This window comes from Ptychodera flava, chromosome 15 (genome assembly GCF_041260155.1).
Source record: "Ptychodera flava strain L36383 chromosome 15, AS_Pfla_20210202, whole genome shotgun sequence".
In the NCBI taxonomy this organism is placed as follows: domain Eukaryota; kingdom Metazoa; phylum Hemichordata; class Enteropneusta; family Ptychoderidae; genus Ptychodera; species Ptychodera flava.
Window position 1 is genome coordinate 1,431,540 of NC_091942.1, and position 67,476 is coordinate 1,499,015.

A 67,476-nucleotide genomic window follows, 5' to 3' on the forward strand; every position below is an offset into this window, starting at 1 on the left:
GCGGGGGGGGGGGTCACTCTGTTTTCAAAATTTGGAATAGGGGGGTCACCCTGTTTTCAAAATTTGGAATAGGGGGGGTCAGCCACTTTTTGACGTCGGCAAAAAATAATCCACCGCCCCCCCCCCCCCGCCGAAGAAACTGACCAGTCCCTTAGCTGATCGGAGACGTTTGCTTTGTTGTCAACCCATGCTTAATAGGGTTTTTACGGATGAAAAATCCACCCATGTTTTGGGGTTTTCGTGAAAAAGTGACCTATTCGGGCGGCAAATACCCGCACACCTTTCTTTATGGGAGTACCCCCGGGGTGGGGCAAATAAAAGTACTCTGCATACTTCGGGCACAACTTGTATCGGAATGCGAGTGCATAGCGCTTGCACGTAAACAGCGCCCTCTTGAATCTTTGTACTGAAAATTCATAGTTAAGTTACTCATTATTATTAGACACTTTTTATCCTCTCATATCTGAAAGATTGCTCACCATTAAGTTAATTTTTTTTATAAATATGATGGTACTCAATCGGTGACGACATACAACTACTCTGTCGTAGTACACACAGTCGAATCTGGGTCTCGTTACTATTAATAGTAATTCTCCCTAGCGAAAGGTAGTGGCACAGCTAGCGGCAAAATTTAAAATGCGCTCAGAAATCGAGACACCCATTTTACGTGTAAATTGCGTAAGAATACCCCAGGAACCACAGCCACTGTCCCTCGTTGATGTTTTCTGTTCGTAACCGCAAAGCAGCAGCCAAAATGGATAATCAGCATATGGATGTTGTCTCGAGACTTGGTGTTGAAGGTGGCACTGATGAGTGCCTGACTGCCGAGTGCCAAGATTATAAGCTGGGTAGGTGTAAACAAGCCGAAAGATGTGGCCGCACACGACATACGCACATAGATTTTCCTCCCGCGTCTAAATGGGAGCAGTGTCACATGCTACGAGTTGGCTTCAGGCCCTATCCAATAACTAGGAGTCATCAATGGAAGGGTGATTTGACTTTTGAAGATGTAATATGCAATTGGTTGCTTGACCACCCTGGAAATGTTGAAATGGACGATTTGCCTGCGTATCCTACAACCACAAAGACTGATGACTTGCTTTGCCAACGTGGTATTAAAATACCACAGTATATACAACTGCTGTCCTGTCGCAGTAAGTATTATTTATGGTGAAAACCGCTGATACACGTCGCTTGTATATGTTATTTATCAACACTTTTTTTTCTTCATCAGTCCACTTGGTTCAGTTTGTAATATGACGAGCATCTTTTGATCCATACATGTACCGTTGTCGATAGGGATGGGTGGCGGGCAAGGGAAATGAGTGTTCAGGAGCCTAAACTGACGGTCAAGAAACACTAAACGAACACTTTACGATGCATGGACGATCTTTTACCAACACACGACAACAAATGAAACCCATGTTACTGAACATTGTCAATTTGCAGACTTTACTCTGTCATTGCTAATACTTCAGTTCAGGTAATACCTTTGTTCTGATTTTTAATTATTATGTACCGAATCGATTATCTATTTTTTACATCCATGATTATAATATATTCACTGTATCTCTTTGGTTTTAGTGTTAACTTCGAATTGTTGGCAGTAACCAACATAAAGTTGGAAAACTAACCTAATAGGTTCTATAATTTGGTGCAATTTATAGGGTACTACAGGCATTCTTCGTCTGGAAGGTATGAATATGATCAATAAATGCCATGTATGAAACTTTGTTTCATTATACAAGCCTTACCTGTGGAACAAATTAATGATGAGGATTAGGGAGGGCAATTAACAGATATGTACTATTTTCTTTGAAATACTATACAGACTCGAGAGATAGGTAGGGTAAAGTAATTAACACACACTCGACAGGGGTAAGGCTTGTATAATGAAAAAAAGTTTAACACATGACATTTATTGATCATGTTCATAACTAGAGGAATAATGCCTGCAGTACCCTGTGGTTTATTTAGTGTGTTGGTCTGTTGACTGCACAATGAATGAATAAAAGCTGCTGTTAAAACTGAAAAACAATCTATGATGTCAGCATGATGCCTTAACTAAAATGGACACAGGCTTGTAGTAGTACAAATCCCAGAAACTCTACAAATCAGTGCAAGTAAATACTGAAATTCACTTTTCAAGGTGATACAACAATCATTTTTACCTCATTTCTCATGACAAAATGCTAGAAACATTTCAACAGGGTAATTTGTACCTGAAGTTGTACAATTTTCTTTGTTAAACTCATGTTTGTAGATTTGTTTTCACACTGATGGTGATCATTGAAATGTTTGCAATCGATTGTATTTTTCACTACATACTTCACTCCATCCCAACACAGAAGTTTCATTTGTAATTCATTTATTTTGCAACTCATTTCCCTTAAGTTCCTGGATCTCTCCAAATATTGCCTCATGTACTGGTACAAGTTCATTAAACAACATGAAAATCCTTACATGTATGTGATTTGACTCATGCAAAACAAATTTGGTTCTTAATCCCCTCATTTGATAATGGTATGTTCAGGTCAATTGAGGTCAGGTGGTGAGGACAGCTGTATCAAATACATATTATGTAACATTTTGAGGTGGTCTCTTTGATGAGGGAGTTTTCTCCAAATCAGGAGGAATTCTCTCATACTATAGGTTATGGACTCACCAGGTTATGGATTGTGACTAGAAACATTACAATTGGTGAATTATATTCTCTTCCATTCGGTTATAGTGTTGTAGTGTGCCTTGGTGATGGAAGAGCACAAGTGGTGCTCTTACTTATGATGCATTGTTTCAAATAAGTCATACTAGCAAGTTTGATTATTTCACTTCGACCTCTATGCTTTGATCAGTGCACGGTCCCTCTATCAGAGACTGAGAAGAGTGTGATTAGGGTTATGATTGTGTTCAGTGCACATGCTGATCATTTATTGTATACCTATTCACATTACTTGTGGACATTTTTAATTTTTTTTTTTCCGTTTTGAGCTATCACTCTGACATATGATCCGTGACTGATTTCGTTCTAACTTTCCACAAGGACATAGTGCAATAACATGTAGATGCACATCATTTGTTTCTTGATAATCCAATATGATTGCCTATTGACAATTGTATTGTTTTAATTTTTGTCCCTCCAAAAGCATTATGCAGACATTCCAAGAAACAACTCCATGCTGTATAATATACTTGAAGTGATATAATTGTGCAATTTGGTTGCAATACAAATAAAATCCAATTTAATCACCAGGTTATGGATTGTGACTAGAAACATTCCAATTGGTGAATTATATTTTCTTCCATTCAGTTATACCCAATCAAAGCACCCTAATTACAGGCAGGGACTGTGTCATTGGCAGTGACTTGATATTTTTGATGTATTTGTGAGTAACATGATCCATCATGATGAATTGTTAAGAAAAATGATGAAGTGAGTGATAAAATAGAGTGCAAGGATTTTGATCAACAGTTTTAATGAAACCAAAAAAAAAGAAACTTTCTATAACTGTTGTCCTTGGCAACCTCAGAAAAATTATTTTTGGTAACATTTAGCACATGTATGTTAACAATCCTATCCCAGGTTTATATCGGATTCAGATATTGTCCTACTGACATTTAGATATACATGTAATGCTTTGTATTGATACTTTTTCTTTCTGATGAACTATTGTTACTAATATTTTCATCCTATAAATTACTATTTGCAACTGTAGCACCCTGTATTATGTTTCTTAATAAAAATTTGTATTCAATAAAAATTCTTCTCTTAATCAATAGTTACGGAAAGCTTACAGGAAGATGCCTTCCCAACCATGTTGACCCAGTTTGCTGACAAATACAACACAAGCAAAACCGGGATTGCCAGTCTATACAAGGCTGCTTGTTCATCTGTGAGTAGACTTGAATACCCTTCAAAATACATTTTCCCATTTTTGACTTTTGGATTGCTTGACAAAGGCTCTTGTCTCCTCAAAGTTTAGTTTTTGGTATTAGGACATAAATTGGTAGCACTTATATTAGCGGTATGCATATGTCCTTGTCCATTTTTTATCCAGTATAAAACATATACCAGGCTGTCATTTTGTTACCCAGTATAAAACATATACCAGACTGTCATTTTGTTACCCAGTATAAACATATACCAGGCTGTCATTTTGTTACCCAGTATAAAACATATACCAGGCTGTCATTTTGTTACCCAGTATAAAACATATACCAGGCTGTCATTTTGTTACCCAGTATAAAACATATACCAGGCTGTCATTTTGTTACCCAGTATAAAACATATATCAGACTGTCATTTTGTTACCCAGTATAAAACATATACCAGGCTGTCATTTTATTACCCAGTATAAAACATATACCAGGCTGTCATTTTGTTACCCAGTATAAAACATATACCAGACAATATAAAGACATATACCAGACTAAGACGTCTATCAGACCATAACACGTATACCAGACCGCCATTTTGTTTCAAGACTTCTTTGCCAAAGGACAGTCGTCAAACACCTTGATACGAATGCTTTCAATGTTGTGATCAAACATCCATGACACAGAAGCCTGTTAAGTAGCATTTAGTATTTGTTTGAAATGATTCTGATGCAGTCACATCAAAACATCACACAGAATCAGAGGATAATTTTTGCAATTAAAAAAGAAACCTATGATACTGTGTTCCATTTTCAGGATATACCAGATGTGCAAAAGACTAAAAACATTAAGTACAGGCCTGCTTTGTTCAGATGGATGTATGTTCTTGATGCATACAGAAATGGAGAACTACGGGAAGCGACCTTGGACCATTTGTTATGTGATATAATTGAAGTTGCTGCACTTGACACAAATAACCTTGTGTTGACCAAGTAGGTATCTAGATAGGGGCAGTTCATGTAGGAAAAAACAGATTTAGACATACAAATAGGGCATGAAGTAGGTTGTTTGAATTTTGGCTTCCCCCAGCGGTCCCTACAGTTTGTCTACATGAAATTTTTGCCAGTTTTCTACCCTGACATCATGCCAGGTTACACTGTACTGCCCTGCTTTATGGTCCCTGGAGACAAAAGTCAGCGGAGTTTATGATTTTTGGTTGTATCCTTCCATCCATCCATCTGTCCAAATTCTAACACTTTTCTCTGACATGCCCTGAATGAACTTTGTCATTCAAAGTTGGTATAAAGACATCACCAATGGCATATACATGTATACTGGTATACACATTGATTTGTATCACGATACAGTCCATTATGACCTCCAGACATCCATATCATTTCAATTTTTCGATGTCTAGCGCTGTAACAGAGGTGAAAACAGATTTCTTTCAAAGTTGATACAATCGCATAACTCTATGTCACATGCACCTGGATTTTTTTCACAGTACACCATAATATCATGATTCAGTGCTGTGATGGTATTTTTAATATCTATCCATAACTCTGACATGCAAGAACCTACATTAAACCAGTCTCTTTCAGAGTTGATGCAAGGACATAGCCTATGCTATACCGGTACAAATGTAATTTGAATTTTATTGCAACAAGACCTAGTATGGCTACACTGTACATGTACTAGGTAGCCATTTTGTCATGATACTTACATTTCCATTCTAAAATCATGTCTGCCACAAAATTCAAAATATAATAGTCACGCCAGTGGCTTACTGACTACGCATGCGCAGATTCATAATGTACTATGCGAGTAACCGGAAGTGTACGCGACTTAACTGGCCGCCATTTTTGGACACCGTGGTGCGAAGCACCAAAGGTGTCCTATGTCGCCACAATGTCTGTGTGTGTGTCCGTCTGTCCGTCCGTCCGTCCGTCCGTCCGTCCGTAGACAGATTTTGTTCCACTCATAACTTAAGAACCCTTAGGTCCAATGTCATGCAATTTGGTATTTGGTATTATCATGATGAGACTTAGATCTGATTAGATTTTGGTGGGTGTGGCTTATTAATTAATTGCTCATTTGCATATTTTATGACTTTTTCGTTCACGCAGATATCTCAGAGACGCCCTGAGCGATTTCGTTCAAACTTGGTAAAAGGATAGTACTCTACCTCATACAGATGCACGTTGATTTGTTTCACAATGTGATCAAATTTGGCCGTGTTAGAGGACTTTTTAGTTTTCGCCTCCATAGACTCCCCTGTATAAGGCAATCCATAGACTCCCATGTACGGTATAAGGCAATCCATAGACTCCCATGTATAAGGCAATCCATAGACTCCCATGTATAAGGCAATCCATAGACTCCCATGTGTAAGGCAGTCCATAGACTCCCATGTATAAGGCAGTCCATAGACTCCCATGTATAAGGAAGTCCATAGACTCCCATGTATAAGGCAATCCATAGACTCCCATGTATAAGGCAATCCATAGACTCCCATGTTTAAGGCAGTCCATAGACTCCCATGTATAAGGAAGTCCATAGACTCCCATGTATAAGGCAGTCCATAGACTCCCATGTATAAGGCAGTCCATAGACTCCCATGTATAAGGCAGTCCATAGACTCCCATGTATAAGGCCAAGAAAAATAAAAATTTAGTTTCTCATCGTATTCATATTGCAAAAAGGATGCAGTGACACAGTTTTTAGTCCCCACAGATAAAGTCCAGGGGGCTCATAGATTGGGTCATGTCAGTCCGTCAGTCCATCCATGTGAGTCCATCCGTTCACGCAGATATCTCAGACGCTTTGACAAAATGTCACGTGACCTTTGACCTCAAATATACATATTTGTCCATAACTCGGTAACCACAAGTGCTAAACCTTTCATATATGGTATGATGGGACACCCTATGATGCCACATATTGTACCTCATTAATTATGTACATATCTAATTTTGAGCAAGCCAATAGAGCTAGAGGTCTGATTTTTGGTATATATGGATAACTTAGCAATACAATTTTTTTGACAAAATGTCATGTGACCTTGGTGACCTTTGACCTCAAATATACATATTTGTCCATAACTCAGTAATCACTAATGCTACACCCTTCATATTTGGTATGATGGGACACCTTATGACGCCACATATTGTACCTCATTAATTATGTGCATATCTAATTTTGAGCGAGCCAATAGAGCCAGAGGTCTGATTTTTGGTATGTACGGATAACTTAGCAATGCTTTTTTTTGACAAAATGTCACGTGACCTCAATTACCTTTGACCTCAAATATACATATTTGTGCATAACTCAGTAACCACAAGTGCTACACTCTTCATATTTGGTATGATGGGACACCTTATGACGCCACATATTGTACCTCATTAATTATGCACATATCTAATTTTGAGCGAGCCAATAGAGCTAGAGGTCTGGTTTTTGGTATATATGGATAACTTAGCAATACAATTATTTTGACAAAATGTCACGTGACCTCGGTGACCTTTGACCTCAAATATACATGTTTGTCCAAAACTCAGTAACCACAAGTGCTACACCCTTCATATTTGGTATGATGGGACACCTTATGACGCCACATATTGTACCTCATTAATTATGCACATATCTAATTTTGAGCGAGCCAATAGAGCTAGAGGTCTGATTTTTGGTATATAGGGATAACTTAGCGATACAATTTTTTTGACAAAATGTCATGTGACCTCGGTGACCTTTGACCTCAAATATACATATTTGTCCATAACTCAGTAACCACAAGTGCTACACCCTTCATATTTGGTATGATGGGACACCTTATGACGCCACATATTGTACCTCATTAATTATGCACATATCTAATTTTGAGCGAGCTAATAGAGCAAGAGGTCTGATTTTTGGTATGTAGGGATAACTTAGCAATACAATTTTTTGACAAAATGTCACGTGACCTCGGTGACCTTTGACCTCAAATATACATATTTGTCCATAACTCAGGAACCACAAGTGCTACACCCTTCATATTTGGTATGATGGGACACCTTATGATGCCACATATTGTACCTCATTAATTATGTGCATATCTAATTTTGAGCAAGCCAATAGAGGTAAATGTATGATTTTTAGTATATAGGGACAGACTATAGGATAGAAATTTTTTGACAAAATGTCATGTGACCTCGATAACCTTTTACGTAAAATACACAATTATGTCAATAAATAAGTAACCACAAGTGCTATGTCCTTTATATTTAGTAGGATGCTTTACCTCGTTAATTATGCCCATATATAATTGTGGGCAAGCCAATAGAGCTAGAGGTCTGAATTTTGGCATATATGGATTAATTAGCAATACAATGGGTTTTTTTTTCAAAATGTCACGTGACCTTGATGACCTTTGACCTTGAATATGCATATATATGCATAACTCAGTAACCACAAGTTCTTTACGCTTCAATTTTGATAGGATAGTAGACCTTAAGATGTCACATCTTGTACCTCATTTATTATGCACATATTTATTTCTTGGCTGGCCAATACAGCTAGAGGTCTGATCTTTTTTCCCGATTTAGAACCATAACTTAGACATGCCTCTTGTTTCAAAATGGGAACAATGACATCGACCTATGTGTCCATAGATCTGAACATATACACTCCAGTGATACTTCTTAATGACCTCATTTCCCTGCCCCATCAAGACTAATACTCCTATTACAAGTGGGGACTATGTCAATGTCAATGACTTGTTACTTCTATACAGAATATTATCTCACATAGTGAGTGTCTGAATATTATTCTGAATTGTATTCCAAAGCACATTCTGAAAGGACTCTTCTGGAATATACAGAATATTATCTCACATAGTGAGTGTCTGAATTTTATTCTGAATTGTATTCCTAAGCACATTCTGAAAAGTAACTCTTCTGAAAATTTCACATTCTTTGCCACTGCACCATCTCCCTAATACATTCTGATGACCCACGGTGTCCACTCAAGTCTCACTTTGATTTATTTGAGTCCTCATAAATAAACAAATATGAAATATGAGTGTTATTTTATTATATGCCATTGATAAAATATATCTTTTATTAGCCAGTAAGTATTATCATCCACATTGTCACTGACACAAACTATCATTACTATCACGCCTACAAATAGAAAAGAGAGAAAACTGTCATGCATATGAATGAGGACATACGCAAAGAATGCTCAGATTGAATTTTAGAAAAGCGCCCTCTGTGTCAATAACTAAATGCAAAAATCGGCCTTTTTTAGATGGAACACTAGTTTTCAGCTTGCAATTGGAAATTGGGCAGTGCAGTCACTATTGCAACGATAATGATGGCACAATACGTCCCTTGTTTAATACAGTAGGTAGTTATCATGGTACAATTATCAATTTATGTCCAACTAAACAATTCTATTTTATCCTTTATTATTACTAATCATGAATCAATACAAATAACATTTTTAATCTTAACCCCTGGCATGACATCAAGGGCTTAGCCCTATATAATATTAATATATTAAGAAGAGCGTCATAATTTGTGTATCACAACAGATTTATGTCCAGCTTTGTGCGCTTGACTTCACATATTCAGTTACCTTGAACCCTGTATCAGCCAGGCCTATCACTTCATCATTTGCCAATTTAGTAAAAAGTTGTATGGAGCAAAATACCCCACTACATAGTTTCCTCTACATGTACTTGGTATGGTATGGTATGGTATGGTATGATGTGGTGTAGTGTGTTGTGGTGCGGTGGTGTATGGCATATCAGGTTTTGTCAGTGAAAATAATATTTTCAGTATCTAGGTTTCCAGGGGCCTTCAAATCAGTCAAATCATGTTTGGACTTTGTTAAAATGCTTCATGTGGTAACCAACATGACCTGATGGTGACTTTTGAACTTGGCAGGATAAAGCTAATCTACTCACAAAAATTACAAGCAGAGACTTGGACAGTACCTTGGTTTATTTGAAATTCATGTCTTTATGTCAAACTTGATAGCTAAAGTCACCCAAGGAGGAAAATTACGATTACTTTATTTCAAATTGTAGTGACATTCAGATTTGTTTCTTAGTTAGTGACATTTATTCATTGACATCAGGACCATTTGACTGATGCTTTGTAACCCTTTGACTTCTGTAATTTTTCCCATCAAAATTTTAATGCAAAATTTTACCAATTTTTGTGAACTTTTCAGTAAATTTTATCAAAATTTTGGACCAAATGGATATCACATTTCATTGGCTACAGTTTTTTTATCAAAATTTTGGCAAAAATCAGAAAAAAATTGACTATTGTATATTTTATAAAGGTGACAAAAATAGACTTTGGCATTCAAAGGGTTAAATGAGCTGTTTCCTATATAGATTGCTAAGTCACTCAGAAATAAATTCCTAGTCGTCGTTTAAGGTGGCGTTGCACATAGCACAGTGTATTTTGCTAAAAATGACTTTTTTGCAAATATTTGTTCAATTATCATGAAGATAATAATATTAGTGCGGTTCACCTTCTCACATGACAAGCTATTATAAGTTCGGTGAGAAAAAAGTGTAAAAGTATGCAAATTTATGCGAATCAACCTATTACCTTGATTGCTTTTTTTTTCTATATTTTCAAAATTTTAAGAAAATTTAACTCCATCCTTGCTGAGTCCAATCCCTTTAAAATTTCACATCATATTCTGTAAGTACTATATAACAAAACAACAATTTGAACAAATTTGTTAAGTAATAAAGTCTTTACATTTTAACTGAGAGTGAATTCAATTTTACTTATGATTTTTATCACTTTTTGAATATCAGTCTTTCAACCCCTACCATTTAAGAAAGAGAATAGATAATGCAAACAAAATTGCAGTTTTTTCCTACATATACTCTAGTTTCAGATGAGATATTAAATTTTACAAAGTAGTATCAAGCTTTTGACTTACCGCCACATTAATTTTTATTGTTAAAGCCAAAGCAGAGGTTTTCCTCCCAAATGTGTATGCGTTTATCCGTTGAGTAAACTATTAGTAAACTATTGCTACCATACTAAACTTTAGATTCTCTGCTTTTTGAATGTACGTATATATCATGAGGGGGTTTTCATGTCGTCTTTGATAAGAAATATTGCTTTGAAAAATTGTGTTGGTTTTGTAAAACAAAGGCATTCAGACAATGGGCAAGGTGGTTTGTGAGTTTTGGTGAGTATACCGGTGAGGCATGAAGGGCGAAATGCCATGAACCTACAACAGGGGAAACTCAAATTTCCTTGTCCTCGGTCTCACACTCTCAGTTCTGAAGAGAACTAGGTCACGTTCTTCTCAGCATTCAACAAACTCGACAAAAATATTTCGAACGGGCGTATGGTAAGTGATCCCTCACAATGTTAACAGTAAAAATGAAATCCAGCTGTTGCCCAGTATATCATCTGTAACTCCTGATGATTTTCGACCATTTTTTAATTTTGCTTCAATGTCATTGACACTTTTTTGTTCTACTCCACAAAGCATGTTAAAACGCCAACTATCTAGTTTGTCAACACAGAGTGAATATATGTGTAAATTGCACAGGTATTGCTTACATTTGAATTTTAGTCCACACCAGAATTTAGTTGTCAACAATAACAATTCAGTGTACACATGTACAGGCTGAGTTGACAAGCTGTATGGTGTGTATCTCAACATGATTTTAGAAGTAGAACAAGAAACTGTAGTTTACGTATTAAAATTAGTGAAAGATCATTAAAGTTACAGCTACTGACTCATTCAAGCCACTTATGAATTTTAAACCGATAGCTAGTTTTATGTATTCATACTTGTTTCTTATTTCATTGCAGCTTGAGAGAGGCAACTCAACGCAGGTTTGTTGTATGCGGCCAGCCTGTCACTGCACAAAGCGACGTTGAAGTTGTTACAACCGATGGCAGTGGAATGTTGCACATTGCTACATCTGTTGAAGTAAGTGACAGGATTTAGAATTTGTGTGTCTAGCTACTGAAATGGAAGATAGTATAGTAGATGAATGAACAGAGTACAGAAAATGATCAATATAAATAAATCTTTCATTCTGAAACATTAGCAACATAAATTAATTGAAAATGAAGTACAAAGTTGCCTTGAATTTGCTGTTCGTATTGTCACAATTTGGGAAAGAGGCAAAAAAGTAAGATGTATGGGATTTCACTCTCCTGAGGGCAGTAGCATCTTCAAGAGATCTACAAGTCACACATGTGTACCAGTATGTAGCTTCCACATACATGTAGGTTTAATACATTGTTGATGAGAACAAACTCCATGCACACCCATGAACAGACCTAATGTAGTGTAAAGCACTGTTTCACTGTGATTGTGTGCAATTAGTGCCAACAATACATGAACATTATACGCGTTTCGAAGGTTAGCATATAATTACTATCTATTCGTTGCGTACGAGAATTCCTTGGATTGTGGCTTGTGTCACCAAGTGATGAATATGTATATGGTGTAAAGCTCTTTTGTCTTAGTCTAGTTGGAACTCCACGATGTCGACACAAGCATTTATTTTATTGTCTCTATGAAAATCTTTGTAATGTAGTTATATAAGTGTTGTAAGTCCACTGTCTTTTGACAATATGTTGTAAGGGGAGATGTATGTAATAAACGTGGTGAGTTTTTTGAGGGTTTGCAGTATGCTCATTGGACATGACGACCACCGCATACTGCATATTATCTCAGTAGTGTATCATTTAATTCTCATCTTGAAGTTTAACCCTTTTCCTGCCAAGCGCCCTTGTCCGTTATCCTGCCAAGTCAGTAGAAAACCGCCCCATAATATGTGCCTGCTAAAGATTGGCTCTCCTGCATGTTATCCTGCCAGGCATTTTGGCAGAAATCGCCCATTTTCAGGGTAGTTTTAGCCGTACTTATACGTGTTAGACTTCGATAATTTCTACATGCCCGTTGACAGGGGAAGGAGCTCAAGGGTTACTGCAGAAAAAAATTGAGGTCACCGGCTTTGTTTGCCCCTGGGAGTGCGTCATTTTATTGCCGTTTCATGTTTATTTTTTCTGAAATAAACTCCTTCAGTATTGCGCACGTCCGCTAGGCACAAACATCACCTCACTCGTCTGTTAGTCAGAGACCCTGGGGGTCGTGCTAGGGGTGCGGCCAGCACCGGCAACCTGTCCTGTTTCCCCAGGGTAGGGTCAATTGAATACGTACCTTAAACGACTTGGCAGTGTAGCACAAAAACTACGTTTTTGCCGTTGTATTAACGACATGGCTAAGCCATTGAAGCACAGCTCCACGTAATTTGGCCAGCTCATTTGGGAGTTGGCTTACGAGTGTTACCGTTCATTACGACTTAATCGAGTGGTCCTCAGTCAGGTACGGGTTTGTACCTACATGGATTGGGCTGCAGCTAACCAGTGATAACCAGTCACTACACCCAAGTCGTCAGTCTCACTTTTGCGATGCATGGGTACAACGCAATATGCTTCCATTGTTCTAGCCATCGACGTGTCCACATGCCTGGCAGCCATATTGTACTGCTAGCTGGTTTGCATAACAAAAGCAGTCCCTGCTAAGTGCAGGCGGTATCCCCGTACAGCATATTGACCTTATGTCACCTTTTGAATTCTCTGTACGCAAACAGCGTACGTAGTTACCAGTGCGTCGGCAAGAGGATACGTTTGCCTGCAAACCAGAGCCAATACTTCGGACGATGGAATAAATAAAAAATCCAAAGCTACGTCCATTGAATGCACGGCCAAGGCGGTGAAGGACATTGCCTGGCTTGAACTTGCAGAGCTGAAGCCCAGCTTAGTATGTCGGACACCATTTGTAATGGTATTTCCGAGTCGTTCATATCCGTTCCATCGGAGGAAACAAGTCGAGCCGTCCCGTCAAAATACGTTCTCATTTTCAGTCACGCACTAGTGAATAAGTGACTTTCGTCTCGCACCATCGGCACCATCTGCCAAGTCGTTTGCAAGAGGTAGCCTTCTAGATTAGCATTGCCGAGTTGGTCAAGTTCGGCAGCAATCTCTACATGTATAGTGCCAGGCAGCCAAGTACGTCCAACTCCGCCAGAAAAAGTCACCATGCTATCCTGCCAAGTCCGCTAAAAAGCGGTAAAAAAAACCCAGCCCCCCTCGGGTGTGGGGGACTGGCAGACAGGTTTCTGCACCTTTCCCTGTCTATCGACTCCCTGCGAACCCATTTCGAGGGGAAAAGGCGTTCCTTGTCAGAAAACCTCTCCTCGGATGACCCCTAAACGCACAGGGGATAGCAAAACGTAGTGCCGTCGACTTGGCAGGAAAAGGGGTACCCAAAAAGGGCCCGATTTCCACCGGGTTGGGAGAATAACGGTCACCAGTGCTTAGATTCTGGCTACACCGAATTTCAAGCGGATTTTCACCAACTTGGCAGGAAAAGGGTTAATATAGATTGTATGTGTTTCTGATGCAAACAACTGTCTGTGTTATTGTTAACAAATAGTTGTAATCACATTCGCCAGGAATAAATTTCTTATTTATGCAGAGTGGATGAAACCAGGAATTTGAACTTTGTGAACAGATTCAAATAGAAATACATATATTTCCATATGCATTTGTATATGTTAACTGGTTTTGCTTGTACTGTTATCATGTGACTTCTTTGGCATAGAACTTTTGTGGTACTTTTTAATGGAGAGCAGACCCATTGACACACACATGTACGGGTACTCCCAAATGCTTTGTGTAGGGATCTCTGACAATGGTCAATTTATCAAGTTATTGATGATATTTGCAGAATTAGAACAGCACTATTTATTGAAGCCAGGGATTCTTGAAATGACATCAATTTTTTTTGTGCATTGAACTTTCAACGAAATATGCCAGTTTACTCTCAGTAAGGTTTTTCACAAGTTACTGTAGGCTTATTACAGGGCTGTTACAATTTAGATATTGTGCATCTATTCAACTTTGTTTTATTGAACAATTATCACCAAGCCAATGTTTTAGATCCAAAGATGACGGCACATAAATTAGCACTGTCTAAAACCTCTCATAGATTTAGTGTGATACCCAAAACTTGCATCTAGCATCATGCATTTCAGTAAGGCCATAAACAGTTCGTTATTACGCCAACTGTGGAGGTATTTGTGCCCAGTCATGGTTGTAATTACCCACTGATGTTTGACAATGCACGTGCATAGTATCTTGGTTGTCAATGGCAGACGAGATCTAGCATAGACAGCTGCAAACCCTGGCTGGCAAGATCTACTGCAACATTTCTTGCAATGGTTGCTTTTTTTTGTACTGCAGTAATAATTTTGTCAACGCTGCCTAAAGACTGAGAAAAATAAAAAGTTTGTTTCTTATCCTCATGTGTGTCAATTCAAACCCGCCGCGTCAACCTTTTTTTCTGCTCATGAGGAAATAAAATGACAAATAAAAATAAACACAAAAATATGCAACGATAGTGCATGAGACAGTGCTGTATAAAACAGAAAGTTACAAACAAAATAATTGACACTAACATTCCATTCAGAACTGTACGCATGTATGTCACTGTTATCCTGTCAAAACTGTGCATTGCTGCACTAAACAAACCGCAGAACTGTTGCTATACAGAAATATTAAAGCAACACTGCTGTGCATTTATCTCAGCGTGCATTCCTATGTTGTTTTCATGTTTTTAGCTCCGCTGTCAGTGACACGGAGCTTATCAAATAGGTTGATTTTCCGTCGTCGTCCGTCGTCGTCGTCGTCCGTCAACAATTGCCTTCTCCTCTGAAACCGCAAGTCCAATTGCTTTGAAATTTTATATGCAGCTCACTTGGGGTGACCTCACTTAAGTTTATTCAAATCGTAGTGAAATTTGCATATTTGTATTTTTGGGGCATTTTTTGGTGTTTTTGGTAAAAAAATCTTCTTCTCTGAAACCGCTTGTCTGATTGCTTTGAAATTTGATATGCAGTTTACTTAGGGTGACTTCAGACAGATTTGTTCAAATTGTGGTGAAATTTGCATATTTGTATTTTAAGGCAATTTTTGTCATTTTTGGTAAAAAAATCTTTGAAAATCTTTCCTTCAAACTACCGGTCAGATAGCTTTGATATTTGGTACATATGTCCCTAGGGATGATCTATTTCAGATTTGTTCAAATTGTGCAGAAATATGCAAATTTACATTTTTAAGGCAATTTTTGCGATTTTTGGTCAAAAAATGTATTTCTCAAAAAGTACTGGTCTGATAGTTTTGAAATTTGGCATACAGGTTTCTATAGATGAACTAAGTAATACATATTGAATTTCTGATGAAATCTGTAATTTTGTATTTTTGGGGCAATTTTTGCCATTTTTGGTCAAAAAATGTGTATTTCCAAAAGTACTCATCTGATAGCTTTGAAACTTGGTATACAGGTTCCTACAGATGAACTAAATGATATTTATTGAAATTATGATGAAATCTGCAATTTTGTATTTTTGGGGCAATTTTTGCCATTTTGGTCAAAAAATGTGTATTTCCAAAACTACTCATCTGATAGCTTTGAAATTTGGTATAGAGGTTTCTATAGATGAACTAAATTTGATCTTTTGAAATTATGATGAAATCTGCAAATTTTATTTTTTGTGGCAATTGTTGCCTTTTTTGGTCAGAAAATTTTATTCTCCAAAAAACTACTCATCAGATAGCTTTGGTTGACATGTTCTTAGGGATGATCCAATGTGATATTTTCAAAGTATGATGAAATCTTCTATTGTGTATCTTTGCAGCTATTTTAGCCACTTTTTTCTGGCCACTGCATTGAGCTATCAAAGATTTCCACCTTCTTCATCAACATGTGTCAAAAATAGTTATTCTCTACATAAACACAGCGGAGCTATATCGGCCGCTAGGTCGCTTGTTGCGTGTTGTTGTTGGTTGAAGATATAAAAAAAATGAGAGAAAAAAAAATGCGTCACTGCATCATTTTTGCAATATGTCTTGGATGAGAAACAAACTTTATTAGCTACTATAGACTATAGTCTATAGAAGCTATTGGGATGGGTATCCGTCCGGCGTCCGGCGTCAGTCTGTATGTATGTATGTATGTATGTATGTCCGTTTGTGAGGCGTCTGTCCACTCAAATATCTTGAGAACCGCAGTACTTACTGATTTGATATTTGTTGTGTAGATGAAAAATATGATTTTAAGAAACTGTTTTTTTTAGCTACTATAGACTATAGTCTATAGAAGCTATTGGGATGGGTATCCGTCCGGCGTCCGTCGTCAGTCTGTATGTATGTATGTATGTATGTATGTATGTATGTATGTATGTATGTATGTATGTCCGTTTGTGAGGCGTCCGTCCACTCAAATATCTTGAGAACCGCAGTACTTACTGATTTGATATTTGTTGTGTAGATGAAAAATACGATTTTGAGAAACTATTTTTTTAATTTTTTGATATTGTTGAAAATAGGCAAATTAATGCCAAAAAAGGTGTTTTTGGTAAAAAATCTTCTTCTTCATAACCGCTGGTCAGACAGCTTTGTTATTTGGTATACAGGTCCCTAGGGGTAACCCAACTTAGACTTGTTCAAATTGTGATGAAATATGCAAATCTGTATTTTTAAGGAATTTTTTTGTCATTTTTGGTCAAAATTTGACTTACATTGTATGTAATTCTTGTACTGTATAAACCCTATCAATTCACCCAGAAAAAAATAATTAATATGATTTTAAATAATTGAATTAATTAGGAAATCATCAAAGCCAAAATAATTTTAGTGTAGAATTATCAGAAAGTTCAACTTTTTTGACAGTTCATAGTGAAATGCTTACCATCTTGGAGGATTAAAACATGTAAAGGCAACTTTCCTGAATCCCAACTTTGACATATTCTGAACCGTCATTTATTGTGCCCTGTATGTTATCTAAAAGAAATGCTCAAAATAGTCAATAGAGATAGAGATAGAGATAGAGAAAGTTCTAATTTCCATTTATGGTTGACTTGGTAAGGATAAAATAAAATTACTTTTTGAGGAAAAAAAATAGAGTGGTCAATTAAAAGAGTGGTCAAAGTGATAGGGTTTTATGGTAAAGCTGGGCTGTATAAAGATTCCTCATGTGCTATTTATAGCAATTATGCAATCTGTGTAAACAGTGCAATGAAAGTGTAACATGATTCCTTATAATGCTTTTGATGACCTTGAACTTCTTAAGTTTCAAACCTTTGTCTCTTCAGTGTGCTTTCTCTGAGTATGTACAGTCTCAACTTATTAAACAGAACTCACAATGTTAATCAAAGATATCCACCTTCTTCATCAATACATGTGTCACAAAAGGTTATTCTCTACATAACTCAACAGAGCTCTGTCAACTGTTGAGTTGCTTGTTCTTTCAAAACCGCTGGTCAGACAGCTTTAATATTTAGTTTACTTGTCCGTAGGATGACCTTAGTGAGATAGTTTCATACAGTCAGGAAATACTTAATTTTGTATCCATGTCTATAGTAGCTTCAGGGACTTTGGCCCTATGTTTAATTTTTTGATATTGTTGAAAATAGGCAAATTAATGCCAAAAAAGGTGTTTTTGGTAAAAAATCTTCTTCTTCATAACCGCTAGTCAGACAGCTTTGTTATTTGGTATACAGGTCCCTAGGGATAATTCAAATTAGATTTGTTCAAATTGTAATGAAATATGCAAATGTGTATTTTTAAGGAATTTTTTTGTCATTTTTGGTCAACATTTGACTTACATTGTATGTAATTCTTGTACTGTATAAACCCTATCAATTCACCCAGAAAAAAATAATTAATATGATTTTAAATAATTGAATTAATTAGGAAATCATCAAAGCCAAAATAATTTTAGTGTGAAATTATCAGAAAGTTCACCTTTTTTGACAGTTCATAGTGAAATGCTTACCATCTTGGAGGATTAAATATGTAAAGGCAACTTTCCTGAATCCCAACTTTGATATATTCTGAACCACCATTTTTGTTATCTAAAAGAAATTGCTCATAATAGTTTGTCATGATAGGGTGGTCAAATAAATAGAGATAGAGAAAGTTTCAATTTCCATTTATGGTTGACTTGGTAAGGATAAAATAAGATTACTTTTTGAGGAAAAAAATAGAGTGGTCAATTAAAAGAGTGGTCAAAGTGATAGGTTTTTTATGGTAAAGCTGGGCTGTAAGATTCCTTGTGCTATTTATAGCAATTATGCAATCTGTGTAAACAGTGCAATGAAAGTGTAACATGATTCCTTATAATGCTTTTGATGACCTTGAACTTCTTAAGTTACAAACATTTGTCTCTTCAGTGTGCTTTCTCTGAGAATGTACAGTCTCAACTTATTCAACAAAACTTACTTACAATGTTAATTTGAAAGTTAAAATGTGCTTGGTTAATAGGATGAAAATAAAAGAGAACCAGCTCAAGATTCTTTATAACCTGACAGATATGCTGTTTTATTATGACGTAAATCTTGATTTAAGCAAGTCTTGTTTACTTTAATTAGAATGTAATTAACTCTCGTTTATTTGCTATTATAGACTAATATAGTCTGATGAAATATGCAACTCTGTATTTTTACGGAATTTTTTTCCAATTTTGGTCAGGCCATCCTGAAATGAGCTGTCAAAGATATCCACCTTCTTCATCAATACATGTGTCACAAAAGGTTATTCTCTACATAACACAGCAGAGCTCTGTCAACTGTTGAGTTGCTTGTTTTTTCAAAACCGCTGGTCAGACAGCTTTAATATTTGGTTTACATGTCCCTAGGATGACCTTAGTGAGATAATTTCATACAGTCAGGAAATACTGAATTTTGTATCTATGTCTATAGTAGCTTCAGGGACTTTGGCCCTATGTTTTTTCTTGGCCTGAAGTCATGTTTCATATTTTCTGTGACAAAATAAAACATGATGCATACATGATGGGAATATTTACTTTTTTTGCGATGTATGTCACTATGTGTATATTTTTGTCTTAATGGTCGTAGACCGACAGTGTAAAACATGTTAGTAGTGTACAGTACTATTGTCAGAGTGTTCCCCTGCCATTTTCAGCAACCACTTTTGACATGGTTGCATTTAAACCCATGGAGGCCAAACAAGAGGCATTGGAATTCCTACAAAAACCTGCCTTGATGGTAGGATTGTTGCATTAACCTGAACCTTTGGTGGTTTTTAGTTTACCAACAAATTTGCTTATTGAAGTGTAGTAACTTTGAGTACACTTTTATTGGTCTGAATTTTGTCACAGCTTGTGTTGGTGTACCATAGACCAACTGCATCATGTTTATTGTCATTTCTAACTTCAAAAACATATGTACAATGTTTTTAAAAGAGGACGTATTCTTTGGCAGTGAAAGATATGTGATAGAGTTGAAAATCATAAGTGGAACACTGCAGTCAATGAAGGGTTACTGTGCAGTGGTCACAGTCAATCCACCCAGCATCATTAGAACAACCATCTCAAGTATGACTATTTCATATCTGACTCATGCTGACAACTCAGCTGTTTTCTTCTCATGATATGTCCTGCATGAGCAATTTGACTGGTAACATAGACCCTAAAGGGTCTATGCTTGTAATGAGCACCTGTGAATCTTGTGGAAAGACAATATTTTGCTTCTTTTAGACCATGAACCTTTTTTACGTTACAGACATGTATGTATGTATGTATGTATGTATGTATGTATGTATGTATGTATGTATGTAAACTGCATTTGTATATTTTTATTCCACATCAGGGAAAGACACTTATTTATTATCCACTTGCCCTTCGGGCAAGTGGGGGCTTCAGTTCACTTGCCCGAATTGGAAAACCACTTGCGCAGTATAATTTATGTGTTTGACAAAAGCTAAAACACTGGGTTTTCATTTCACGCACTTTATTTTGAAAATTATCATGTTATCATAAGAAAATGTCAGACATTCTCATAGGGTTCTCCTCGCACTTCTAAGAGTGCTGGATGGCTTATTTATATTAAATTAGCCCCACTAGCTGTATCATTTAGCATTCTTTATGTGATTTTACTTCTGAACTAAAACAAGTTTTTGGGAATGTGCTCTTTTGGGGGTTGGAATACAATTATTGTTTACTGCCCACAAGTATTGTTTACTGAATGTGCAATTTTGAACAAGAAAAATAATAAATATGTGCCCAAACGTAAAATGGCACCCCATGCAAATATAGGAAAAACAGTGTACACTGTGCATATATGCATTTGAATATTCACGGAAACAACAGAGTAGTCCAATGTAATGCATAGTGTTGAATGTTTTCAACTGGGACAAAAATGCTTTGTTTTCTTTGTAGTATGGTGGGAAATCAAAATAATGGTTAAAATGTAAATTTACTTGTCCAATTTTTCACTATGTTTTGTAAAGCTGTAAAAGACTATATCCTGTAAATGGTTAGAATTTAAAGAAAACCAGAGAAAATAGGAAGCCTTTTTAGGTCAACAAATTTCAAGATTTACAGCTAGTTGGGCTTTCATATTCATAGAAAAAATTCTAACAGTTCATATGTTTGTATGTTTACTTTCTTGGGGCTTAATGTACAAATAATAACAGCCATTTTAATTGTACCTTCAAGGTATTTTTGCTGTTAAAAGTTTTAACTTATCTATACAGAAAGAAAAAAATCTGCAGTTGTAAAGGAATGTTTTGAAGCTTCTGAAAAATAATATACTTCTTTGTCATGTTTTTACTGCGCTTATATCATACACAAGCCCTATGAAGTTTGGATTACCATTGCACTATACCAGTATCCTATGTTTTTCTAATAACCTAGGTGGTCTTTTTAATGCTCATGCGCAGACTGAATAGAATTTAAACCATCAACCTAAGGCGTCAGTGGTTTTCAATGTGTCTAGCAAGCTGAATTTCTCGATGACAAACTCGCTCCAATTGCTTCTTGACAGTCATTTTAGAATGGGAAAATTCACAAACAGAGAGGTTGGTCGCCACGGACAAGTAGAGTACGTTTTAGTAAAAGTCCCTTTTTTTGTGGTGATTTTTCCCCACTGGACTTTATTTTTACATCATTATAAACGTTCATACAAACCACAAAAACAGCTGTGTGTTTCTTTCTTTACCGTATCGACATATTGTGAGACACCTCACAGTCAATGCAATGAACTTTGATTTGGTGAACGCATGCTCCACCAGCTGAACAGCTTTTTCATATACAAAATCAGCGTGCGGTAACTGGTGGTATTGTTTGAACTGCATTTTATTGAAAGCGATTACATGATTCTTTTCTTCAACTCTTCATGCAATTTTATGAAAAATCTTATGGAAATGTTGACAATGACATAATATTCCCTCACCAGAAAATCGCTCTCGTGAATTCGATTTCTAGGTATTATTTTTTCACTTGCCCCGGGCAATCGGGCAACCCATAGTGTCTTTCCCTGCACATACTGATCTTTATGCATGAAAACATTTCTTAATATATGCATTTATACATCCATACATATATAATTGATTATGAATACTATGGGAGTTGTTTCATTCTTGTATTCTCTACATACATGTAATTATGGGGGGTCTAAATAAGTCATGTCGGTATGCGAGTTACATAATTTTTCTAGGCTGGTATCCTTTCACAGTCAAATTAGCAGGTATGTATTTGACAGAAAAAACTTCAGTGCAGATACAACGTAAGTTTTGGCTGTCATATTTAAAATACAGAGACGTTCCTGACAAAAATTGGCATTTACAACACAAAAATATCCATTGCATTGTACTTACCATGCCCAGTGTTCTTCAATTTCCTCACTACAAACAAATGATGATGACCAACAGTATACTATCACAAATCAGCGAATGCTATATACAGATAACGAACAATTTCTTCAAATACTCCACCTCACCATGAAATTACAAGTGAAAGCGTCATTAATGAAGAAGAGGAAGATGGTGTGAAACCATTCAATACCAGTTCTCAACAAGGTCAGAGAGTTGTTCAGGATGACATTGTAATAAACGAATTGTTGTGTTTTATTAGTTTCCACGGACACCGTCCGGGGGGACTTATAGGTTTGGTCATGTCCGTGCGTGCGTCCGTGCGTCAGTGCGTGCGTCCATCCGTCCGTCCGTCCGTCCGTTCACGCAGATATCTCAGAGATGCCTGGAGCAATTTCATTCAAACTTGGTACAAGGATTACTTCATATGTCATACAGATGCACGTCGATTTGTTTTGTGGTACGATGCAATATGGCTGCCAGGCGGCCATTTTATTACGATTTTTTCATGTACAGAGTCATTACTCAGGCATGTTTCAACAGATTTTATTCAAAGTTAATACAATGACATTGACCAATGTCATAGATATGCATGTCATTTTTTTTGGTGATACAGTCCAATATGGCTGCCGTGCGGCCATTTTGTTACAATTTTTTCATGTACAGAGCCATAACTCAGGCATATCTCAACTGATTTTATTCAAACTTGGTACAAGGACATTGACCGATGTCATACATATGCATGTCAATTTGTTTTGTGATACAATCCAATATGGCCGCCAGGCAGCCATTTTATTACGATTTTTTCATGTGCAGAGTCATTACTCAGGCATGTTTCAACAGATTTTATTCAAAGTTGGTACAAGGACATTGACCAATGTCATAGCCATGCACATCAATTTGTTTTGTGAAAGGATCCAATATGGCCACTGTGCAGCCATTTTGTTACGATTTTTTCATGTACAGAGCCATAACTCATATGTCATACATATGCATGTCAATTTATTTTGTGATACAATCCAATATGGCCGGCAGGCGGCCATTTTATTACGATTTTTTCATGTACAGAGTCATTACTCAGGCATGTTTCAACAGATTTTATTCAAAGTTGGTACAAGGACATTGACCTATGTCATGCACATGCACATTGATTTGTTTTGTGATACGATCCAATATGGTAGCCATGTGGCCATTTTATTACGTTTTTTCATGTCCAGAACCATAACTCAGACATGTATCAAGCGAATTTATTCAAAGTTGGTACAAGGAGATTGACCAATGTCATACATATGCACGTTAATTTGTTTTGTGATATGATCCAATATGGCTGCTTTGCGGCTATTTTGTTATGATATTTTCATGTACAAAGCCATAACTCAGGCATATCTCAACCGATTTTAATCAAAGTTGGTATAAGGACATTGACCTATGTCATACATATGCACATTGATTTGTTTTGTGATACGATCCAATATGGCCGCCGTGTGGCCATTTTATTACGATTCTTTCATGTCCTGAACTACAACTCAGACATGTATCAAGCGAATTTCTTCAAAAGTATTTTTATCACAGACCTAATGAAGAGGACACTATCCTCTATGAGGACCTGTAATCAAAGTACCCATTAACAAGTGGGGACTGTGTCATCAACGATGACTTGTTGTTTGTTAGATGGGCATAATGCCAATGGATTCACTCCTAAAAGTGTGTGTGGATTTCTACTGTGACGTGGACGTTGAAGCTGCCAAGAAATTGCTGTTCGATCTGTTGAGCACGTCTCTTGTCGGTACCGAAATACGATTTATTCGGAGGCAAGGCCAACACAAAAAACAGAACAATCTACAAGACATTTATAATTTATTGCAACAGATGAATGACGAAGAAATTCCAAATTGAGTCGCAAAGGATCTCTCCAAATTGCCACCTGTTGACATCAGCCACATTGACGTCACGGGGTTGAGAGAAATCAGGGCTTTGCGCATTGAACTTGACACCATGAAAACAACGCAGGTTTTGCAACAGGTGGAAATTTCGGTAGTTCATCGGTCAAACACTTGCCACCAGTCAATACCAGAGGTGATGTGAGAGGTGATGATGATGCAACTGATAACACTTGCATCAAGGCACTTTATTCAGAAATTGCTGCAAGGAAGCCTGATGATCATTGAGGTGGCAAACAGGGTGATCAAGGAAATACAGACAGTGAAGGGTTCACAACCGTTCAGCGACATAGGAGGAATCAACTAGTAATTGGTGCCTCTACTTGTTCTAAATCTAGTTTAAAAGGAATTCGACCATCACGTCCACAAAGTATATTTGTGTCAAGGTTACATCCGTTGACATTTTCTGCTAACATCGAGATGTATGTGAAGGGAAAATTTACAACGGATGCCAAATGTACTAAACTTAAAACACGATATGACACATATTCATCGTTTTTGGTTGAAACTTCTGGGGTGGATCTAAAGATTTTGCTGGATCCATCACGATGGCCTGAGAATGTTCTGGTAAGAAGATTTTATGCATCAAAACATCAATCAGGTGTCGCAGACTAACACTTTGCATGTTATTTCCTACAACTGTAGGTCAGTAAAGTCGTCTCTTCACGTGATTCGCGGATTATGTGACAAACACGATGTTTGTCTTCTGCAAGAACATTGGCTTGCTAAGGAAGAACTTTCGCTGTTGCATGACATTCATCCCGACTTTACTTCATACGGCGTGTCTGCCTTTGACTCTCAAGAACTACGTATAGGTAGATCATATGGTGGCTTAGCAATTTTATGGAGAAAATCTTTGGGAAGTATTGCCAGAATTTTGGATCTTAAAGATTGCCGTCTTCTCCGTTTAACTGTTGACAATTGTGAGGACAAGTACACATTTCTTAATTGTTACCTACCATCTAATGCCCCAGGGAATTTTGAAAGTTTTTCCGAATATTTGCACAAGATTAATGATTTTTTTCAAGAAACAGATACCAGCAACATTTTGATCATCGGTGACTTGAATGCTAACGTAGCAGCCAACACTGATTTTGGTAAGGAGTTAAAAGAGTATTGTGATCAATTTGATTTCGTTATTTCTGATGTGGAGTTAGGTTTGAAATCAGAGGCTTTTACATATGTTAGTGATGTACACGGTACTACCTCATGGATTGACCACTGCATCACAACTCAACAGTCTCATAGCAAAGTTATTTCTGTTAACATTCTTCATGATTCGTTGTTTCTGATCATCTACCTCTGTCTATCAATATTCACTGTGATTTCTCACGTGAGGGAAAACAAGAATTAACATGCCTTTGGCGTGTCTGATAGCCAGTACTCCAGGATAGACTGGAAGAAGCTCCCGGGTCACACTAAATCTGCGTACACAAATTGTACAAAAAAGCATTTTGATAATATTAGGATACCTGAGTGCCTCAAGTGCACTAATAGTAATTGTAAAGATTTCTCGCATTTGCAAGCAATCGATGAGTTATACAGTAACATTACCGCTGCTGTGACTAATGCAGCGCATGAGACTTTAAAACCTTCATCAAAGGGTAATCATAACACCGTCCCTGGTTGGAATGACTGTGTCAAGGAATGCACATGAGGTTGCCCGCAAAATGTTCGTGCTTTGGGTAAATGAAGGAAAACCTAAGCATGGTCCCTTATTTGAAATGATGAGGAAATCCCGGGCTAATTTCAAGTATCTTTTTCGTGTTTGTAAGAGAAATGAAAATCAAATTAGGGCAGATAAAATGGCTGATCACTTAAAGTGTAATGAACAGAATAAGTTTTGGAATGAGGTCAGAAAGCGTTCGAGCAATAAAGTGGCCGATGCATCTGGGCATGCTAATGTTGCTAAAATGTGGCAGAATCATTTCAGTGCAATTCTGAATTCAGTGTCTTCTGTTTCGGGGAAGAGGGATATAGAGGAGAAGCTGAGCAATGTTACTTTCTCCTCTGACCATTTCGTTGTAACGTCTGAAATTCTGGAAGCCATCCGTCAGTTACCCAATGAGAAATCAGGCGGAGCTGACAACATTACAGCAGAGCATCTGAAGTTTTCACACTCAAATATCCTTCCGCTACTTGCACATTGTTTTAACGCAATGCTTTCTCATGGTTATTTGTCTTCTCGTCTCACTGATGTTATTTTGGTTCCTATCATCAAGGATAAAACAAAGTTGGCCAGTGACGCCTCAAACTACCGACCCATAGCATTGTCTACTATTCTTTCAAAGGTGCTGGCGCATATTGTTCTTAACAGATGTCAGTACCATATGATTTCTCATTATCTTCAATTTGGTTTCAAACGTAACCATTCTACTGACCTCAGTTCATTCGCCTTCAAAGAAATAGTTGATTATTATACCAGCAAAGGGGGTCCGATGTTTGTTTGTTTCCTCGATGCATTGAAAGCATTCGACCGCGTGAATCACTTCAAGTTAATGCAGAAGCTCATTGACAGGAATGTCCCTCTCTATATTGTAAGATTTCTTTATTTCTGGTATAGAAACCACTTGTTTTGTGTTCGATGGGGAAATTCAATGTCTGATTGGTTCTCTGTAAGTAATGGTGTAAGGCAAGGAGGGGTGCTCTCTCCTTACCTTTTTAACATTTACATTGATGTTCTAATTCGCAAACATTGTGACAATAGCATTGGGTGTAATATCTGTGGTGTCATAGCAAATAACTTAAGCTATGCAGATGATATGACACTTCTCAGTCCAAGTGTGAATGGTTTACAGTATCTTCTTTATGTATGTGAAGATTACGGTAGAGAAAATTACATAATTTATAATTCCCAAATAACGGAATGTATGGTTTTTAAAGGAAGAAAGATAATCCTTGTGTAATGCTCAACGAAAGCAGGGTAAAATTTGTTACTCAGTAACTCAGCACACTCACTTGGGGCATGTTATTACCAGTGATAAGACCGATGATGTTGATATTGAACGACAAAGACGTACTTTCTGTGTTAGAGCAATATGCTATTGAGACACTGTAAACACTGTTCTCTTGATGTTAAGAAAGTGTTGTTTTCTGCTTACTGTAGAAATATTTATTGCTGCCATTTGTGGTTTAACTACAAATCAAAGGTTTTGAACAAACTAAAAGTTATGTATAACAATGTTTGGAGGAGGCTCCTAGGTGTATCTCCTGGTAGCAGTGCTTCAAATATGTTTGTGTCTAACAATATTATGTCTCTCGGGGAAGTTATCTGACAAAGTATTTACAACTGTAAATGCAGAATTGATAGATCTTCAAACGCATTGATTTCTGTTATATGTAATTCAGACTGGAATTGCCACAGTAAGATTTTCTGTCTCTGGAGGAAGCAGTTGTACACAATTTAAGTCTTTCTTTCGCAAGCGTTTTTCATTCTCTCTGTTTCTTCTGCGTTTTTTTTTCTTTGTTTTTGATCATTTCAGTTTAATGTTCCTTTTGTTTGTGTAATGCTGATATGGACACATTGTCTGAAATAAACTTTAATAATAATAAATACTGCAGTGCTCTTGCTAAGGTTGGAGAATCTTTGCGAATGATATGAATGTTGGAACCCTGGTAACATTATCTAGCCCCCTTAAAGGCCCAATAGCTGTATCTTTTAGCATTATTTTTGTTATTTTACTTCCAAAATAAAACAATTTTGTGGGAATGTACTCATTGAGGGGTGTTTATACAAGTATAATAAACTGTCCACATGGACTACATGTGCAATTTTGAGAAAAATAAATAATAAACATTTGCCCAAACGTATAATGGCACCCTCATGCAAATAAAGCAAAAACACAGTACGCAGTGCGTATATGCATTGGAATCTTCACAGAAACAACAGAGTAGTCCAATATAATGCATAGTGCTGAATTTTTTCCATTTGGACATCATATGCTTTGTTTTCGTTGTAATATTACCAGTTTTTGAAAATGGCGGGGGAAAACAAAATAACGGCTAAAATTTAAAAATAATTGTCCAATTTTTCTGTAGTAAAAGACTATATCCTTTAAATTTGTAGAATTTAAAGGAAACCAGAGAAAATAGTAAGCTCTTTTCAGGTCAACCAATTTCAAGAGTTACAGCTACAAGGACTGTAATAATATCTGATTGCGTTGATATACCAAGGGGAACCTGGTAACATTTGTATTGTCCCTTGAATATTGCATTGTGTTGATATTCCTGGGAGAACCCTGGTAAAATTCATGCAGTCCCTTTTCTAGCTCCGCCATCAGCGATGCGGAGCTTATCAAATAGGTTGATTTTCTGGCGTCGCGTCCGTCAACAATTGCCTTATCCTCTGAAACCGCAAGTCCTATTGCTTTGAAATTTTATATGCAGTTCACTTAGGGTAACCTCACTTAAGTTTATTCAAATTGTGGTGAAATTTCAATATTTGTATTTTTGGGGCATTTTTTACTGTTTTTGGTAAAAAATCTTCTTCTCTGAAACCACTTGTCCGATTGCTTTGAAATTTGATGTGCAGTTTACTTAGGGTGACCTCGGTTAGATTTGGTCAAATCGTGGTGAAATTTGCATATTTGTATTTTTAAGGCAATTTTTGTTGTTTTTGGTAAAAAAATATATTTCTCAAAAAGAACTGGTCTGATAGCTTTGAAATTTGGTACACAGGTTCCTATAGATGAACTTAAAAATCTTCTTCTTCAAAACTACCAGTCAGATAGCTTTGATATTTGGTACATAGGTCCCTAGGGATGATCTATTTCAGATTTGTTCAAATTGTGCAGAAATATGCAAATTTGCATTTTTAAGGCAATTTTTTGCCATTTTTGGTCAAGAAATGTATTTCTCAAAAAGAACTGATCTGATAGCTTTGAAATTTGGTACACAGGTTCCTATAGATGAACTTAATGATATTTATTGAAATTATGATGAAATCTGCAATTCTGAATTTTCGGGGCAATTTTTGCCATTTTTGGTCAAAAAATGTTTCTCAAAACGTACTGGTCTAACAGCTTTGAAATTTGGTATACAGGTTTCTATAGATGAACTAAGTAATGTATTGAATTTCTGATAAAATCTGTAATTTTGTATTTTTGGGGCAATTTTTGTCATTCATGGTCAAAAATGTGTATTTCCAAAACTACTCATCTGATAGCTTTGAAATTTGCTACGCAGGTTCCTACAGATGAACTTAATGATATCTATTGACATTATGATAAAATCTGCAATTTTGAATTTTTGAGGCAATTTTTTCCATTTTTGGTCAAAAAATGTGTTTCTCTAAAAGTACTGGTCTGATAGCTTTGAAATTTGATATGCAGGTTCCTACAGATGAATTTAATGTGATATATCAAAATTATGGTGAAATCTGCAATTTTGTATTTCGGGGGCAATTTTTGCCATTTTTGGTCAAAAAATGTGTTTTTAAAAAACTGCAAGTCAACAGCTTTGATATTTGGTATACAGGTTCCAAGGGACTATTTTAATATATGATATATTGAAATTATGGTGAAATCTGCAATTTTTATTTTTGGGGGCAATTTTTGCCATTTTTGGTCAGAAATTTTCGTTCTCAAAAAACTACTCGTAAGATAATTTTGGTTGACATGTTCTCAGGGATGATCCAATGTGATATATTCAAATTATGATGAAATCTTCAATTGTTTATTTTTGCAGCTATTTTAGCCACTCTTTCTGGCCATTGAAATGAGCTATCAAAGATTTCCACCTTCTTCATCAACATGTGTCAAAAATAGTTATTCTCTACATAAACACAGCGGAGCTATATCAGTCGTTAGGTCGCTTGTAATATCTAATGTGTTGATAACCCTAGTAACTCGCTTGCTTACATCCCTTTATTAGAAAGCACTGACAGTTTTTGACATTTCTATTTCATCTTCACAGAAAATGCTTTATACAGGACAGAGGGAGAGTGCCACAGTTCTACCACAGATTGCGTGTGACGCGTTGGCTGTAGCTCTAAAGTCTCCATTTGGTTTTGGCAGATATAAGACAGTATACCAGGTGGCTGTTCATGCCGTGCATTATGAAGATTCAAATAAACTGGAAGTGTCTGTTTTTCTTATCAAATGCTATGTGTCTCTTAAGTCACTTGACAATCTTACAATGTGTCCTATTAGCAATTACCTGGAACCCTCCTATATCATGCACACTAAAGTTGGGTCTTATACTTTGCAAGAACCAGGGTTTATTATTCTGGTATATAAGGCAGTTAAGGCAGTACTTATAGCTCTGAATGGAATTGAAGTGACTGAGTAGGTCTTTTCTTACATTATCCTGACAAATTTGAAATTTGTACTGCATTTATCCAAGCATTTACAGGAATGACAAGTCTCACAATAAGTCAGGCATGTCTTTGCTGATGTGGCTGTAAGTTATTTCATTGATTGTACAGCACAAACTTATTAGAATAGCCTTTCGGCCATTGTAGGCAAGGAGAGGATAGAGTGCTGGCAAATCATGGGCACATTAGTACATACATGTATACATAAACTCAAAATATAAGAGGAATCTGGAGTATTTCATAGTTCTCTGCAAAAACAAAACATTCAGCGATGTTTGAATCAACAGTGTCATTGTAACACTTATCTTTTTCTGTGTGATGAGTACATTTGAAGTTTCCAAATTACAGTGTTCACTTTTTTGATCAGCAATCAACATTTTTCAGTGACTTTGAAATAGCAAGTTGTGGAAATAAATTTCTCACGTCACCAGTGCGCTGGGAGTGTGAGAACACCAGTGTGAGATCAATTTGTTCTCACACTCTGTATTGTTGCGCGAACGAACACCTCGTATGTGAAACGTATGTTGATTGGTCAATTCTGCTCAGCGCCTTGTTCTCTGTACGAATTATTTGACAAATAGAACATCGCGTAATGTACAACTGGTACTTTAGCAGACAGACGACTGAACCGCAGAGTGAACAGGTTGTTCTAGATTTGAGTACGGTCAGCGTCGGCAACAAATACACGGAGGATGACCGCTTTTATGTTGTAACGGGAGAATTCAGGCCATTACAAACCTATCGGCTGTTTACGCTCGTCGACATATTTTCTGGAGAAGAACTGACTTGACAGCGATACAGTTAGCGAAAGACTTCGATGAGCGAGCCATCTGCACACGAGGCTGTAGCAGACGACAGCGTCCACGCAATGTCATCAACAGATGGCCACCAGAGCTGTTTCGCAACATTTTCCTCAGATGACCTGGAGAATTTTGTGGCTGACCAACAAAACAAAATTGTCATATCGGTAATATACATGTTAACGTGTTTGATATGCGCATCAATGAAAGGAACTTCATTTTTCTGTGCGGAATGATACAAGTGAAACAAGAGCAATCGAGTGCTGGTTTTTGATAGTATAAACCTACCACAATAAAATGCAATTTTCCAAAGAAATTGGAGGGACGTGAGAAAAATAATCCCACACCCCAATGGGTTGGGATGGAATGTCTCACACGAGTTGGGGAATTCTGTGTCACACGAGCCGAAGGCGAGTGTGAGACAGAATTCCCCAACTCGTGTGAGACATTCCATCCCAACCCATAGGGGTGTGGGATTCTATTATTCTCTGCACACGTTGCAAACCCATCACGTGAAATTCTCATGTTCATCTCTCTCTCTCTCTCTCTCTCTCTCTCTCTCTCTCTCTCTCATAGATCTTACCAATTAACTTTGCCACATGTAAAAACCAAATGCATTGAATATTATCAGACTTTTTAGATACTTTATGCATCATACTTAGATTAAAGCTCCATAAGCTGTATCTTTTGACTATTTTTTCAGAACTTTTGTTTTGTGGTTTCCCTACTCTTTCTTTATTGAATCCCGAAACAGTCGTTTAATACCAAGCATTTAGCATATCAACACAACCTATATGAGTATAATCTACATTGTTATTGTTGAAAATTGTATTGAAGTCCGGACTAGAATTCATTTGTAAACAATAAACAATGATCACTACACATATACAAGCTGTGTTGACAAAAAGAATACTCAAAATTTCAGCATGACAAATGAATTAGATTCACACACAGTAGTTGATATACAGAAGCAGAATCCTGAAAAAATTGCAACAAGTTACAGCTTATGTCCCTTAAGTTGTTCTGAAAAATTGATGGGCCTTCAAATACTGATTTGTAGCTTATTTGCATATTAGTTTTCTGCAATGGCATCAAATACAGATAGGATGCTATTGACACCTAGCATCAACTATTTCTTCCAGTGACTTCAAATTCCAAAAGAATGCTATACATCATGATTATGCTATTGAAAATATTTTCCCGGTGACAATAACTGATTATGAATGGCATTGCTGGCATCAGTACAGGATGACTTGTATACTGCCAGCATTTTTTCCAGTGACAGCAAATACTCAAAGAATGCGATAGGCAGTATATTGAAATGATTGCTTTTGATGGTAGTTCTGAGTGTCTGAAAATACTCAAAAGATGCTATGGAGAGTATTGAATTGATACCGGCTTAGCTTTTCGAAAATCGAAAATTTATTTCTCCATAGAGTTAACACAGGGATAGCGGTCATTTTGAATTTCAATATCGGTAAATCTTGGGTAATTTGTAATTTCTGTAATACAAAATATTGTACAGTGACCGTTGATTTTCATTCTTGAATTTCAAAGAGAATGGTTTAGACTAGTTAAAGTATTCCTTGAGGGAAAGTTTGAGCAAGTCTTTCACTTTCGAGGTGAATTAATACTACCTTAAAGTTTACCTGCCTCAAGAGCTGCTGTTTGAAATGAAAATATCGGCAACTCTAGGGTAATTTGTAATTTCTATAGTACAGAAATTTGCACGGTGACCCCAATTTTTATTCTTGATTTTGAAAGAGAATGGTTGAAATATTCCTTGAGGAAAGGTTGAACAAAAGTTTAAAAGTCTATCTCTGTCGAGGCGCATACTACCTTAAACTCATGAAAAGTTATGTGTGTGTGTATATTGTTACGTGCAGAGAAAACGAACAAAAAGGGTGAACTCAGCAGTTTACGTTTAAACAAAATTTATTACGAAAACAAAACTAATTGCTAAGTAGGGACAGAGTACAAGCTTTAAAAGTGTACAGACTACTTATCTCAGCTGGGACGGCAAAGCTCCAGTCTCAGAGTTGTAACAGTCAGTTGGATGAATGAACAGTCCTTTGGCTTGCAGGCTTGAAGCTGCACAAAGACCACAGTATAAATCCAGCGTTGACAGTGAAGGTCTTGAAAAGTCTGAGAATGACTACTGCTGGAGTTTAGTAACACACAAGAGACACGATCCCAAAAGTCTGACTGGAAGCTGAGCACGTCCCTTTTATAAAGGCATATAAGAACAATCTAGAACTTTTATTGACATGCTAATTACTGTCTAAAATTATCTCCCTTACACAACTAATCAACTTTCCAGAACATTCCAAACATGACTAATTGAATTCAAGGTTGTTAGGTCATCAAGGGCAGTGACCTTGAGAATGTTCTAGACTAATTGAACTCAGGTCATGATGAGTGTGGGGGAAATGACCTACATAACACACCCCTCTTCAAAAAAGAAAATTTTTCAAAGAAAAATCTTTCTTTTGGAAATGTTATCTTTTAAAAGATTTAAGTACTCGAATTTTTTTTTTTTTCTAAAGTAAAACTTCTTGAAAGTGAACAACAATAAACTCTAAATACGAGAGAGACAGTCTGCAATTAAATTGTCTCTGCCTTTGATATGTCTAATATCAAGATTAAACTCCTGTAACATTAAACTCCATCTTAGCAATCTCTGATTTTTGCCTTTAAATTTCTGCAGAAAAACAAGAGGGTTGTGATCAATATAAACCACTATTGGCTGATTTGAAGAAGTAACATAAACTTCAAAATGCTGTAAAGCTAATATCAAAGATAAACACTCTTTTTCAATTGTAGAGTAGTTTCTCTGGGATTTGTTAAATTTGCGTGAAAAATAGCAAACAGGATGATCTACACCATGACTATCCTCTTGCAATAAAACAGCACCAGCAGCCGTATCACTAGCATCTACAGCTAATTTGAATGGCAAAGTGAAATCTGGTGCAGACAACACTGGGCACTTTGCAGTATGGCTTTAAGTGTATCAAATGCCTGTTGGCATTGCTCTGACCAAACAAACTTTACTTTCTTTTTAAGTAAGTTAGTCAAAGGCTCAGTAATTGTGGAGAAATTTGGACAGAATTTTCTGTAGTAACCAGCCATACCGAGAAAGCGGCATCAGTTGTCGTTTGCAGTTTGGTATGGGAAAACTTGAAATGGCACTGATTTTGGCATCAACAGGTTTTACCTCACCCTGTCCTACAGTATGTCCGAGGTAAGTTACCCTTGCCCAACCAAACTCAGATTTGGCAAGGTTGACAGTCAACATTGCTTTGCTCAGTCTCTCAAAGAACTTTCGCATGAGCTTGATGTGTTCCTCCCAGGTGTCACTATACAGGACTACGTCGTCAACGTAAGCTGCACACCCGTCTAGCCCGGATATGACGTCGTTGATCATCCGTTGGAACGTTGCCGGAGAGTTCTTCATTCCGAATGGCATCACCTTGTACTGGAACAATCCGTCTGGTGTAACAAAGGCGGATATTTCACGAGCACGATCCGTCAGAGGGACTTGCCAAAATCCCTTCAGTAGGTCAAATTTCGTCACATACTTGGCTTTTCCCACTCGGTCGATGCAGTCATCAATCCTCGGGATTGGGAAAGTGTCTGTCTTTGTTAAAGTGTTGACCTTCCTAAAGTCCGTGCACATACGATAACTGTGATCTGATTTGGGAACAAGTATGCACGGCGAACTCCAGTTACTTTTACTGGGTTCAATAAAGTCATTGTCCAGCAGGTATTTGACTTCTTCCTGGAGATATTTCGCTTTTGTTGGATTCAGTCTGTATGGATGTTGTTTTACAGGCTTACTGTCCCCAACATCAACGTCGTGATAGATGACGTTTGTCCTCGTTGGAACATCTTGAAACAGGTGTTTATATTCGTGGAGCAGTTCTTTCTACCTGTTGTTGTTGTTCTGGCTGGAGGTGTGCCAACTTTGTAGACTCCAGCTTCTCCAGGATTTCTGAGTTCTGAAGCTTGACCGAGCCCAGCTTTGAGTTTAGAGTATTTTCACTTAAGTCAGTTTCAGTATCACTATCTTCATAATGGTTTGAACTGACTGCACTGACAGGCTGAGTTATAGTAGGATTATCCCTATCCAAATATGGGCTTAAGCATATTTATGTGACATAGCTGTTTTTGTTTTCGCCTGTCAGGTGTTATTATGATGTAATTTAAATCACTCAATTTCTTATCGATTAGATATGGCCCAAAGTAACGAGCATGGAGTGGTTTGCCAGGAATTGGAAGTAGAACAAGAACTTTTTGACCTGGTTCAAACTTCCGTTTTGAGGTGCTTTTATCATATCTGGTTTTCATTGACTGCTGAGATGACTCAAGATTTTCTCTGGCTAATTCACATGCTTTAGAGAGTTTCGTACGAAAATCTGACACATATTGCAAAATATTCAGACAATCATCATCGTCTGATAGGAATTTCTCTTTAACGAGCTTAAGTGGGCCACGGACTGTATGTCCAAATACAAGCTCAAATGGGCTAAAACCAAGAGACTCCTGAATTGACTCTCTAACAGCAAAGAGCAGAAAATGAATTCCTTCATCCCACTGCTTCTCAGTGTCAAAACAGTAGGTCCTAATCATGTTTTTCAAAGTTTGATGAAATCGCTCAAGAGCACCCTGACTTTCTGGATGATAGGCGGATGACCTATACTGTTTAATGCCTAGCTGATCCATTACTTGTTGAAAAATTCCAGACATAAAGTTGGAGCCTTGATCGGACTGGACACATTTAGGGAGGCCGAATAAAGTGAAAAATTTGACTAAAGCTCTCACTATAGTCTTTGTCTTTATATTTCTCAGTGGTATGGCTTCTGGGAACCGAGTTGATGTACACATAATTGTCAGCATGTACTCATTTCCTGATCTTGTTTTTGGTAGGGGCCCAACACAGTCTATTAGTATCCTACTAAATGGTTCTTGAAATGCAGGAATTGGCTGTAAAGGGGCCTTTGGAATGGTCTGATTTGGCTTTCCTACCATTTGACATGTGTGACAAGTTTTACAGAAATGTGCTACATCCTGCCTGAGATTAAGCCAATAAAAGTGACTGAGAATTTTATGATAAGTTTTCCTGACTCCTAAGTGACCAGCCCAGGGCGTTTCATGGGCCAGGCGCAATATTTCAGCACGGTAGGGCTTTGGAACCACAATTTGATGTTTTATAGCCCAATCGTCATCAACCAAAACATCTGGAGGTCTCCATTTACGCATTAGAATACCAGACTTTGTATAATAGGAAACAGAGCTATCTGAAGTTTACCTTCATCATCTACCCTGTCAAACAAAGACAAATATCTGGGTCTTTGTGTTGTTCTGCAATGAGATTTGATCTAGAAAATGTCTGACTTTGGTCAGCAGAAGTTTTACTGGAAGTTTCAAATCCACGAGGGATAACGGAATGATCCGTGTCAAACACCTGACTGAGAAAGGTGTCATTTAAGTCAACATCTGTGACATTATTTTTGAGAGTATTTTGATTCTCGGAAGTTTTCTTTGACATGGCTCGAGTAATGGCACATGAAGGAAATAAATCGGGTATCTCTTGTTCAATTGGCTCTGGATCTTGATCTAAACTAGGATTATCAGTCACAAGTGGATTAGTAATGACCTTGTCCCCAGCAAGGTCGTTTCCAAGAAGAAGGTGAATCCCTTCAAAAGGCAAAAAAGGCCTAATACCTAAAGTCACAGGTCCAGAAACAAAGTCCGAAGACAATAGACATTATGGAGAGGAACAGGAATGTAGTCATTGCAATCTACCCCCTTAATAAGAACTTTAGAACCTGAAAATGACTTTTCAGAAAACGGCAGGGTATCTGCCAACAAAAGAGACTGGGACGCCCCGGTATCTCTTAGAATTTTGACAGGGGTTAGCGGAAGAGAAATCACTAGAAAGTGATATAAAACCATCATGAATAAATGGTTCGAAAATACCCATAATGCTATCTTGAGAAGAATTGACCTTGACCTCATTAATTGGGGATGAGAGGGGTTTAACCTCAGAAAATGTGTTGCACACATTATTAGACTCTAATTGAGTTGATGAAGAAATAAAGCCGGTGGCTTAGATCCACTTTGACCACTTTGACCTTCACGTTTTCTTTTCAATTTGAAACACTCTGACATTAAATGGCCGTCTTTCTTACAATAATTACAAGAAAGTGTACCAAACTGTTTGTCAGAAGGAGATTGAGACTTGGGATCTGATGATGTGGGAGTGTTACTTGAACTCTGTGAACTGTTGTCATTTGATTTTCTACTGTCCTTTGAAAAATTCTTGGATGAAAAGGAGGAGTTAAATTTACCTGCATTGTTTCTGTATGAAAAGGACTGGGATGGTTTGCTGAGAAAGAAGATTTGTGGGTCAATGAATAATCATCGGCCAAACGTGCAGCAACCTCCAATGTATCTGCCTTTTGTTCATTGATAAACGTCTTGATGTCACTCCGAATGCACCTCTTAAATTCTTCAATCAAAACAAGCTGTCGTAATTTGTCATAATTCTGACTGACCCTTTCAGAAGAACACCAACGATCAAACAGTTGTTCTTTTGTTCGAGCAAATTCAACATAAGTTTGATCTTTCCCTTCTCACAATCCCTAAATTTCTGACGGTACGCTTCAGGCACCAACTCATAACCCTTGAGAATTAATTCCTTCACAGAATCATAATTTGAAGCCTGCTCTACTGACAACTGAATGTAAATTTCTCTGGCTTTACCCACCAAAGCACTCTGCAAAAGCATAGACCAGGACTCCTTAGGCCAACTCAGACTCTGAGCAATTTTCTCAAAATGAAGGAAATATTTATCAACATCCTTTTCTTGGAAAGGGGGAACTAACCTGAAATGCTTAGTGATGTCAAACTTGTCTGAAGGGAAGAATTTTCCTGACTGTCCAAGCTCTAAACGTTTCATTTCTAATCTTTCCTGCCTGTCTTTCTCTCTCTGTCTTTCTTCCATTTCTAATTGCATTTGTATTTTTTCTTTTTCTAATGCCTGTCTCTCTTTTTCCATTTGTAATTCTAGTTTCTTGATCTCCAAATTTGTCTGCAATTCTAATTCTATTTTCTGAGTTCAGAGGTAGACTCGGGCTCATAATCTTTCAGGGTGGATTCCTCAAATTGGCCTAAATCAACTAGATGTTTGGCAATACGGTACTGTATTTCCCTCTTGCGCATAGATCTTTTGACTTCTACTTTAAGGAAATTGGCCAGTGCAATGAGGTCGTCTTTTCTGAGGGAATCAAATGTGTCCTGATCAAGGTCATCCATTTCCTCTGGTTTAAATTCCGCCATGATTAAATTTCGCTGAGTTCACAGAATACTGTAGTTTTTAAAAAAGGCTGGCAAAATGTTGTCAAACGGCTCAAAATGTTCGTATCCCGGACAAGCCCCCAATTTTTACGTGCAGAGAAAACGAACAAAAGGGTGAACTCAGCAGTTTCCGTTTAAACAAAATTTATTACGAAAACAAAACTAATTGCTAAGTTAGGGACAGAGTACAAGCTTTAAAAGTTGTACAGACTACTTATCTCAGCTGGGACGGCAAAGCTCCAGTCTCAGAGTTGTAACAGTCAGTTGGATGAATGAACAGTCCTTTGGCTTGCAGGCTTGAAGCTGCACAAAGACCACAGTATAAATCCAGCGTTGACAGTGAAGGTCTTGAAAAGTCTTGAGAATGACTACTGCTGGAGTTTAGTAACACACAAGAGACACGATCCCAAAAGTCTGACTGGAAGCTGAGCACGTCCCTTTTATAAAGGCATATAAGAACAATCTAGAACTTTTATTGACATGCTAATTTACTGTTCTAAAATTATCTCCCTTACACAACTAATCAACTTTCCAGAACATTCCAAACATGACTAATTGAATTCAAGGTTGTGAGGTCATCAAGGGCAGTGACCTGAGAATGTTCTAGACTAATTGAACTCAGGTCATGATGAGTGTGGGGGAAATGACCTACATAACAATATAATATGCATATATGAATATACAGTGCATTTCAGATTACTACTTGGCCTTTGGATTCTCAAAAGCTCTTGTTAACACACAATCCGTCACTATAAACGAAAAAGCTGGCAAGGAAACTGCTGAAGTCGGAATGGCCATATCTTCGAGAGTCGTCCATGTGTAGTACGGACCAGCAACCTTTTCATACATTGGAGGTTTACAAAAAACAGCAAAAAACAGGATGGTTGAACAGTCTCATATACATTACGTTTACTTTTTTGTACGTGGCACACAAGTTTTGTAGATAACATTGTAGATAAAAAGAACCGACTCATTTGAGTGTCTGGACTGAACACACAAGGGAATTGCTAAATTACTGAGTGTGTTGATAGTAGAGACTGAAGTTAATTAGTACAGCACTATGGCTAAACAAACCATAAAACAATGTATACTTACTGAAGCCAATCTGTTGTTATAGACATACAAGGATAAACAGTGGAGTGGAGTGTATTTTACTCAAATGAGTCGGTTCTTCTTATCTACAATGTTATCAACAGAACTTGTGTGGGACATTCAAAAACGTAAACGTAATGTATATGAGACTGTCCAACCATCCTGTTTTTTGCTGTAACTACTTTCATAGCAGCATAAACGCGTCACAAAAGATGCCGTTCGCCTTCTAAAGAACAATACACTTCGACCAGTGGGACATGCATCTATTCTCTCATTATCCATTATCGAGGGGTTCTGCCGAGTCGCGACACGGAACGAACATGTTGTGTATTGTGTGATCTGAGAACTTCAATGTATGTATGTGTTATATAATATGCATATATGAATATACAGTGCATTTCAGATTACTACTTGGCCTTTGGGTTCTCAAAAGCTCTTGTTAACACACTATCCGTCAGTATTAAACGAAAAAGCTGGCAAGGAAATTGCTGAAGTCGGCATGGCCATATCTTCGAGAGTCGTCCATTCCTCGGCAGTACGTTTCATTGCCTTCGTTGTGTGTTGTGTGTGTGTATACATCTTCAGCTCACAACTTGCAACACACTTTCAACTTATACATGGCGAAAACGCAGCGGTATTCAGGGATAGTGTTCGAGTCAACTCGTACCCTTCATATGGAATACATGGTGAAGATGTCATGACTGAGTCAACAAACAGGGACGAACAGCAGGTGGACAGTTCGAATGCGCCACTGTTCACAGACCGAGATAACGATTCAGACATGACGAAGAAACAGATGATAGCTGGTGCAAACACCACCAATACGTGTTACCTCACAATAGTGGACACTACACGAAATGGGGAAAATAAGACACTCCTTGTGCGGCGTTCATCGACTGAACTCGAGAAATTGGGCTGCAAAAAGCGGCTACCTAGAGTCCTGACCGTTGGTGTTAAGAAATGTGGTACTAGTGCCCTGAGATTTTTCATGAACAGTCATCCACAGGTGATGTTCAGTGATGATGTTGAAGTTCACTATTTCGACAAACGTAATAACCATACTATTAAATGGTATCTGGAAAAGATGCCATACACCACACAGGACCAGATATCGACAGAGAAGACGCCGAGGTATTTCGTGTCAGCGGACGCTCCGAGACGGATATTTGAAGATATTTCGCCCGATGTCAAGATTATCATGGTTGTGTGTGACCCTGTAAATCGAGCGATATCGGATTTCGTCCAAGTCTCGAAAGCACTGAAATCATCTGATAGTACAAGACTTATAGCTCGTTTGTCGCCTTTGTACAGTTTAAAGCGAACTTTTGAAGACAGCGTTATCAAACCGGATGGTACCGTCAATATTAACACGGCTCTTACTGACGTCGGATTATATGTCAAACACATTCGCCGATGGCTTGAGTATTTCCCACTTCGACAAATTCTTGTTATCGATGGAGAGGATATAAAAAGAGATCCGTACATGGAGCTAAAGAAAATCGAGAACTTTCTGAATCTTTCACCATATTTCACTAAAGATCACTTTTACTTCGATACTGGGAAGGGATTTTTGTTTAGGACTACCAATGAGGAAATGTCTACCGAAAGGCAAAGGGCGCCACCATCCACAGGTCAACAAAACGGTACTATTAAAACTGCGCGAATTCTTTAAACCCCACGATCAACAATTAGAATTTCTCTTAAATAGGACATTCCATTGGTCTAATGAAGCACCTTTCAATGATAGGTCGGTATGATCTATTTAAGACCTTTTGAAATTCTAAAAGCAAATCTGCCGGAGCCTGCTCGCGGTTTGCTGTATTGTTCACCGGGACATCCCAAGGCTGAAATAAGTAGTTCGGGCACAGTGAAAATTTGATTCACAATTTGACTCTCTAACAAATAGCGGAATGATTATATGACACTCTTATATATGTATGATTGGGACGTACCGTTCTATTTGTAGGCGGTGTTAAAATTTGATAAATAGTATTTGTTTTGGTGGCGACATTTTGAAACCAACTCTGAGCGTTTGTTTAACAGCGTAGATGTGTCAGCATTGTGAATGTGGTCTCGTACGTAGATGTCTCCTATGTCGAATGTACTATATTTATTTAAGAAAGACACTTTGTGAGCGAGTCAGGGATGAATGCACACGGTATTGTTGGTTGCACTGCGAATAATAATATGAAAGCTATTTAAACGGATCTGGCCATATATTTTCGTTGCTGGTGTTATAGTCTTACCTCCCCGGTCTGGGGAGTGAACTCACTGCTGAGAGGTACTTCGAGATCTTTGACAGAGTAGAGACTCACAGAGTTGTTGGATATCAATGATGGTGGTTTATTACTGAAGTGTAAAGTTTACACATCAGATGCCCAGCTATCTCCGACTGAAGATAGTGGGTGATTATCCCTTTTTTTTAAAAGAAATTGTAGCATCCTAATTAGATTAAATTAGTTAAACCTCCAATCGCTAATCGACTAGTATTTCTTGATTGGTTCAAATAATTAAAATATTCTTCCCTTCAAGAAATACATTACTAAACTTTCTCTGATAGGACATTGATCATATAAAATTTTACATAATCTGCATAAGTGACATCATCGTTATACAACATTTCCCTTATGTAATCGTCCCAGGGTTCTGTCTGGAATTTAGGTATTGATGATACGAATTCACTCTACTGCCTTGACAATAGATGTCACTAGTACAAGTTTCTACCTGTATCCTTGATACTTAGGTATCAATGACGCAAATACATTGAATGTCCCTGACAACGGAGTTTTAACCAAGATGAAGGAAAATTCGTAATGATCATTAACCCTTACACAGACTTGGGAAAGTTCAGCCGTCTCGTTCATTGACCTTTGTACAGATTCCGAAATTACAAAAACAATATCAATAAGCCAGAGAAAATTTAGTCTGTAACACTGGCTTGCGTTAATAATGGTTGTGTTAAAGTTTGACTTACTGAAGTGCGAATATTACATGCTGTATTGTAACGCTGAAACTTCAGAGAACACCGTAGCCATTCAAACCCAATCAATATGCACCAACATTGTAGATTCAGTTGTGTTAATCGTTGGATCGTGTTGCTTGATTGGTGGATGTTGGGGGCTCTCCAGATAGTAAAACTCGATATTATCGAAAAAATCGGCAGTTTTATTAGAGTGGGTATTATATGCTACGGTGCACAGCACCGTCCACCGTACAGCGGACTGTACGTGACATGCAAAGCACTCCGTCGTGATAGGTCTCGGTCGTAATACTCGAAAAGTTTCATTGTTTATTTTTGGTAAAATTGGTGTGGATAAAAATGCAATTACAAAAAAAGGGAAATAAACAACAATTATGGCTTCTTGACGACGTTTCGGAAATTTACGAACTTCCTTCGCTTTGTTGTATTGTTGTGGCTGTATTCATGTGAGCATCCGTAATACAAGTAGTTCTAGTGACAGTGAAAATATTATTTATGTTGTCTCTAAACAATAGATTGGGACGAGAAGAACGGTCAGACAATACAAACGGAAATGGCAAAGCAGTAATTTGACTGTTCGTCGCGAAATATTCTTGGCAAAACGGTTGGAATACAGTCGTCGTGCCGACGAAGTGAAAGCCGAGTACCATCTTGCCCGTATCGATGCGGCAGACATGAAAGGACTTTTCACCATTGTCAACGAGCTCATCGGATCAACGAAGGCGACTGCTAACATCATACCGACTGATGTCTCTCCAAAAGAATTGAGTAATACGTTTTTGAACTTTTTTCAAAGTAAAATTGAAAAGCTGAGAGCGGGTCTTACGCCAGTCATGGATGATTCAATCATTACATCACCACACTGTTAATTTTCGTCCTTCACTCCTGTCACTGCAGCTGATAATGAAGTGTTGAAAGTGATTATGAGAGCTCCAACTAAATCTTGCAGATTAAACATTTTAACTACCAATCTATCTAAAGAGGACATCCGCAGTATTGTACCTTTTATCACTCACATGTTTAACACTTCACTGTTGACAGGTGTATTTCAACAGAGTTTTAAGTCTGCTGTAATTAGACCTTATTTAAGAAACCAACACTTGATCACAATGTACTCAAGAACTACAGACCTGTATCAAATCGGCCATTTTTATCCAAGTGAGAGAGAATAATAGCTGAGCAACTGAAATCCTACTTATCCGAGCATCACTTATATGCAAGATGTCAATCAGACTATCGTACTTGGCATAGCACGGAGACTGCTTTGCTCTGTGTACACAACGATATCATGTTAGTTTTAGATTCACGCAACGATGTAATTCTGGTAATTAATGTTCGACCTGTCAGCGGCATTTGACACTCTAGATCATCGTATTTTACTCCATAGACCAGAACGGCGATTTGGTGTCACAGATACGGCTCTTAAATGGTTCCATTCATATCTGTCAAATCGTTTGCAACGCGTTACCATTGAAAGCACTACATCATGCGAGGCAATTCTGCGTTTCGGTGTTCCACAGGGTTCAGTATTAGAACCAATACTATTTACACTATATACAGCATATCATTTCATCTCATGATTTAGATTACACCTAATATGCGGATGATTCCGGAATATAGGCAGTCTGAAACACCCCTGATGATGCTATAATAGATATAAACAATCTGTTTAGGATTTACGTGGATTGATAAAATCAAACACACTGGTATTGAATGAAGAAGAAGAAGTAATTCAGAAGTAATTCAGAAGTAATTCACTTTTCATCACGTTTCAAGAAAGATACAGATTGTCTAGAACTTCAAAATTGGAGAATTAGAAATACTTCCATCTTTTTACGATACACAATCTTGGTGTCGCGTTTGACTCTGACGGTTTTATGACGAGTCAAATAAACAACATATGTAAATCGGCGTATTTTGCCTTACATAGAAAATTCGCTCCCTGATAGATACTCCGACAGCTGAGAAATTAGTTCACGCGTTTGTAACATCGCGTTTAGACTATTGTAACAGCTTGCTATATGGAATCAGTCGCTACCAACTACAAAAGTTATAATCAGATGTACAGAATGCTGCAGCTAGACTTGTTACCGGTACTAGGAAATTTGATCATTAATTTTTAAACCTTTACTATCAGACCATAACATATGAGATGATGCAGTATCTAGCCAAGTTTAACTCTCCTGATACGGCTAAACTTTGACCCCGACTCAATGATCCAATCTGCAGACAGTCTTGCGATGGCTATTGTGATGACCACTATGTTCAATGAATTGTCAGGACGTAAAAGCTTGCATGCTAATTTGTCCAAAGATTTCCAAATATGCACTGAAACGCTAATAGTAATAATAGTAGCTAGACTAACATTGTAAAAAGCATAGTTTCCGAGTTTCTGTATCCTGACCATGTACGACCTGCCCAGTTCACACTGTTTATCATGCTTTTCCGCGTGATATTTCAATGTGACAAAGTCCTGTTGTGGTAATAAAAGTACCGTCATTATGTAAGTTTGTTTTATGTGTAATTTGTAATACTGCAACATTCAGCTATAGGGCGCCTAACACTTATGAGAAAGTTGAAAAATATTAAGATCAAATTATCCAAAATTAGTTTCAATCGTGTTCTGTGGCCATGAAGGTAAAAAGAAAGTACCTTCAATGCTCTGGTAGAATACCGTTTTGCAAATAAAGTTCCACAGACGTGTTCGACCAAAGTTGCAAAAGTTTTGAGGTCTGGTGCTACCCTATAAGTCTGGCGAGGGCTGGACCACGTGACCACGGGTGCTTCAGGCTTTGCTCAGTTTGGCGAGGGCTGGACCACGGGTGCTTTAAGCTTTGCTCAGTTTGCTTGGGTAGTCGATCGAAGGCCCGGGATCGAAGTGTGAGGCCGAAAGCCGAACCTCGGTACTTGTGTACACTACTAGTCCACCGCGGGGGGGGGGGGGGAAGAGAGAGAGAGAGAGAGAGAGAGAGAGAGAGAGGAAGAGAGAGAGAGAGAGAGAGAGAGAGAGAGATAACACGATTGGAACTAATTTGGGATAATTGGATGATGAAGTGATGTCTTTAAAATCTGCAAATGTAAGCTCATCTGCTTTTCTTTTTACGTTACACACTTGTTTATATGAGTAATTGGAAATATTGAGACATCCAGCCAAAGGGCACCTAACATTTTTGAGAAATTTGAAAAATATAAAGATACAATTATATCCTAAATTAGTTCAATTCGTGTTAAATAGAGACAGACAGAAAAAGATTTTCTAAAATCTCTTTCACCAGAGAAATTGACATATGTATTTTGATTTTTCCTTATCTTTTGGCCAAAACAAATCTTTATCTCTTCTGAAAAGACGTCGAAAACAGCTGTCAATTTTGGATTAGAGGCGCCTACGGATGACTTACAGTGCGGATATCGTAAATGTTGCCGAAGTCACCCTCGATATGAGCATTGTGCTCGCCGAACGTTGGCAGCCTGTTACGGGACAATGTCATGAACGTCTCAAGGTCACATTATAGATGTGGTTGCTACGGCTATTCTACATATTGAAACACGATAATAAGTAGACGGGTACGTCCCCGGGGGTACGTCGTTAGAATAAAAATGCAAATATATGCGTTTGCTTACTGATTTCTGTTCCTCAGTCGAGACATAGGCCAAGTCTGTACAGTACATAGTCCAGACATTCTTGCATTCACTAACACTGCAGCAAGAAGCGATCGATCTAGTCACAAAAAACAACTGGATTCAAAAACGCCAAAACCAAAAAACCAAAACAAAACAAAAACAAAAAAACCCAATGTCGTCATACCACCAACCAAGTACCCTACAGCCATGCTATCGCTAACGCAAGAACAACCAGTTCGAATTCAACAACGAATTCCATAAACAAACAAAACATTTGGTTATAGCATAAGCTCAAACTCTTCATCAGAAATCGCCGACAGTTCTTTTCAAAATCATATCACACAGAAATCCATTTTTTGAAAATATTCGGAAATGACATTTTTATAATATATCTCGGAACACAAACAGATCTAATTAACCTCATCAACACAATAAACAAAGCTGGGTCTTCCTTCAAACCTCACAACAAGAAATAACGTATCTTGACAACAAAATCTTCAAAACCAAAGATCTCGGACCCCCCCCCAAAAAACAAAAACAAAAAAAACAAAAACAAAACAAAAACGCACACGTAATCAGGAGATAGAATTACAACACCCGCTCATGTACTTCGGATTTCGCTCATTTAGTTATCGTCAAGTCATCACACTGAAAATTGGATTGTTTGAGGAAAAAATATGTCGTAGCGGGTACAACTGCCAGTAAGTCAAGTCAATATACCTTTAAGACGTTATTTTACAACGTGGGGGCTTCGCCCTGACCAAATAACTCGTTATCAGCTCATGTCCGTGCACTACCTTATAAGTTGATAACGAGTTATCTGGTCACGGCGATAAGCCCCCACGTTGGTGATCGGCAGAACAAATTAATGAAGGGGATTAGGGAGGGCAATTAACAGATATGGACTATTTTCTTTGAAATACTATACAGAGATAGCGAGGGTAAAGTAATAGGCACACACTCGACACATGTAAGGCGTGAATAATGAAAACAAGTATAATACATGGCATTTATTGATCATATTCATAACTTCTAGACTAATATTGCTTGCCATACCCTGTGGTTCATATGATGATTAAAGCGGAAAATGGGATTTCTTGCTTAATCTAATCATTTTCCATAAAAATGAATTTCAATTGTCAGATACCTTGGATGTCACACATCTATGTACGCTTTTTAAGGTAGTCTTCCATTTTGTTCAAAACATCACTTTTGCAAAGCTAATCGTCCAGTACCTTTGCAATTTGGTTTATGGTTTAGATGTGTGTATAGAAATGACGCATTCAGCGATTCTTCAATGATAAATCATGGCACAGTTCACATTTGAAGAGTTTTTGGCTAGGTTGTTCAATTTACAATGTAGATCAAAACATCATTTTCTCTGTAACCAATGGTGCAGTACTATATTCAGTTCAGGTTTGGTTCATGATGCACTAGTGCCGACAAATGAACTGTTAGTGCTGACAGGTTTAAATCCAAGATCAGATATTCATCCCAAGGTACATCTTGATTGATACCGCAAATGCGTTCACCCATGACTGGTATAAAGAGGGGATTTCACAGTCCTTTTATAGCTTTGAGACAAATTGTGATATAATATGGGTATTTGGAGATCAATATAGGAATAACGGACGACGCGCTGACCATTATCGTTTATTTGTGGGCAAGGGCGAGAGGAAAGCCAAAAATTAACGGGCGAGGCTTGCCGAGCCCGTTAATTTGGCTTTCCTCGAGCCCGCGCCCACAAATAAACGTTAATGGTCAGCGCGGAGTCTGTTATTTCCATTATGTTATCAGCGAACCCAAGAAAACCGTAAAAATATCCGAAAATTTCAGGAGCGAACGACAACTGGGCCCCAGAAACTGAGCATTACGCGACGCACTGTCACGCGCGCTGTAAAATATTGGCAAATCCGGAGATGTTTTCAGAAAAAAATATCTCAACTTGACCTACAAGTGCTCCATTTTATTTTGTGATTGATTATGATTTACGTTTGAGCTGTAAAGTTACGATACTTTGAGTTGTTAATCTTATTATTCATATTCACGGGCACATAAACAGATCATTACTGTGTATTTGTGGTCAGCCAGGTGGTTCAGCTCGACCAATCAAAATGCGACAGGCAGTGCATGGTAATATAATGCGATATGGACTGTGCTTGGAAGGGTTTTTGTTTGTTTTTGCGTGATGAGAATTACATAGTCAAACGTCGAACTTTTGATATTCGATGAAAACATTTTCTAGGACGTTGCAATACTGCCCTCACTGAAAAACTTTGACAAGTGGTCCAATCGCTTCAAAAATAAATCTATGGAAGGGCCCCCTAAGAAAACCAAGGAAGATTGGGCCTGGGGAAATTAGGAGAGTCATTTGATGACATTCACATGCTTCGTTATTTTCACACAAATAGACTGATATAAAAGTTGGCATCACATTTGCAAGTTCCTCCGACTCAGCTACAACATCTCTTCATTAAACTCACGATATCCATGGTAAGACATATGATAATAGCGACCCTCCCACTGAAACCCAAAGTATCCCTCTTTCATCTGCCGTTTTCCAAAACATGGTCGTGACCACTTTCATCATTTACATTTCGAGTGGTACTCTCGTTACTTAAAAAACATAGAAAACGCGAACATTTTATCCATTTTTAATGCAATATTGCAGTAATGAAAATATTTGAATATAGCGTATCTTATGCGAGGCTGTAGGTATATGCATAATAAGGTTGTGGATCATTTGATGACCTCTCGAAAGACACAGACGATGCCACTTTCAAGTATGTCAGATCATAGAGAGTGGAACGAAAAGACTGTCTACGGTCAGATTCAGTCAGATATCGAAGCCCTAAATGTTTTTCGCATACTGATTTTTTTTATTAGGCAGGCGAGTTGTAGCTGAGTGTACAATTAGCCCTACGGAACGATGTGCCCCTAAAGTGTCTAAAATACTGTGAAACAAGGTGTATTTTTAAGCAGAATCATCATTTTGTTCGAATGTCCTGATGCCATATGGATGTACCAACAGATATGGCATTGGTCAATGATACTTTAAAGAACGTGGTTAGGGCGCTGACGTGCAAATTTTGGTGACGTTTTTGCAACCAGGATATGGATATCTCTTTAAAGCCCCTGCTGCAAAACATTTTGCAACAATTTTTGATCTGAAGATTTCTTTCCGATTAAATTCCCCTCACCCTCGACCTGACGGTCCACCTTAATTACTTATCCCTCCCACGACAGAGTACCGTCATAGACAGTAGAGACCGCCTCCCTTCCTCTCTATGTTTCATGCTACCACACAGGTAATAGTATACTGCTAAGGGACTTGTCAGTTTCTTCGCCCTCAGGGCGGTGGATTCAAGGGGGAGGGGGTCAACCTGTTTTTGACCGTGATGGGGAGGGTCACCATGTTTTGAAATGCTCGATGGGCCCAGGGCAATGTGTTTTTGAATTACAACACGGAGTTATACCGTACTTGCCTAAGATACTTCTATTCTTACTAGCCATAACTTCATCATTCAGTTGCATGTTCGGCGCGCCCTTCGGGCGCGTAGCTTTAACATATCAGACATTATATCAGATACATGTATATTGGAGGTTTATTTTGCAAAGCATTAAACCAACCACAAATTGCATCATTCAGTCACAGTTTTCGACATGACCTTCGGGTGCATACCTTTAATATATCAGAGATATCTGGATGTCTGTAAATTGATTATGAAATCTGCAGTTCATATGAAAAGCATGACAAGTTCCTTATTCTTTTCTGTTTTCTCAGAGAATTCAGGATAAGAAAGCAACATACACTATTTCGCAAAACATTTAATACAGTGACATACTTTTGAAAGAAAAAAATCACAAGATATTTTTCGTTCTCATTGATGCAACTATTATTATTATAGACAACAATGTTGTATGCAATGTTTAGTTTTGTTCTTGCTATACCGCACTTTCCGAAGTGTGCTGTTATGCAATAAAGTGATTTAAAGTGATTATTTATGTCACAGGTATTCAGTAAAAAACGTGTTTTATTTTATGACTAAAATCATTATGATAGTTAACAAAAGGCATTTTTGTCATTATTAGTGCTTTTATTGTTTCAGCGTTAAAAGAAAAAATCCTCCAAGATACTGCGCACATCACATTTGGCTACAAATAAAAGTAGCTCACTATGGCTTCTGAGGAGATGTAATTGGATGGCTGGCAAATCACCCATCACCCATTAAAGTTGTTTTATTTACTGCTGTTCTCTAGTCTTTGATATTAATGATTGACACCCATTTATGTACAACAATACTGGACATCTGGTTATGCATAGAAAGTGTGAAATACATTCACAACTCATTAAAAATATTGTATTCAAACCTTAACATTGAAACTTTGAAATTCCTATATTCCAGCTAATATGTCAACAATTTCAATACAACACAAAATGACTGAATATATATACATATATATATATATATATATATATATATATATATATATATATATATATATATATATATATATATATATATAATTTATTTCACCTTTTGTTGTACCTTTGTCAGGGGGTCATCCTGTTTTCGAAAGTTGGAATGGGGTAGCCACTTTTTGAAGTTGGCTAAAAATAATCCCCACCCCCGTTGAAGAAACTGACCAGTCCCTAAGTACAAGCTCGCTCAGCAAAGGAGCTTCCACAGAATTGTCTTGTCCTCAGTTGCACCACGCAGTTTTACTTCTGTTGTTTGGAAGTTTTCATTCGACGTACAAAGGAAGCCTAGTCAGCTGAGGCAAGAACGGTCTTATTTCGGCCTGTACGTGTAAACCGACTGTACCAGGTGTGGAAGTTGAGCGGATCTCCTCGATCAGATCATGTGACAAAGATAAACCAATTGGAACTCCTTGCTCATGCTGTCGCCTTGTAGGTCCACGACTCGACCGCACCTTTGTAATATAAACAAAAAAAGGATCAATAAGCTTACGCAACATCAGTAAAAGGGAATCTACAATATTGGCAAGTATCAGCAGTAGGCCTATCTACCAAGGTCGTCATGTCCGCTAAAACCCCCTACTCCCTGGTAAAGGGCAGATGCAAAACATGCAAGACAGTGTCTGGGGTTTTCATCTTTTTCGTCGTGAGTTCGACTTGTGTGTACCTCTTCAGCTCACAGGTAAATGTACGCTTTGACCGTGTACAAGGCGTGACAGTGAGGCCATTCGAGGACATTTCGCTTGTCAAGTCGAACACGTCAAATTATGTCGACGGCAAAGGTGCCACGAATGAGATATCGGTTGCAGATCACAAGGCGCACAGCAGGATTACGTCATTTTTCAAAGAACGATTCAGAGACTCGGACAGGTCAGAAAGAGCGTTCGCATATAGCGCACAAACCAAAAATGTATGTTATACCGTCCCGAATAACACCTGGGCCAAAGGAAGACATTTTCACCGGGCTTTGCTGCGATGGAGCCAAATGAAGGAACTAGGTTGCAAAAAGCGTTTACCTGGATTCCTCACAGTTGGGGCGAAGAAATGTGGAACCGGTGCATTTAGATTTTTCATGAAGAAACATCCACAGGTAATGTTCACTGAAGCTCCTGAAATTCACTATTTTGCTCAAAAGTATCATAAAGGGATCAGTTGGTATTTGAGACAGATGCCATACACCACAGTAGACCAAATTTCAACAGAGAAGTCGCCAAATTACTTCATCGAAGCCGATGCTCCGAGGCGGATATTCGAAGACATTTCGCCCGATGTTAAGATTGTCATGATTCTTTGCGATCCTATAAATCGGGCAGTATCGGATTTCGTTCAAGTTTCTGGGATATTAAACTCACGTTTTAAGAAACGGATAGCTGTATTGTCGCCAAAGTACAACTTGCATACGACTTTCGAAAACAGTGTGATGCATTCAAACGGCACCATCAACGTCCACACAGATCTTATTGACATTAGTTTGTATGTCAAACACATTCGCCGTTGGCTGGAGTATTTCCCGCTTCGACAGATTCTCGTCATCGACGGAGAAGTGTTGAAGAGAGACCCTTACAAGGTAGTGAAGGAAGTTGAGGGGTTTCTTAATCTCTCCTCCTATTTTACGGAAGATCACTTTTACTTTGACACCGAGAAGAGATTCTTTTGCTCCAGACTTCCAGTTAGAGAGTGCATGCCTAGAGGCAAAGGGCGCCATCATCCGCAGGTTGACGAGACAGTCCTGTCAAATCTCGGCGATTTCTTCAGACCTTACAATGAAGAATTAGAAACTTTATTGAACAAGACATTCCTATGGTTTAAACACAAATAGAAGATCGATATCAACAAGAAGTACTCATGCTGTCCTTGTTTTACATTCTCAAGTTTCTGTTTTATACATTTATTTCTGTATTTATTTATTTATTTATTAGCCTCTTTAGCTGTATCTTTTTAGCATATTTTCGATAAGATCATTTGAAATCGAATGCAACTTGTATACAATTGCTTACCAACGTGTGACCACAGAACGTTTTTTTCAAACCTTGACGATGAACACGCAACTTATAGATTCTAATAAATAATTCTCGAATTGCAACTCAAATATGGCCGCCTCAAATAATGCGAAAGCATGTACTTGAATTTTTTCGACCAAAGTCGTCGCTAAGGGTCGAAATAGTTTTCAAAGACAATGTGGCTTAATAATAGGAATCCCAAACATCTTTCCGAAGATTGGACTGTTTTTGTTGCGTAAACTGTAAAGCCATACGCTAATGGATAGTGGAAGGCCTACTTGGGTACTTTTAGTGTGCACTAGCTAAAAAGAATTTCAAAAGATACCATTATAGTGTAAATTATATTACCATGTCCTGCCCGTCGCATTTTGATTGGTCGAGCTGAACCACGTGACTGACCACAAATACACAGTTAATGGTCAGCGCGTCGCCCGTTATTTCTATAATAAATGACTGCACTATACATGAAGCTGTCACAATATGGAATAACAATTGTAACTGGAGGTAACCGTTTTACGGCCAAATGGCATCCAAACTTTGCGCCTCTTCACTAGACTACTGAAGCTAGAATCTCATTACATAGTGATATCAGTTGAAATGCAGATTTAAGACAGAAAAAGTGAAAAATTCCATGGAAAACGTTCCACTTTATCAATTTTTGTTACTTGTCACAGTGGCTCACTGACGTCACAATATCCCAGATAACTTATTACGTGGCAGACATACACAGTGACGTACAGAGATTATCTGGTACCCTTCGCATTTTGTTGTACAAATTTTTTGGTTTATTTTTCGCTCATTCAGTAACAGAAATTTCTAAATTCAGTCCCACGTCTTCCTTTAGACGTTCTTGTATCAAGGGAGGAATCACCACGTGATACATGATTAAATACGCCCGAAGAAGTAAACATATCGCTACGGGATTTACAGTAGAAGGAAAGTTGTCACTCAAAGTCAAATACATGGCGCGGCACACTGGCCCCCAACAGCTGAGCTTTTACTTATTGGTACCACGACGAGTAATGTGGTGGTGGGTATGAGTAATGTACGGAGGGGGGGGGGGCTGTGACGTCATGCGGCATTAGGCTTTCTTACCAGCAGCTGCAGCACAAATAAGCACTTTGTGGATAAACCCCTCATTTAACTCCAATTTTCAAACGTCGCAATGGCGATAATCAGTACATGGTTAGAAAGAAGATTGCAAATGTGAAAGACCTCGCACTTTGATAAGATAACTAGAAGTTTAAAATAATTATGGTTTGATGAATTTGTACTTCAGTCTTAGAATAGATTTTCTCATGGCCATCCAAGTTTGAGTATAGGCGTACTGTTGCCGACCAATACAGCATGCAATACTCACAATGGACAGGTATTTACACTGTATTGATCGTTAAAGATTCTGACGCTAATACTCTTTGAAGTTTATGAAAGTCAACACATATCGTGACGTGCACGCATGAAAAAAATCCTCTCCGTATAAGTAGTTTTTGTTGTGTCTAATCCCAAGTCGCTTGGCTTTTCTCGGCGGCAGTTACTGACTTGGAGTAAGTCCAATATATATGTATACGCTTAAACGGGGGAACCTTAGAAAACTGTAATGTTGGCATGGATTGAAGTCCCTGTATTTATTTATTTCCACTGTACCCCAGGACGTGCAGTAGTGCGATATTTTGTAGCGTCCATTACGCATTTGTAAGAAATGGGTTGATTTTGTCTAAGTATTGTATAAAAACCACATTCACTTAGAAATTCGATGAGGAAACTGCTCTTCTCTCATCCAGAGATAGCTTAACAAACACTACGTCGATGACGCCCTCAGTAGTCTGGTTAACTTTGAGCCTTTGCAGATGACAGAACGAAAGAAGTTACAGAGTCTAGAATGACAGATTTGCTATTTCTGAAACCCTGTTCCTTCTTATTAAGTCAAATTATATTGTGATGGCACATAGTATTCTGCTCAAGCATGCAAAAGAGTAGTACACAGCCAACTGATAGATAAGTGACTGGTCAGTTTATCATCATCATTATCATTGATGTCAAACTTGAAAACGTCCACGGCGAATGAAATACAATACTTTTCAATAAATTAATAAATTAAAAAAACCAGTCACATTTGATCACCTTTTTATCAATCAATTAATCAATCAATCTGTATTGTACTCGACACATACTAACAGAGAGTATGGTATGGTACATCTAGATGTGTTACAAATGTAAGTGAACAATACAGAGAAAGAAAAACAATCATTCAACTCTGTAATACGAAAACATGCAATAATTACATTCATTGGAGCTGCTTGAGCTCAGTACATGTACGTATAAACATGTGCTCTTTAAGAAAACGGTGAAAGTCTGAACAACAAATGAACAAAAGTTCAATTTTCATCCCGGAGCTGCTGGAGGGTTCAGGATACATTTGTATTCTTTAGAAATACAGCTAGATCAAGAACATGTTGTTCCATTAACTTTTTAACAATTTCTTCTTTTTCCAAGAGACTATAACATTTACAAAATTCTGTACCAGTACTTTGTCCCAATAAAATTCTTTCTTAAGTATGATTTTTACATGAAAATAATAAATGAAACTCATCATCAGTTTCATTATAATCACATCTCTGACAGATTCTTTCACTCAAAGGTAATCTAGGTTTACTTTTTCTTCCCATTTCAATACCCAAGTTATGGTCACTCAATCTGAATTTGGACAAATGTTTACGGAGTGTAAAGTCAGACAAGCATTCTAAGTAATTTTCGAAGACAAACTGAGTTTCGAAAATTCTATATGTACGTAATTTGTTACCATTTCCATTTTTTCTTACATCATCAAACAGATTTCTCCTTCATTAACCCAAATCTTCACTTGTAAGATTTTCTTTTATTTTCTTCTTTAGTTAACAATATGATTTCACTCCCAATGAACTGAAAACATATATATGATTACAATCCCCCAAATTGCGATTAAAAATTCACCCAAGAAGATTGAATTTTTCTATTTTTTGTGAGTGCCTTTTTAAGAATGTGATTTGAAGGCAAACTGTTCAGTCTACACCAATGTCTTATCTTCAATGGTAGTCTACCCAACTCAGCTCTTATGCCTTCCAAAGGAGTACGTTTACTGACTCCTAGAATAAATCTGTAAAACGACATACAAAGACTTTCAAGACAATTATCAGTACTAGTGATTTCTGTTGCCCAAATTTCAGAAGCATATGAAAGAATTCGAACAATCAATGTGTCAAAAAGTTTTAAGCAAAGTCTAGATCACATCGTTGCAAACAGGATGAGGAATATTTTCGAAGATTAGCTACTGTCACGAAGGCTATCCGTTTTGCATAATAGGAAGTTTGCTAGTATTCAGTCTTGGCTAGACTTGGTTCAAGTCTGTGATTTGTGAATGTTTGAGTGGAGTGAACGCAATGATTTGTATTTTGCTTTCATGTGAAACGCGCGCATGAGTGGACGCTATGAGTGAGGTGAACGCTATACAATCCGGCAGAAACTAACTCACTATACTGCGCAGATTCAAAGGTAACGCATTCAATCGCTGGGAAAACCTGGCCTGGTCTACCAAATTCCGAATAGGTTTGTACGAAATAGGAGAGACACAAAAGAAACTAAATGATTTTATTTTTTAAAAATTCACCGACTTGAACCAAGTCTAAGTCTTGGCTTCAAATATATTACAATTGTGAAAGAACCTTTGTGCGGGCATTATTGGTAATAGTACACTGTTAGCATTTCTTAGACATATCGTAACATGCTTGTTCTCTCAAGAAGGTTTTTTTCAGTTGCCTCATTTGAAAAAGTACAGTACGCGTGCTTGATCCTCGAGATGTATTCACTGTGTCGCATAGATACATTTCAGACGATGTCATTGATTACGTCACTGTAAAAAGCGCAGATAAAGAAGCATTATCGAGGATGACCCAAACGACCCTTTTATGTGTTATTAAATCAAGTTTACATAGCAACTTCTGTGCCGTTAACGTTCCATACCGAAATCGTTGTATACCATTAGTCGGTAAATACTTGCACTGCTTTGTCACTGTCTCTCTTAACTCGCTGAAATACTTCAACACCTGATGTATGTTCTTTAGGGCTTACAGAAAGTGAAAGAGACAAAAGAAGGAACCATGTTACGTAATTAAACTAAAGGTATACGTGACGTCACTCGTGTGGGACGTGAGTCAATGCCGGCCGGTGCTTCGTTGGCAGTTTTTGACTTGCTAATATGTTAGACTCTAACCGTTTCACGCTTTCAAAATGCAGGAAAATACTTCTGGTTTTACTTCCATGCGTCGTTTTTGCCAGTTTCGTGTATCTCAACAGCGGGGAGACCAAGCCACGACAGAATCCTTCTTGGCGGGTAAGTCACGCAGGACTAACACTGTTTACCAAGTCACCAAGTGCTGTGACATGGAGAGACGGTGATGGTGAAGTCACGGACGAATGGTGGTTGCAGGAAAGCGAGCGAGACTCTCATAGTGTCAATCCTGTCTTGCCGCCAATTGACGTTTCCGGAAATACGAATGTCACCATGAAAGAATTTCATGTGAGTGCCTCTCTGGAGACACGTATTGAAGCGGAAACGAGGCAGGAGAAACCAGCGGTTAAGAATGAGAGTACGGCAGCGAGCAAAACACGGACGGCGAACTGGAAAATAATGCGGTGTCATGGCCGTGGACACAACGAATTTGTCAATAGTTGTGCAAGGCGTCTACCTCAGGCTCTCGGTATCGGAGTTAAAAAATGCGGCACAGGCGCTTTTTTGTTCTTCTTGGGCAGCCACCCGAGCATTGCGCCAAGAATAGGGGAAGTACATTTCTTTGACAAGTCCACAAATTACGAAAAAGGATTAGAATGGTATCGTAAATTGATGCCGTTCTCGACGAAGAACCAGTTCACAGTCGAAAAATCCCCCAAATATTTTGTAGCGCCCGAAGTTCCGCAGAGAGTTCTGGACGATTTATCTTCAAAGACAAAGTTGATATTGGTCACCTGCGATCCAGTGTCGCGGTCCATATCAGACTACGTCCATGAGTCCCTGATTAAATCATATCAACGACGAAGAAATATAACCAGGAAAGCATCTGCTTACGATATAAGGACAACGTTCAGCGATAGCGTCATTAAACCAGACGGATCTGTAAATGCTGAAAACGCTCTGATCAGTACCAGCATTTACGTCAACCATGTGCAGCGATGGTTGCAGTATTATCCCAGAAAACAAATATATTTTCTCGACGCTGAACTGATGAAAAGGGATCCCTATCAAGTCATGAGAGAACTGGAGGAGTTTCTCGACCTTCCCAGTTATTTCACAAGACAGCATTTCTTTCGCAATAAAAAGACTGGTTACTTTTGCCTGGCGAAACCCAGAGAGAGGTGCCTCCCGAAAAATAAGAATCGTCGACATCCGTCTGTGGACGAGAAGACGCTAGACACGCTAAGGAATTTCTATGCGCCGTTCAACAGGGAGTTTGCAAAGTTGGTGAATAAACATTTCCTGTGGATGGACAAATAGAAACCGAGACAGTCCAAGATTCTGTGATTTGCTTTCAGAATCTGTTTAAAATAATCCACTGAAACAGGATATAGCTACTTGATGCTGAGTGTGTGATTTGTTTGTAAATAAAACAATGATTATTTTGTTTGTATATTAAGTGCTGGGTTACATTATGGATAAGCGCGACATGATGTGGCAAAATTTGTTTTTGCATCGTAAGTTGATAAATTACCATTGTTTGCAACCATGTCGTGGGATACCTGCCTTTTCTTTATTATAGATGAGGGAAAATAGTAATATAATCAAAATTCTCATCAGGTGAGATAGCAGTACATCAAAACACAATTCTGCCTTCGTCTCTCAATTTTGGTCCGGTGTGCATACGTGTTCCTTTCTCAATGTCACATTTCTCAATCACAATCAATGTGTGTATGTATGTATGTATGTATGTATGTATGTATGTATGTATGTATGTATGTATGTGTGTGTGTGTGTGTGTGTGTGTGTGTGTGTGTGTGTGTGTATGCATGCATGCATGCATGCATGTATGTATGTATGTATGTGTGTGTATGTTACGACTAAGCGATTGCGGCATGTACTTTTGTACAATAATTTCGATCAGATCAACAGGGTCGGACATAAAGTGCAATAGTTAATTGGTAATCAGTACAGATTTCTCAACACAATAGGACTTAGGATGAAAGGACCCTTACGAGGTGTCTGTTCGTGACGTAACAGACGGTAGGAGTAGAATATCCACCGAAAACACTTTCGTTTCTGTTTGCTTTGGACATGAAGTTCTCTCGATCACCATGTGTCCAAAGCGGAGATGTTATTCACTAGTGCCGCATAAAAAACAAATTGAAACAGAAATTGTCACGTGTCAAACTTGAAATAGATGAACCAATCATTGCGCGCTGAGGGAAGGGTGACTGGCCTCATGTGAAGGCCCTCAATTATAACCGTACGATATACCGGTACCTCAATATGCAGGAGAAATAAGGCCACCCGCTATTGTATTATAGTTCGTTCACCCACTTCTGGTTGTATAGGTTAATAAATGGCAAATCGATCTGTCAACATTATACGACGTTCCCCGTGTAGTCTTCAGCCCCAGATATTAGTTTTTGCTCATATTTGTTATTAAAATGACGTCGTTTGAAACTGTCCCGAGTTAAAGGGAAACAGTTAAGGGAACTGCGCCGGTGAGAGTTTCTTGTTTACAAACAATGTATTTCTTGCACGATATCTAGATGCACCTCATCATCATAGCTGTAACATTTAAATAAGGCCTATATGATGTAGATTATGACTGACATGTTTTAACTTTCATCAATCACCATCGCACCTAGGATACCGTGTTAATATTGCTCGTATGGGTCCCATACAACATGTGTGAGGGCAGTTCCGACGACTGTATCCCTTTAATCAATTTGTTTTGGCAAGATGATAAACGGCACACTTCACGTCTGTACATGTAATTTTACCATCGTAGTTTGCAATGTCACCGTTAAGCACCAGTTGTAGTCTAACAACATCGTTCCCTGGCTGCAAAACATTTGAAGTTCATGAATTTAAATCGTAAACCCAGCTGACACCAGTGTATCATCATAATCATCATCTGCATCATCATCATCATCATATCATCATCATCATCATCATCATCATCATCATCATCATCATCAGTAACCAAAGAGATATCATGTTAGCTGAAATATAACTTGACACAGGCGCTCAATCAATCTTAAATCTTAGCTACTATTTGTACAAAGTTTTTTAAAGCTACAAAATCACAAAACTGAAGCATTGTGACATCATTTGCTAACCTTCCAAAGAATGAAACTATCACGCGATTCATGGTTAAAGACAAACAAACAATAAACATGAACAAAAACACATACCCTGGTGCAGACTTACATTTGGATATTCTGTATGGCTTCATAGTCCGTTATTTCATTGTTCATTCCGTTTTCGATGATGATGGTGACCATGGTGACGATGATAATGAAAGGATATGTTGTTATTGATGTCAGTAATTATTTTCTTGATGATGATGATGAAGAAGATGATGATGATGGTGTTGTTGGTGGTGACTGCTGATGTTGTCGATGCTGTTGTTGTTTGCTTCCACAACCGGCCTCCTCTAGATATGGCATTGGCCTCCTGACGTGCCGATGTTTACAAAATACTTAAATATTCACTTATGTGGCGGTTATTGGATGGAAAATCAGTTCAAAGATTTTTAAAGCAATGACTAAATAAGGTATCATCTGACCGTACTTCCAACGTGAACGATACAACCTTCCGCCGGTATTTATAATCAAACTTCGACTTGTCGTTTTTTCCGCAACTTTGTACAAGAAGTTTTCATTCGTTAGAATATTATTCTGGATACAAATAATGTGTGTAATATTACTCTATACAATTATTTCTCTCGTATTTTCACTGGCCGTATAAATATTTTGATATCGACAAGAAGGGAATAAATCCTAATTACTTCTGTTCATCTACAAAGGGTTGCCGTTGAGAAGTCACAAAAAAGAACACAAATACTGAGACGTGGTAACTTTACCCTGTATTGTAAGGTCAACAAACTATCAATTTGTTACGCTATTTAGTGTGGCGTTTTAACATAGTCGTTAGCGCCGAGTCGTCGAAATCATAGAAAAATGAACCCCCTCCATACGAATCACCTGACACTTTAAAACACTCGACTAAAGGGTTCATTGTGACAGCATTCACATTCTCGCAAGCCAGAGCATTTTTTCCATTTTTTCCTGCTTTTCGCGGCGTTGGGTGCAGCGATGGTTGCAGTATTATCCCAGAAAACAAATATATTTTCTCGACGCTGAACTGATGAAAAGGGATCCCTATCAAGTCATGAGAGAACTGGAGGAGTTTCTCGACCTTCCCAGTTATTTCACAAGACAGCATTTCTTTCGCAATAAAAAGACTGGTTACTTTTGCCTGGCGAAACCCAGAGAGAGGTGCCTCCCGAAAAATAAGAATCGTCGACATCCGTCTGTGGACGAGAAGACGCTAGACACGCTAAGGAATTTCTATGCGCCGTTCAACAGGGAGTTTGCAAAGTTGGTGAATAAACATTTCCTGTGGATGGACAAATAGAAACCGAGACAGTCCAAGATTCTGTGATTTGCTTTCAGAATCTATTTAAAATAATCCTCTGAAACAGGATATAGCTACTTAATGCTGAGTGTGTGATTTGTTTGTAAATAAAACAATGATTATTTTGTTTGTATATTAAGTGCTGGGTTACATTATGGATAAGCGCGACATGATGTGGCAAAATTTGTTTTTGCATCGTAAGTTGATAAATTACCATTGTTTGCAACCATGTCGTGGGATACCTGCCTTTTCTTTATTATAGATGAGGGAAAATAGTAATATAATCAAAATTCTCATCAGGTGAGATAGCAGTACATCAAAACACAATTCTGCCTTCGTCTATCGATTTTGGTCCGGTGTGCATACGTGTTCCTTTCTCAATGTCACATTTCTCAATCACAATCAATGTATGTATGTATGTATGTATGTGTGTGTGTGTGTGTGTGTGTGTGTGTGTGTGTGTGTGTGTGTGTGTGTGTGTGTGTGTGTATGCATGCATGCATGCATGCATGTATGTATGTGTGTGTATGTTACGACTAAGCGATTGCGGCATGTACTTTTGTACAATAATTTCGATCAGATCAACAGGGTCGGACATAAAGTGCAATAGTTAATTGGTAATCAGTACAGATTTCTCAACACAATAGGACTTAGGATGAAAGGACCCTTACGAGGTGTCTGTTCGTGACGTAACAGACGGTAGGAGTAGAATATCCACCGAAAACACTTTCGTTTCTGTTTGCTTTGGACATGAAGTTCTCTCGATCACCATGTGTCCAAAGCGGAGATGTTATTCACTAGTGCCGCATAAAAAACAAATTGAAACAGAAATTGTCACGTGTCAAACTTGAAATAGATGAACCAATCATTGCGCGCTGAGGGAAGGGTGACTGGCCTCATGTGAAGGCCCTCAATTATAACCGTACGATATACCGGTACCTCAATATGCAGGAGAAACTAAGGCCACCCGCTATTGTATTATAGTTCGTTCACCCACTTCTGGTTGTATAGGTTAATAAATGGCAAATCGATCTGTCAACATTATACGACGTTCCCCGTGTAGTCTTCAGCCCCAGATATTAGTTTTTGCTCATATTTGTTATTAAAATGACGTCGTTTGAAACTGTCCCGAGTTAAAGGGAAACAGTTAAGGGAACTGCGCCGGTGAGAGTTTCTTGTTTACAAACAATGTATTTCTTGCACGATATCTAGATGCACCTCATCATCATAGCTGTAACATTTAAATTAGGCCTATATGATGTAGATTATGACTGACATGTTTTAACTTTCATCAATCACCATCGCACCTAGGATACCGTGTTAATATTGCTCGTATGGGCCCCATACAACATGTGTGAGGGCAGTTCCGACGACTGTATCCCTTTAATCAATTTGTTTTGGCAAGATGATAAACGGCACACTTCACGTCTGTACATGTAATTTTACCATCGTAGTTTGCAATGTCACCGTTAAGCACCAGTTGTAGTCTAACAACATCGTTCCCTGGCTGCAAAACATTTGAAGTTCATGAATTTAAATCGTAAACCCAGCTGACACCAGTGTATCATCATAATCATCATCTGCATCATCATCATATCATCATCATCATCATCATCATCATCATCATCATCATCATCATCAGTAACCAAAGAGATATCATGTCAGCTGAAATATAACTTGACACAGGCGCTCAATCAATCTTAAATCTTAGCTACTATTTGTACAAAGTTTTTTAAAGCTACAAAATCACAAAACTGAAGCATTGTGACATCATTTGCTAACCTTCCAAAGAATGAAACTATCACGCGATTCATGGTTAAAGACAAACAAACAATAAACATGAACAAAAACACATACCCTGGTGCAGACTTACATTTGGATATTCTGTATGGCTTCATAGTCCGTTATTTCATTGTTCATTCCGTTTTCAATGATGATGGTGACCATGGTGACGATGATAATGAAAGGATATGTTGTTATTGATGTCAGTAATTATTTTCTTGATGATGATGAAGAAGAAGATGATGATGATGGTGTTGTTGGTGGTGACTGCTGATGTTGTCGATGCTGTTGTTGTTTGCTTCCACAATCGGCCTCCTCTAGATATGGCATTGGCCTCCTGACGTGCCGATGTTTACAAAATACTTAAATATTCACTTATGTGGCGGTTATTGGATGGAAAATCAGTTCAAAGATTTTTAAAGCAATGACTAAATAAGGTATCATCTGACCGTACTTCCAACGTGAACGATACAACCCTTCCGCCGGTATTTATAATCAAACTTCGACTTGTCGTTTTTTCCGCAACTTTGTACAAGAAGTTTTCATTCGTTAGAATATTATTCTGGATACAAATAATGTGTGTAATATTACTCTATACAATTATTTCTCTCGTATTTTCACTGGCCGTATAAATATTTTGATATCGACAAGAAGGGAATAAATCCTAATTACTTCTGTTCATCTACAAAGGGTTGCCGTTGAGAAGTCACAAAAAAAGAACACAAATACTGAGACGTGGTAACTTTACCCTGTATTGTAAGGTCAACAAACTATCAATTTGTTACGCTATTTAGTGTGGCGTTTTAACATAGTCGTTAGCGCCGAGTCGTCGAAATCATTGAAAAATGAACCCCCTCCATACGAATCACCTGACACTTTAAAACACTCGACTAAAGGGTTCATTGTGACAGCATTCACATTCTCGCAAGCCAGAGCATTTTTTCCATTTTTTCCTGCTTTTCGCGGCGTTGGGTGAGAAGACTCGCCGAAGAGGGCGTGGTGTACGACGATGCAGCATTCACTGTCGCGCCACCAGAGTTAGCGCCTCTAACTGATAAACTGATCTCGGTCACGTGATTGGCCAGTAAACTGTTTCCATGACAACGATACTGGTCTCTGTAATTTTCAGAAATTCAGTCGGTGACTTTTCCCGACAGAGGCTCTAATCGAATTGTATTATTAAACCGACAGCCGAAAATTAAAATCATACAAACTGCTCGTCAATTGGAACAGAAACCTAAAAACAGCAATGGCAATCGTCACGACCGCCATAGCTTCACTCTTTGCCGTATCATAATATATGTACTATCAAATGAAAGTGTTGCAATGTTTGCATATGACCTTCATATTGGTGAACCATACATGTGTCAACGCTAATGTAACACCATATCTTTTAAATCACTGATCGATGGGTATGATATTCAACACGTGCAAACGACATCAAGTCTTATGTTAGTATGACATTGTAGGGAAACGGTCCGCAGCTGTTAGTCTGGTGTCAGAGCTCAAATGAGATGTTAATGTTATGTAACGAAAACACTACGAACACTGATGGTTTTATTCGTCTGCAGTGCTTGTGCTGAAGTCAGGTAAGGCGTTATTTGTTTACCGGGCGTAAATTTAGTGTAATTTTATTAACTATCTGCTGTATTCAGCAAGGTGCCAATTTCAAGGTTAAGATGATAAGCTTACCGTTTGGTAAGTTATTTCTGTATATTTAAATGTTATCGACATCAGGTGTCTAGCTAGTCATTTTATGCTATGATGTGTAACTCTCATTGATTGGTTAGTGATGATTACAAATACAAACGCCCAGTAAGACTGTGGAATATACATATAACTTTCACATTTTGCGGCGACAGAGTAGAAATGACATTTATTTTATCAGTCCATCATCCAACGGGCATTAGCCCAATTACAGGATGAGGAATACTTCTGTTATAGCGTGGACTGTACGGATATACAGACTATTCCAATGGACAAGAGAACGTGATCTCATTAATGAAAGCCTCGCTCATCATCGTTATCGGACCACATAAATTTCAGATGTAAATAATTTGACACCGGATTAATCTTCACATTGGCAATCCCATACCGATAAAGACTTCATTGGCTTATGTTCTGGAACAATGGTATCTTTACAATTGTCTGTGAACGTTATTGACATTTGATGGTTTGTGTGTTTGCATGTTGCCATAGAGACTTTAACAAGAGTCGCTAAATAGAGCCATTCAACAGAAAGTAAAGGAGTTGAATCGATCCAGTGCCTGACAAATGTTTTAAAATAGTGGGTTATAATAATGCAGTTATACTCAGGAAAAAACCCTTCCAGCAAACTACATTTTGCATAAAATAACTACTGTGCATTCATCTAAGGAAGACATTTATTTAACATGTCTACGATCAATTAATTTTATTGGTTTTTAAATTTCCCTTTTCTGACAGACCGGGAAGAGCGACAACTTCTGTCACTATAAATGGCATTGTCAAATTCGAAGTCATATCTGTCTTTGCATTACGATCTGATGGATGGATAGTGCATGGCATAGAAGATGTTCTTCGCGATAATCCATTTCTGTCAACGTAAGTTCAGTCAGGATATCACGTAACAGAGGGATTTCAATATTATTTTTCTTCTACAATAAGGAAAATATCATCATCTTCATCATCATGGCAAATTCAAGGACAAAACGAATATCTGTAGCATCGGGGCCAAATTACGGCCCCGGGCGATCTGTTGCCAACCCGCATCAGCGGAAAGTCAGCGTCGTCAACGCGAGCAACGCCCGAGTTCCGGATGTACCGATCGCCAAGAAACAATTGAACTGGGACTCGCCGACGCAAAAGCCTAGTGGCATTTGTGCCGATAAAATGAAGATTATTTCAATCCTAATATTGGGAGGCTCCGCATTGCTGCTTGGCGTAATATTTGCCGTCACTTCGTTTGTGATTTGGAACAACAAAATTTTAGAAATCGTCGGGCCTTGCTTGATTGGTGTAGGTGCCGTATTATGTATTTTAGGTGGCTTTTCACTGGCAAAGAAGACACGAGGAAGCAATCAAGGGGAGGACTGTAATAAAGAGGGAGAGGACGGGGGAGGGTATATCGACCCAACCTTGCGAAATGTATCACTCGCCGAGATCAAAGAAGAAGCGGCACCTGATGAGTGTGAACTTTACGAGGAAAGTGGATACAAACAAACGACCTCAACCGGTGCAAATGTTAAAACAAAGTCGGTAAACGATGTCGTGAAGGACTTCGATTCAGACACAGTGCCTGGGATGGTTCCATTGCCTAACGTCGCTGTTGGAGAGACAGACCTGAATGCACCGATGGTTGCATATCCCAACATTCCTCGCGGTGAAGGGGATATAAAGATGGCATCAGCTACTTACAAAGTGCCCATGGCAACAAAAGCTGATATTTGAATTGACTGTTTTACTTTTCGGCGGTGTAAATAAGCTTCACTTTCCAACAAATACAATTACGCAACGTTTCTACGTACAGCTATTGAAATAAAGAGGAAGGCAACAGACCTGTAAGATAAGGAATTTTCTGTCAACAGTGTCGCTATTTGCTGGTCTAAACTTTACCTATATACATGCACGCTATATCAATCACGCAACATTTGGCATGGTTGCACGGTAACAGACTTCATGATAAAACTTCCAGTCAGTGTATAAGCTGACAATTTCAGTCACAGGTCAGCAAGCTGAGACGAGAAGCCGAATTCATTGGATGTCTTCATTTCCAGGAATAAGCCTCGGAGTGAGAAACTTGAAAATTTAATATGCACGGAACAAAATACCGAAACATCAAATTCTATGGTTGTCGAGGCGTCAAATCAATCTATTCTCGACCGCGGGTCATCCGGGTACTTGCAGGTT

The 67,476-nt window shown here is 38.0% G+C and overlaps 4 protein-coding genes across 4 annotated transcripts in view; all 4 read left to right on the forward strand.

The window, feature by feature from the left end:
* The first annotated feature begins 573 nt into the window (after positions 1-573).
* Positions 574-31,344, forward strand: LOC139150823 (uncharacterized). Its single transcript, XM_070723226.1, has 5 exons — positions 574-1,154; positions 3,778-3,890; positions 4,690-4,865; positions 11,712-11,832; positions 30,443-31,344. Exons 1-5 carry the CDS (start codon positions 719-721, stop codon positions 30,815-30,817), a joined length of 1,221 nt encoding a protein of 406 aa, XP_070579327.1. The 5' UTR covers positions 574-718; the 3' UTR covers positions 30,818-31,344.
* A 9,446-nt stretch (positions 31,345-40,790) lies between these two features.
* LOC139152213 (heparan sulfate glucosamine 3-O-sulfotransferase 2-like) lies at positions 40,791-41,765 on the forward strand. Its single transcript, XM_070725354.1, has one exon. The coding sequence runs from the start codon at positions 40,791-40,793 to the stop codon at positions 41,763-41,765; it is 975 nt and encodes a 324-aa protein (XP_070581455.1).
* A 15,560-nt stretch (positions 41,766-57,325) lies between these two features.
* Positions 57,326-58,927, forward strand: LOC139150825 (heparan sulfate glucosamine 3-O-sulfotransferase 1-like). The gene has a single exon (XM_070723227.1). The coding sequence runs from the start codon at positions 57,406-57,408 to the stop codon at positions 58,696-58,698; it is 1,293 nt and encodes a 430-aa protein (XP_070579328.1). The 5' UTR covers positions 57,326-57,405; the 3' UTR covers positions 58,699-58,927.
* Positions 58,928-64,856: 5,929 nt separating this feature from the next.
* LOC139150826 (uncharacterized) overlaps positions 64,857-67,476 on the forward strand; it is a 3,829-nt gene continuing 1,209 nt past the window's right edge. The window contains exons 1-2 of the mRNA XM_070723228.1: positions 64,857-65,177; positions 66,034-67,476. The exon at positions 66,034-67,476 is cut by the window's right edge and continues 1,209 nt beyond it. Coding sequence (XP_070579329.1) covers positions 66,259-67,017 — 759 coding nt within the window. The 5' untranslated portion in view covers positions 64,857-65,177; positions 66,034-66,258 and the 3' untranslated portion in view covers positions 67,018-67,476. The remainder of the gene's footprint in view (positions 65,178-66,033) is intronic.

Bases quoted from the DNA above. Each gene is read 5' to 3' on its own strand.
- LOC139150823 (XM_070723226.1), top strand. From the start codon at position 719: ATGTTTTCTGTTCGTAACCGCAAAGCAGCAGCCAAAATGGATAATCAG. The intron at 3,891-4,689 runs GTGAGTAGACTT...TTCCATTTTCAG, and splicing joins ACAAGGCTGCTTGTTCATCT to GATATACCAGATGTGCAAAA. The intron at 4,866-11,711 runs GTAGGTATCTAG...ATTTCATTGCAG, and splicing joins AATAACCTTGTGTTGACCAA to CTTGAGAGAGGCAACTCAAC.
- LOC139152213 (XM_070725354.1), top strand. From the start codon at position 40,791: ATGACTGAGTCAACAAACAGGGACGAACAGCAGGTGGACAGTTCGAAT.
- LOC139150825 (XM_070723227.1), top strand. From the start codon at position 57,406: ATGTTAGACTCTAACCGTTTCACGCTTTCAAAATGCAGGAAAATACTT.